Source organism: Olea europaea, chromosome 11, assembly GCF_002742605.1.
Source record: "Olea europaea var. sylvestris chromosome 11, O_europaea_v1, whole genome shotgun sequence".
Taxonomy (NCBI): Eukaryota; Viridiplantae; Streptophyta; class Magnoliopsida; order Lamiales; family Oleaceae; genus Olea; species Olea europaea.
In genome coordinates this window covers 2537831-2608039 of record NC_036247.1, presented here as the reverse complement: position 1 = coordinate 2608039, position 70209 = coordinate 2537831, and the positions used below count along the sequence as shown (strand labels likewise).

The window sequence follows — 70209 nt, the reverse complement described above, 5'->3', positions numbered from 1 at the left end:
GCATGGACATTAAGTCCGAGGGTATTTATAGATAGCTCGAGGTCGTTATATGGCTCTTGCTTTTTACTTTATGTGTTGGATTTATGAGCTCGAGGTATCGGTCTTGAAGCCTCCATCGTGTGATTGTAATGCCTGAGGTTCCTGAAACTCTGGGCAATTTTGGTCGGGCACGTTATACACGATCTCGACCTCGACGTTTTAACTTATTCTGTTAATTTGGTATTGTTGAGGTCGAGTACTAGGCCCGACCTGTTTGATGTTGATCAACGTGGTTTGTTCTGTTGTCGCTTATACTATTGTATGGCACAACATGTTTGGCTTTTGTCGTTCGAGCATTAGCTGAATGCGCGAGGCACGACCTTACGCTAATTTTGTTAAAGTATTAGCTACATACGTTGGGCACTACCTTACGCTTTTAAGCATTAGATGCATTCGTGGGGTAAGACCTTAGCTAAGTTGAAAAAGACTCGCGGGGCATGACTTTACGCTAAGTTGAAAAAGATTTAGCTGCATGCGCAGGGCACGACCTTACACTAATTTTGTTTAAGCATTAACTACATGCATAGGGCACGACCTTACGCTAAGTTGAAAAGGACAAGACTTAACTGCATGCGCGGGGCACGACCTTATGCTAAGTTGATTAAGACTTAGCTGTATTCATGGGGCACAATCTTATGCTAAGTTGATTTATACAGAGAGGCAGTAATGTAAAAGGAAAATCCATATATTATTAAAATGGCTCAAGGGATATAATACCCGAGCTTATTGGAGTATGAACTGTTGGGGCATTAAAGCCCGAAAAGTAAAAATGAAATAAAGCGAACGTAATGTGAGCAAGTAAGCCTTAAAAGGAAAAACTATAGCTATAGCTGGTTACTTGTAATAAATTTTTAGATTGTCAGCGTTCCATGGCCTTGGGAGCGGCTTCCTCGATGTGTCTCTGACGCTATAAGGTCCACCTTTTAGTTTTCTTATGACCTCGAAGGGTCTTTCCCATGTTGGTTTGAGCTTCCCTGGTTGGTGTCTGGCAGCTTTTGCTTTTCTAAGGAGAAGATTGCCAGCTCTGAACCTTCTCGTCTGGACCTTGTTGTTGAAGTACTTTGCCATTCTGTTATGATAATTTGTAGGTCTAAGTAAGGCTTGCTCTCTTACCTCTTCAAGCAAGTCAAGGTGCTCAGTAGTTTGTCTCTCCCTATTCATCTCAAGCTTCCTTATTGTGGGGAGGCTGACCTCGATTGGGATGGTAGCCTCAAGTCCAAAGGCAAGCTGAAAAGCATCTCACCAGTTGTTGTCTTGTGTGAAGTCCTGTATGCCCATAGTATAGAAGGTAGTTCATTAGGCCAATCATCTTTGGAATCCCCTATTCTTGTTCAAAGGTCCTGCAGTAAGCAAGCCCATTACTTTGTGGGTGTGATATCGAGGTCAAGCGATGATCAATCCCATGGTTGGCACAAAAGCTCCTAAACTGTGGATTGTCGAATTGCCTTCCGTTATCTATGATGAGGACTTTTGATATTCCAAACCTGCATATGACAGACTTCCATCTGAATGACCTAAGCTTCGACTCCGAAATTTTTGCTAGTGGTTCAGCCTCTACCCACTTTGTGAAATACTCCACTGCCATAGCTACAAATTTTAATTGTCCTCAGGCCAAGGGAAATGGCCTAAGAATGTCGACTCCCTATTGTTCGAAGGGAGCTAAGTAATGAATAGAAGTTAGCTCCTCAGCAGGAGCATGTATGATGTTGCCAAACTTCTGGCACTTGTCACATTTACGAACATAATCTATAGCATCTTTCTTCAAACTTGGCCAGTAGTACCCATACCTTATCAACTTATATGCAAGAGCTCGAGCTCCTTGGTGATTTCCACAAATACCTTCATGAACTTCAGTCAAGGCTTGAAGAGACTCGGAAGGTTTGAGACATCTTAGATAAGGGAACGTCAAACTTCTGCGGAACAGAAGTCCTTCGATTAGACAATATCTAGCAGCTCTATACCGAATACTCCTAGCAAGCTGAGGGTCTGGGTAGGTTGCTTTTACTTAAGTAATCAACTATTGGATCCATCCAGGAGGGATCATGATCGATGTCCATAATGCTTGGCTTTTGAGCTATGCTGGGTTCTGCAACCATCTTGATGTGCATGATTTTATCAAGCTCGTCCACACCTATGAAGATGAGTCTGGATAATGCATCAGCTTTGGAGTTATTGGCTCTGGCTACCTACAAGATTTCACAACTTACAAACTGCCTCTGAAAGTCATGTACTTTCAGACAGTATAAGCTCATCTTTCTTTCGAAAGACCCCTCAATTTGCCCAACCACTAGATGTAAGTCACTGAAAACTTTGACATGCTCCAACTCAAGATTTTTCGCAAGTTCCAGGGCTATGATAACGGCTTCATACTCTGCTTCATTATCAGTGGCCTCGAATTCAAATCTGAGTGCACATTATATCTCCGTAGTCTTGTCTGAACTTGTGATGATAATGTTGGCCCCCAAGCCCGAGCTATTGGATGCTCCATCAACAAAGATCTCCCATATTTTCAAGGTTGTGCTCTGGTCTTTAGCCTGTGTTTCTGAGGACCTTGGAGTGAGCTCTGCTATGAAGTCAACCAAAGCTTGAGCCTTGATTGCAGGTCATGGCTTGAACTCTATGTCAAATTCGCCAAGTTCAATTGCCCATTTCAACAATCTTCCTGAGAAGATGAGTCTGGATAATGCATCAGCTTTGGAGTTATTGGCTCTGGCTACCTACAAGATTTCACAACTTACAAACTGCCTCTGAAAGTCATGTACTTTCAGACAGTATAAGCTCATCTTTCTTTCGAAAGACCCCTCAATTTGCCCGACCACTAGATGTAAGTCACTGAAAACTTTGACACGCTCCAACTCAAGATTTTTCGCAAGTTCTAGGGCTATGATAACGGCTTCATACTCTGCTTCATTATCAGTGGCCTCGAATTCATATCTGAGTGCACATTATATCTCCATAGTCTTATCTGAACTTGTGATGATAATGTTGGCCCCCAAGCCCGAGCTATTGGATGCTCCATCAACAAAGATCTCCCATATTTTCAAGGTTGTGCTCTGGTCTTTAGCCTGTGTTTCTGAGGACCTTGGAGTGAGCTCTGCTATGAAGTCAACCAAAGCTTGAGCCTTGATTGCAGGTCATGGCTTGAACTCTATGTCAAATTCGCCAAGTTCAATTGCCCATTTCAACAATCTTCCTGAGACGTCCAGCTTCTGGAGTATGTGTCTAAGAGGTTGGTTAGTGAGCACAACAATTGAATGTGACTGAAAGTACGGCTGTAATTTTCTGGCAGCTATTATCAAAGTGAGGGCGAGCTGTTCTGCAAGTGTGTATCATGTCTATGCATCAAGGAGTACTTTACTTACATAATAGACAGGCCGCTGAACTCTTCCTTTCTCCTTTACCGAGACCTCGCTTACTGCATTATGAGAAACGACCAAGTATAATAGCAACGTGTCATCGGGTTCGGGTTTGGTAAGGACTGGAGGTATTGATAATGTCTGCTTGAGCTCCTGAAAAGTTAAGTTGCATTCCTCGTTCCAGTCAAAGCTTTTATTTCCCTTAAGTAGTTTGAAAAAGGGAAAACACCTGTCCGCTGCCCGAGAAACAAACTTGTTCAGTGCCGCTACGCGATCTGTCAACTTCTAAATGTCCCTTTTGCACTTAGGGGCCTCCATACTCATCAAAGCTTGGATTTTATCAGGGTTTACCTCTATTCCTCTATGCATGATCATAAAATCCAAAAACTTCCCAGATGCTACCCCAAATTCACACTTTGTAGGGTTGAGCTTCATGTTGTACTTTCGCAATGTAACAAACATTTTCTCAAGATCCGAGACATGACCATTCACCTATTTGCTCTTAACCACCATATCATCCACATATGCTTCGACCGTTTTCCCAATTAATTCAGCAAAGATCTTGTTTACCAACCTTTGATACGTTGCTCCAGCATTCTTCAGTCCAAAGGGCATGACCCTATAACAAGAGATGACTGAGTCTGCCATGAATGAGGTCTTCTTCCGCCATGAGTATTTGGTGGTACCCCGAAAAGGCATCCAAGAATCTGTACAGCATATGACCTGACGTGCTGTCCACAAGATTGTCAATTTGAGATAGAGGATAACTGTCTTTGAGGCATGCTTTATTCAGATCCATGAAGTCAATGCAGAATCACCACTTCCCGTTAGCCTTTTTGACAAGAATTACATTGGCAAACCAGTCAGGATACTGTACTTCCTGAATAAACTGTCCCTTAGCAAGCTTAGCGATCTCTTCCTTTATGACATCTTGTCTTTCCGGTGCAAATTGCCTTTTCCTTTGCTTTACAGGTCTTGCCTTCGGTTGTACATTCAGTCTGTACACCGCAACCTCTGGGTCAATTCCAGGCATGTCCTCAACATTCCAAGTGAATACATCAATGTTGCGGGAGAGACAATTCAGTAGTTCAGACACGACTACTATATCTAGCCCCCAATCAATTGTCACTTTCCTGCCAGGCTGAGCTCGACCTTTTCCAATCCTTCCACTGGAGCCAGTCTCCAGTGATTTTCGTGCTCGAGGTCTAGTCACATAACATTGTCGTGCCACTATTTGGCTGCCTTGAACTACCCAGATTTCATTACTTATAAAAAACTTCATAGCCAGGTGGAAAGTTGAGAAAATAGCTTGAATTCTGTTGAGCAATGGTCTTCCCAATATGGTGTTGTAGGCCATTGGAGTACGAACAACTTCAAAAGTGCTGATCTGCGTCACCTATTTACCTTCTTTTCCCAATGTTAAAGGTAACCCGACAATACCTTCTGGGGTGATGACCCCACCTCCAAACCCTTGGAGAGGCATTTTGATTGGCTTGAGCTGTTCCGATGAGATCCCCATTTGAACAAAGGTTTCATGAGATAGTACATTAGCCGCACTTCCATTGTCTACCAGAATTCTCTTAACTTCAAAGTTGGCGATGATGACCGATATGACCAGAGCATCATTGTGAGGGAATGCTATGCCTTCCAAGTCCCTCGTTCCAAAAAATGATGTCCTCTGTAGATCCGATATTTGATTTCGAGATGATTGGAGGCTGCCTGGCATATTGTTTACGCCCGCTACTTGAATCCCCCCCAAGGCTATTCCTTCGACAATGATATTGATAATACCTACAGTTGGCTGCTTGTTTCCCCAACCCTCTGGGCACTTGTCTCTGTTCTGATTATTCCTTGGGTGCTTGTCATTGCTAACATAAGAGCCCAAAAATCCCCATTCTAGAAGAGCTTCAATCTTCCTCTTCAAGGCGAAACAATCTTCCATTGTATGTCCATGATTTCTATGGAAATCACAATACTTGCTCTTGTCACGAGTATCGGGTGGAGACCGCAATTTGGGAGGCCACTTCAGTTCCTTCGAATCTTTGATTTCCATCAGAATGTTGGATCTCAAGTTGTTCAAATGGGTAAAGGAGGTTGAAGAGGGGTCCTGCCTTGGCTTGACCGGAGGTACATCTTGCCTCAGACTGGACTCATGCGGCCTTTTCTGATCAGACTTTCTTGATGAGGAAACTTCTCTTTTTGGGGCCATGGTTTATTCCATATTGATGTATTTCTCAGCTCGTGTGAGTAGCTCGGTTACTAACTTCAGTGGGGTCTTAGACAATGACATCTTGAATGCTTCACACTTAATGGCATATGTCAAAGCTGAGATTGCAGCAGTGATATGTAGATTGGGGATCTGAAGCCTTTCTTTATTGAACCTAGTCATGAAACTGCGCAATGTCTCGTTGGGTCCTTGAGACATCCGCATGAGTGATGTGGCTGTCTTTCTGAGTCACTTGCTACTTGCAAAGAAAGAGGAGAACTTATCGGCCAAATCTGAGAAGGAGGCGATAGAGTTGGGGTCCAATGTGGAAAACCAATCTCTAGCTGCATTCGTGAGGGTCTGAGGGAAGGCCTTGCATATTACTGCATCTGGTGCAACCTGTAAGTTCTTGATATCCGTATACACATTGAGATGGTTGATGGGGTCAGTTGTCCCATCGTACTCCTTTATCCGAGGATACTTGAACCTGTCGAGGAGAGGAAGCGAGAGAACTTCTGGAGTGAATGGCGTATTGGGAGTAAACCCTGTTGCTGCCCGAGTATTTTGTTGCATACCCGCTGCTATCCCTTCTTGAATGATTTGAGCAAGTTTAGTGGAGTCCATTGTAATGGACCTTGAACCTGAAGCCACTTGCGGTGCACCTGAAGTTCCAACCCCGCTGTCATCATGAGCTGTACGTTGGACTCGAGCCCGGGCGTCTGCCATAAAACCACCTTCAGGGGTTGAAGTATGCGATGGGTGCGAATTTCTCTGGCTTAACAATTGGGTTAATGCAGTAACCTACTGACGAAGTTCCTCAAAAGCGTCGACAGTAACAACGGCTTGAGGAGGTGCTAGCGTCTCTAACGATTCTTATTGAGGGACATGGCGTTCCTCAGAAGAAGGAGGATTTTTCGGGACGGATGAGCTTGCTGGAGGAAAACTTGAATGTGTATTGACCATAGCTTTTGGCAGCGCTTTCTACAGACGGTGTCAATGATGCTACCAAAAAATAGTACCTAAAAGATCTCGAACTGAATGTTTGAATACCGAGCTAGAGGACTGAGAAAGAACACGAACAGAGCCTTCCGGAACTTGAAATAAAGGCAATGAGGTGTGTGCTCGTCGCCCCCTGATGCTTAAGTCAGAAAGGAAATTTAGTACGTGAGGCTATAAACTGAAAATAATGAAAAACGTACCTAAAGAATGAGCCCGAGTTATGTATTTATAGGTGCTGATGATAGAGTTCTAGAAGGACTTAATCATGTGAGATCCTTATCCTCGTAGGATAAGGAGTTAGGGTTTCATTCCAAGTGTTCAACCATTGTTTGAGTCGAAGAAGGAGTCCAATAGGGTAAGGATTGTGGTCTAAATATAATTTGCACTCTTCTAGGTTATTGGAAAGAGTGGGACAAGAGCATATGAGTTCGTCGAAAAGAGCATACCCCGACCTAAAAAGCCGACCTCACTTTTGATGGTTTTGGAGCAAGTTGAGGTCGGGCTAATACAGGTCGAGATCGTGGGTCGGTAGATATGGGAGCATCAATATTTAAACAAAAATTTTTATTATTTACACCATATTTTAATTACAAACAAGATCAATATTTGCCCATTTTTATTTTTAATGATGATTTATTTTCAAATATTTTTTAACCTGCATTGAAATGAGGAACAAAATTTTTTTGTCAATAATTTATATTTGTTATTTATTTCGATTATTTAAAAATACAAGAGACTAAAAATTCTTGTATGCCCTTGTAATAATTTTTTTGGATAGAAACATTCATCAAAGACAATATATGCAAAGTAAAAAAAATTCTGATAAAAAAATTTGGAATATAAACACGAAATGAAAAGATTTAGGACATTTTCTTCAATTCAGTTGTTGTTTAGTTAACAAAAATGATCGATTATTTGATCTCTTATCTTTAAAATTCATTTCAACTATATATTACATGAGATTCACAATTTTTATAAAATTTTCAATTATATATTTTATTAATTTCTATCAAAATTTACTAAAAATATGATTTTTAGATAAACTAGAAACGGGATTTAATAATACCAGATTTTATTAAAGATATAAAAAAAAAGTAAAACCTTATTTATAAACTATTTAATTTTATTTAATATTGCATAAGAAAACACGTAATCAATAATACAATACCTTCTAATTTTAAATAATATAATAAAATAATACTTCCCGGGACAATTACAAATGAAACAGTCAAAATTAATTATGATTCATTCAATCACACACTGTTCTTGATGGAGTCACTGTACCCAGATTGTTCATCCCAATACTTTGACCACAGCATCACGCCACCATACTTGTTCGATTTACTTATCACCGGAAGAATCTCCGACTTCAGAACCTCTGGCGGAATGAAACCACTTCCAGCGGCACGTGGCGCAGCCGGCAGACCCAAAAATATCTTCCCAGCATTAATTGACTTCGTCCAACGATCCCAAGAATTCTTCAAATTATCTGTATTCCCAGAAGTGTACTGGCATGGAGGATTATTATAGAATTGGATCCAGACGTAGTCAAACAACGTTGTATTAAGAGCAGCCCCCAAAAACCTGTCGGGAAATGGGCACTGGGGCGCTCTGGTTATGTACACTTCTCTGCCATTTTTACTGTATGATTTCAAATTTCTCACAAGAACATCCCAGTATTTTGTTGATCCGAGCTCGATATCAAAATCAATGCCGTCGAGAATGGCGTCGCCGAGTGGTCGAGAAGATGATTCTCCACTCAAGAAATTGTTCCATAAGTAAGTCGATACAATGTTTGCATCTTCTTCAGAAGCTATAGAGTAATTTCCAATGCCTCCGCCAATTGATAGCATAACCTTGATACCCTTGATTTGGCAAGCGCGTATGCCATTGCTGACAGCACGGCAAGTGTTTGATGAAGGGCTGCAATGACCTGCGAGATTGATTTCAGGGGTTTGGCCATTTTCGAATTTGTTGAGGAAGGCTATATTGACAAAGGAGAATTTGCTGGTGGCGCAGGTTTCAGCTAAGGTGTCCTCGTTGCCATTTTGGCCCCAGTAGACGGCGATTCCTCCACCGCCTTGGCTGTGGGAGGTTTCGAAAACAGATTGAAATAAGATGAAGAGGAATAGAGTTATGAAATTATATTTTCTTGCCATTTTTGGTTTTCAATGGCGTTTGCTATTGCGTTTTTATTTTTATAGAATTCTTCAAAGGAAATGGTATTCTTTGTTTCATATTTGAGTTTTGTTTATAACATGTTTGACTATTCTTGATAAATTTTATATCGACTCCATGAATCATTCTTCAATCTTAATCATTTCGCTCTGGTTGATTCCAAGATTTGTTAACAAATCTAAAATAATTAAGCTCGTAGTATCTAAGACATACTATTTTGTCATTCTATTCAGACTGTTATTCCCAATTTGATAGTTTGAGACGGTAAACAACAAATTCGAGGGATCGAATGTTGAATTACTGAGTTTATTAAAATATCTATTTGTGTGAGAACTCCTTACCCTTTTGGTTGAGAAAATCCGACGTACTTTAGTGGAGAGTACAATGTAATATGAATCTACGCACAAAAATGTTTCAGATATCGATAATAGTATACGATGAAAATTCGTAGAATAACAAATTCGATACTGATATAACCAAGTTTTGTTCCCGACGTGTATAGACCCGAGGACTCGATCTCGTCGATATGTGTATCACAATGCTCGGGACATATGTGCTCGGGTATCCCCATATGCCCGAACTATTGGCCGGAAGAGTTATTCAACAATCATTCCACAATGCTCGGGATTATATCCTTGGGATTCTGACCTACGACAGCGCCTTGTCCAACTAGAGATTTATTCTGACTAAACTCCTCAACTCATGTCTCCTATGCCCAGAAGAACTCTATTGGTATCACAGTTATACCTCAATTCAAACTCCTATCTCGCGTAGGACTCATTGGTGTTAGATTGCAAAATCAAGCTGTCCTACTACAGGTGCACTACAGAATCCTAGTATGAACACACCACCTACCTCTATAAATACATAACCTTGGGCCATTATTCAGGTACTTTTTTTCATTGTTCTTCAACACATAGCCTCACGCATATATTTCCCTTTCTGACTTAAGCATCGGAGGGGCGACGAGAACATACCTCGTTACCTTTGTTTCAGGTACCGGAAGACCACTATCGTGATCAACCCGAATCATCAAGCTCGGAAAATCAGCAGGTACGATTTTTGGTAGCATCATTGGCGCCGTCTGTGGGAAACACTACCAAAAGCCATGGTAAACACACGTTCAGGTCTTCCACCAGCAAGCTCATCCGCTCCAAACCAACCCCCTCCTGAGGATATCCCTATTCCTCAAGAGGAATCATCAGAAGTACCAGAGCCCCAGCCGGCAGTCGTCACTACTGGAGCCTTTGAAGAGCTCAGACAACAGGTCGCCACACTGACTCAGCTGCTAAGTCAAAGAAATTCGTATCCGTCATCCACGCCAACACCCCAGGGGGGTTTTATAGCTGATGCTCGAGCTCGAGTTCGAGCTCGAGCTCAAGTGCATGTCCCTGACAATGGCGGCGCAGGGGCCTCGGGTATACCACATGTGACCACGGCCTCGAGATCAGTGACCATGGAGTCCGGGGAACTCGCTAGGATTATTCAAGAAGGAATTACGGCGGGCCTACTTCAGGGCAACAAAGGGACGACAAGATTCAGCCCCAACACTCCCTTTACTCCCGAGATATTAACATTCCCCTTTCCAGACAGATTTAAGTATCCTAGGATCAAAGAATATTATGGGACCATCGATCCAATCAATCGTCTGAAGTGTGTACACAGACGTCATGAATCTACATGTCACACCAGATCAGGTGATGTGCAAGGCCTTCCCGCAAATTTTGACGAATGCTGCTAGGGATTGGTTCTCAACCTTAAAGCCCAACTCCATAGCCTCATTCTCGGATTTGGCGGACAAGTTCTCTGCTTTCTTCGCAAGCAGTAAACGCATCAGGAAGACAGCGGCTTCCCTCATGCAACTTAGACAAGGGCAAAATGAGACCCTACGTGACTTCATGACCAGGTTCAACAAGAAAAGACTTCAGATTCCCGACCTACACATAACTACAGCAGTTTCTGCCCTCACATATGCCATAAAGTGTGAGGCTTTCAAGATGTCTTTATCCAAAACTCTGCCAAGGACAGTAACCGAGCTTCTTGCCCGAGCCGAGAAGTACATATATATGGAGGAAACACTGAACCCGAGAAAGGTTGGACCACCCTATGACAGGGTCGAGCATAAACGACAGCACGACACGAACCCCCGTGAAGAACATTGGAAAAAACAGAGACAGGAGGTTCCCCCGACGTCATTCACGCGTTTAAATGCGTCAAAGACCAATATATTGATGGAGATCAAAGATATGAAGGAACTCAAATGGCCTGTCAGAATGAGGTCACCACCCGAATCCAGGGACATGAACAAGTACTGTGAGTTCCATCGGGATCATGGGCATACCATAGAGAACTGTAAGGCCCTACAACGAGAGATCGAAGCCCTTATTAAAAGAGGACTTTTAAGTTCCTACGTCGGTAACGACAAATGCCCGAGGAATGATCGTGGCAGGGAAAAAGCCCCTGAGACAAAAAGGGATGGTCAAGCCATTGCTGGAACCATCAATATCATCATTGGGGGTATTGCCTCCGGAGGAGACTCTAACAGTGGAAGAAAACAGTATGCCCGACAATATGCCTTAGCCTCTGGAATGCCTCATGGAAAGCTGGAGGATATTACTTTTGGGACCGGGGACTTAGAAGGTGTATCACTTCCACATGATGACGCCTTGGTAATCTCAGCGATTGTGGCCAATTTTGAAGTAAAGAGAATCTTGGTTGACAACGGGAGTGCGGCCAATATACTTTTACAAAAAGCTTTTACCAAAATGGGAATCTCATCTCAGCAGCTCAAAGCGGTTAAGACTCCTCTCTAGGGGTTTGGGGGAGGAGCCATCACTCCAGAGGGTGTCGTCGAGCTTCCACTAACTTTGGGTTCTAGCAAGAAACAGGTTACGGAGATGACATCTTTTCAAGTGGTACATGTCTCAATGGCCTATAACGCAATTCTGGGAAGACCACTCCTGAATAAGATTAAAGCCATTGTGTCCACCTTCCACCTAGCCATGAAGTTTTCAACAAGTAATGGCGTTGGGGTTGTCCGTGGAGACCAGACAACTGCCAGACAATGCTATGTTGCCAGCGTTCGGGAAATAAATAACGACGTCATGCAAATCTCGAAGATGGATCCCGAGGACGGGCAACAAGTCAGACTTGCTCCTATCAAAGAACTGATGGAAATTGAGCTCGAGCATGATAAGAGGGTGACGATTGGTCGGGATCTTGACGTCACCCTGAAGACAGAACTTGTCGATTGCTTATCTCACAACATTGACATTTTTGCCTGGATGGTTGAGGATATGTCAGGGATAGACCCTAAAATTGCAGTCCATAGGCTTAACATTAGCCTAGGGGCCAGGCCCGTAAAGTAGAGGAAAAGACAGTTTGCCCCAGAACGTCGGGAGGTCATCCGCGAAGAAATTAACAAACTCGTCAGTGCTCGGTTCATTCGGGAGGTCCAATATCCCGATTGGCTTGCCAATGTTGTTTTAGTGAAGAAGGCCAATGGTAAGTGGAGAGTCTGCATTGACTTCACAGATCTTAATAAAGCATGTCCAAAGGATAGTTATCCCATACCGCGGATTGACAACTTGGTGGATAGCACATCTGGACATAAGCTATACAGCTTCTTGGATGCATTTTCTGGTTATCATCAAATCCTCATGGCCGAGGATGATCAAGAAAAGACCTCATTCATGGCCGATTCCGCCATATACTGTTATAAGGTCATGCCTTTCGGTTTGAAGAATGCAGGTGCAACATACCAAAGGCTCATCAACAAAGTCTTTGCTAACTTGATTGGAAGAAATGTGGAGGCGTACGTTGATGACATGGTGGTCAAGAGCAAACAGGTGGACCAACATATTTCAGATCTTGAAGAAGTGTTCAACACCTTGCAAAAGTACGGAATGAAGTTGAACCCCGCAAAATGTGCATTTGGCGTGGCCTCGGGCAAGTTCTTGGGCTTCATGATCACTCACCGGGGGATAGAGGCCAACCCTGACAAAATACAAGTATTAGCATCTATGGAATCACCAAGGAACAAGAAAGAGGTACAGAGGTTGACTGGTAGGATAGCAGCCTTGAACAGGTTCATGTCCCGAGCATCAGACAGGTGCTATCCCTTCTTCAAAGTCCTCAGAGGAAACCAAAGCTTTGATTGTAGTAAAGACTGTGAGAAAGCTTTTCAGGAGCTCAAGCAGACATTAGCATCTCCTCCTATTCTAACGAAGCCTGAGCCTGGTGACACCTTATTTTTGTACCTGGCCATATCTCAAAATGCGGTCAGCGGGGTCTTGGTGAAAAAGGCTAACAAAGTCCAACAACCAATCTACTATGTAAGCAAGGTCCTACTAGATGCAGAAACAAGGTATACTTTGGTGGAACAACTTGCCCTTGCCTTGGTTGTAGCAGCACGGAAACTCCGGCAGTATTTTCAGTCTCACCCTATTGTGGTGCTCACTAATCAACCACTTAGGCATATACTTCAGAAGCCGGACGTATCGGGAAGACTGGTGAAGTGGGCAATCGAGCTTGGAGAATTTGACATCGAATTCAAACCACGCCCATCTATCAAAGCCCAAGCACTAGTCGACTTCATTGCAGAACTAACCCTTAGGCCTCGGGGGCCAGGTGACAGCTCGAGCATGAGCACTAATTTGGACACTTGGCAAATTTTTGTGGATGGAGCATCCAACTCTTCGGGCTCGGGCGCAGGGGTCATCATCATCGGCCCTGACAAACAAACAGAGATCCAATGCGCTCTCAGGTTCGAGTTTGAAGCAACCAACAACGAGGCTGAGTAAGAGACCGTCGTTATTGCTCTAGAGCTAGCCCTTTGCCTAGAGCTCGAGTTCGTAAAGATATTCAGCGATTCACAACTAGTGGTCGGACAGATTGAAGGATCATTTGAAAGGAAGGATGAGAAAATGAGTTTGTACTGTATGAAGGTTCAGGATCTTCAACGAAAATTCAAGAGCTGTGAAATTACAAAAATTGCTCGAAAGGACAACGAAAAAGCCGACGCATTATCCAGGCTTGTGTTCATGGGGGTAGTGACAGAACAGTTCACATTAAAATCATCACAGAACCCGGCATCAGTCAAATCCTCGACATCATGGACATTGACAACGGACCATCCTGGATGGACCCAATCATAGAATTCATCACAAGCAGAAATCTACCAAGCGATGCCAGGTTGGCTAAAAGCATCAGAGCCCGAGCTCCTAGGTACTGTATGATCAGCGGTGTCCTCTTTCGCAGAAGTATTACTCTTCCATACCTAAGGTGCCTCAGGCCATCAGAGTCATCCCAAGCCCTTGCTGAAGTTCATGAAGGTGTGTGCGGGAATCATCAAGGAGCCAGGCCCTTGGCCTTTAAACTCGTACGATATGGATACTACTGGCCAACTATGAAAAAAGACGCCTCAGAATATGTTAAAAGATGTGATAGGTGCCAGAGGTTTGGTAATGTTATCCACTCACCAGTCGAAGACCTCACCAACATTAACTATCCGGCCCCGTTTGAACAATGGGGAGTTGACATCCTCGGCCCTTTTCCTGTGGCAAGAGGTCAATTAAAGTTTGTTGTTGTAGCAGTAGAGTACTTCACAAAATGGGTAGAGGCTGAACCTCTCGCCACGATATCGGAGCCTAAGCTAAGAGCCTTCACTTGGAGGTCTATCATTTGCAGGTTTGGGATACCAAAGGTCCTCATCACCAACAATGGCAGGCAATTCGATAATCAACAGTTTAGAAACTTCTGCTCAAACCTTGGGATTGATCACCGTCTGACATTAGTTTCGCATCCTCAGAGCAATGGTCTGGCCGAGGTAACAAATCGAATCATATTGCAAGACCTTCAAACAAGGATAAGCAATGCAGGGGGTTCTTGGTCCGACGAGCTGCCTTCTATACTTTGGACGTATAGAACAACTCATAGGACAACCACAGGAGAAACCCCTTTTATGTTAGCCTATGGCATTGAAGCAATGGTCCCAGTGGAAATTAGACTGCCAAGCCATAGAAGGCTCGTGCCAGAAACCTCGGAGCATACAACTGAACATCTCGATCTCTTGGAAGAAGTACGGGAGCAAGCAGCTATAAAGGTGGCCTCCTACCAAACTAAGATAGCAAAACATTTTAATAACAAAGTCAAGACTCGGAGGTTCAGAGCTGGCGACTTGGTCTTGAGGAGGGCTGAAGCAACAGGCCACCCCCTAGGAAAGCTCGACCCAATCTGGGAAGGGCCCTTTGAGGTCATACGACAGGTTCACAGAGGAGCATACAGCCTAAGAGACACTTCGGGAAGACCCCTTCCGAGGCCCTGGAATGCCGACAATCTAAAAATATATTACAAGTAACATTCCCGACGCCATTTAGGAGATTTTCTCTTTCTGCATTTTTTCTTCTGAATGTTATTTTTGGTTCTTCGGGCTTGCGTGCCCTTACATTTTATTTCTAGTTTAGCGGGCCTACGTGCCCATGCATGTTTTCTTTTTTCTTTTGTAATGAACTACGTTCAGCTTGATCCCGTTTGGGTACGTAGGTTGCTTGGATACAATATAAATCCAAGTCCAGTCCAAACAATTAATAAATCCAAACCTCGGGTATAACAGCCAGATAGTTTGCCTTGTCATCAAGCAAGCCACCTAAAGCCTTGCCCCAAGCAAGTATGTAAGCCTTGTCCTTGACAAGCCAATATAAGCCTTGCCCTCGAGCAAGCCGTCTAAAGCCTTGTCCTTGACAAGCCAATTATGTCTTGCCCTCGAGCAAGCCGTCTAAAGCCTTGCCCTGAGCAAGCATGTAAGCCTTGCCCTCGAGCAAGCCGTCTAAAGCCTTGCCCGGAGCAAGCATGTAAGCCTTGTCCTTGACAAGCCAATGTAAGCCTTGCCCTCGAGCAAGCCGTCTAAAGCCTTACCCTGAGCAAGCATGTAAGCCTTGCCTCGCGCAAACACCAAAATCCTGGAGCTCATAATCAGCACATCAAAATAGTGCAGCACAAGTAAAAATCCCGAGGACATACATCCTGACCATATATCCTTGTATTTTTGGCCAAGGCTGGAAAGTGAAAGCTCGGGATAAACTTATATACAGAGGTCGGTCACAATTCTTCAAACACCCCGAAGTTACCACCCAATGCGATTAGTCCTCAAGGTAATTAAATATAAACGTCGGGACAGTTTTACCGTCAAGGTGTTGAACTATTTGCTATTGTCCTCGGCATTATGACTTGCTTAAAAATCAAATTTTTTTGCTCAATCGTCATGATTATTTAGTCGTCGGGATATTAATCTTCTTAGTCGTCGAGATAATTAATTGTCTTTGTCATCGAGATAATTAATCCTTCTCGGTCATCGAGACATTGGTTAATGATCGGCACATATGAAATAGAAACACGACGATAATACAGAATAAGCTCGGTGGAAAGGAAAAACTATTTCCATTAAGATCGGGCATTTTACAATTACAAAAAATATATATATATACAGAATGAGCTCGGTAAATTTAGCCGTCGGTGTCCTGACTGCCATGGCCTTCCTCGACATCATCACCCTCGATATCGACGTCTTCATCCCCAGCGTTTTCTTCAGACTCTGAAAGATAAAGGTCGTCAGCCACCTCGGGGATTGACTTCAGATCATCAGGGCGAGCATCTGGCCTCAGGCGCATGAAAGCTCGAGCTTCCTTCAGGGCATGAAAGTAAGAGCCCATAGCATAGTCGCCCTTTAACTCGTTGAAGGCGTCAGACTTCTTAAAGTCCTCGATAGCTTCCTCCCGAGCATTGGCCAGCTTCGCATCAAAATCTTTTTTAAGCTGTTCGAGCTCGAGCTTGAAGTGCTCAGCCTCAGCCTTCGTGGTACCGGCCTCACCCTAAGCACTGCGTAGATCATTTCGCATATGCTCGCGCTCCCTCAATAGCTGAGTACGCTCCTCCTCTAGGTCGGCAATCCTTAGATCCCGAGCAGAAACGGCACCCTCGAGGTCGGCCATTCTTGAAGACTCGTCCTTTTCCTTCAAGGAAAGGCCTCGAGCTATTCCCAGTGTCTGAAAAATGGTGCATGGTTAACCTCGGGATGTAAAGATAACAAAAATAATATAAAAACAGCTGACGATCTTACCTTCAAGGCCATCGCCTCAAGAGCCCTCAAGCCATTGCTTAAGTCGACATCTGCCCGGTATTTGTCGACGATGCTGAGCACTGAGTGGCACCGAGAGCATTCCTCAGGATTAGCAGGCCCCGGTGGCAGGCACCCATCCTCGAGGTCAACCACGTCAACAGGTCCCCGAGGAAGAGACTCACGAGGAGTCCCCAGATGATCCTGCTGCTGAGATCCCGTCCTCCCTATTCCCAGAGACGGTCCTCGGGGCCTTGACGATTCCCCAGGCCCACTGGTCTGCCTTTCTTGCCTCGCATCCCAAGGTCTCTTTTGGCCCCTCCTCTTGCCAGGAGCCCGAGCCTGGGGAGCCTTGGACTTCTTGTTTACTACCTGACGAAGGGCACTTGGGTCAAACGTCATCTCTGCAAAAATAAAAAATAACATGTAATTAGCACGAGCGTAGTAAAAATACAGATCAGGAATTTAAGCGTCAAATTCACATATCCTACCCTCGATTCCTTTCATGTTTGCAAGCTCGAGGATATCATCCCGAGGATATCATCCAAGTCATAAACGAGGGGCTCGAGCTCCTCTAGCATTTGCCTATGCCTCTCCAACGACTCAAAGTACGCCTGACCCCCGCAAAACCTAGCAGTATCAGGCACCCCCCACCGAGGACTAAAGGGAACGTCGGGATCTTGAGGTATAGTATAGAACCACTTATCCTTCCACCCCTTCAGGGAACTAGGCTTCCTCGGGATTCTAAACCCTCCTCGGGTTGAGAGGTAAGCAAAACAAGAGTACTGGGGGAGGTGTTTTAGGTCGAAGACCATCCTACATAAGTCGACATACGAGATAATCCCTAGGTATCTACAAGCAATAAAAAAGTATGTCAACATCCTCCACCCATTCGGCACTAACTGCCCCGGGCTCATGTTATGCTCGGTCAAGAGCGCGAGGAAAAAGGGGTGCAATGGCCACCTGAATCCCCCCTTTAGAGAATCTTTGAAAATGACGAACTCTCCCTCCCGAGCAATAGCTACCCTATCCTCATTGCCAGGAGACCTAATATCACAGTTCGGCATCAGGCCAAATTTCCTAGCAGTCGCCACTGCTAAGTGCTCCTTAAACCTACAAGGATGGTCGAGGTACACTAACGGGGTCGGGATATCCTGGGCTTGAGGATTAGCACTTATGGGGACGGCCATAGGTATTATTGACAGCCCTAAGTCCTCGGTTGGTGTTCCCGAACTCGAGGATGATGTATCGCTATCACTGCTCGACATCCTATCTTAAATATAGACTTATCTAAAAACAATCAACTTAAAGTCTTGAGGACTCACCTTATCCCAACGATTCCGACAAAGTTTACTGATAGTGAAAAAGTAAAAAATGAATAGGAAAGGAGGCTTATATAGGGAAACATGGGTGGAAGGCCAAAGGTCGCATCCTGAACCGTTCGATCATGCCACGCGTCCTACATCCCACAGTCTAAAATTTACACCGCCTTTCTACTAAGGTTGGTGTCATTACCACATATGACGTCAGCCCTCAGGAGTCCTTCCTCAGTAATGAATCAAAGGTGCTATACCGAGGACTGTAATTAGGACCTTTTGCACCTATCCTCGTGCATATAATCGAGCACAGGTGCACGAGGGCCAATGATATAACCAAGTTTTGTTCCCGACGTGTATAGACCCGAGGACTCGATCTCGTCGATATGTGTATCACAATGCTCGGGACATATGTGCTCGGGTATCCCCATATGCCCGAACTATTGGCCCGAAGAGTTATTCAACAATCATTCCACAATGCTCGGGATTATATCCTCGGGATTATGACCTACGACAGCGCCTTGTCCAACTAGAGATTTATTCTGACTAAAATCCTCAACTCATGTCTCCTATGCCCAGAAGAACTCTATTGGTATCACAGTTATACCTCAATTCAAACTCCTATCTCGCGTAGGACTCATTGGTGTTAGATTGCAAAATCAAGCTGTCCTACTACAGGTGCACTACGGAATCCTAGTATGAACACACCACCTACCTCTATAAATACATAACTTTGGGCCATTATTCAGGTACGTTTGTTTCATTGTTCTTCAGCACATAGCCTTACGCATATATTTCCCTTTCTGACTTAATCATCGGAGGGGCGACGAGAACATACCTCGTTGCCTTTGTTTCAGGTACCGGAAGACCACTATCGTGATCAACCCGAATCATCAAGCTCGGAAAATTAGCAGGTACGATTTTTGATAGCATCAGATACGATTCTACAAATTTATAGAGGATAGCAATTATAGGTATCAACAGTCACGAAAATAAGTTATTAGAAAATTCCCTCCGCTATGAATTTGTAGGGCAAAGAGAGTAGTCGTAAACTCTTGGACATAACTTAGGTAGGTCCATGCTGCCTTGTAATTAATGAGTTCATATTGCTGTAAAGTCTACGGCGTTAACGTGAGAAAGGAACTGCCCAATTGATACCTTGTTTGCACTGGAAAATTAAATAATGTCGAAAAAAGAGGTAGATGTGGGGCAACGTAGGGTTAGGGTTAGGGTTAGGGTTGGGAGTCTTCTCCATTTTCTCCAAATACTTTAAGGCAATGACCCTTAAGGCTGTAAGTAAAAACCGTCAAATCGAAAAATCGAATCGAAATCGCATTTTAAAAACCGTCGATTTGGTGTCACGTAGACCCGATCAACGAAATAATTTTGACCCAAACCAAACCGGTCAAAATGGTTTGGTTTAGATTTGAGAATTTTAATTGCGGTTTAAAACCAAACCGGACCGGCAAAAAAATATATAAAAATAAAAAAATGAAAAAATGATTTTTTTTTAAATTTCATCTAAATATGTAAAATTCAATAGTTTTGTCAATTTCTAATTTTCTAATACAAAATATTATTATTATTATTATTATTATTATTATTATTATTATTATTATTATTATTATTATCTAATAATCCTAATATATATCCAATAATCTCAAAATTAAAATAATCTATCAAAAGTCATTTTCCTTTTCAGAATTTATATTAACTCCAGCCGACATCCAACACAGTCTTGAGTTACGGGCACCACACACTTCTTTTTCAGGTTTTTTACACCTCTTCAAAGTTGAATAATAGTCTATTATACCAAATCGGAGATAAAGAGATCCTAAATATTCGGTGATAATATTTGCTACAAATAAAGTTTCAGATCAATAATTTTTTTGGAACAACTAAGGTAAGAATCTGAAATTAAATGCGTTTCGTAACATATACAAACGTAAACTTGTGTAATTGTTATATTTAGATATTATAAACAATTGCTTTATTATTATGGTTGGTTATTCTCTTTGTTTAATCAGTGTCATTTTTTTCAAATATGATGATCACGAGATCTTATTGGACATCATTATATTTTTTGGGCTTTATATCTAATTTAGTAGACTTGTATTGTCACGTTATTATATCGTCATTAGCCTAAAAAATGTGAACAAAAATGAAAATAACTATGTTTTAGTTTATTGTAATTTTTCTTTGATTTAGTTGATATTTAAATTTATATTAGATATATTTAGCCTCTGTTTGAACCATATTTTTCATATCATCATAACGAGAAGATTGATCATTGGAGAGGAAGTTGAGTCTCACACATGAAACAGCAGGTCAACAAAGGTGGCTGGACTTGTGGGATAATGGTCCAAATTTCCATTTTTTTGTTCCAAAAATTTGGTTCAAACAGAGGTTTAATTTGTTTTAAATTTATTGCTAGTAAGTTATAAATATATATTGAATTCAATGATTTAATGACATAAAAGTAGACGGAAAAAATATATGGCGAAATCGGCGGTTTAAAACCGGACCAAACCGTTAGGTTTAGGTTTGAGTTTTTTTTCAAGCCGTTCAAAATGGTTTGGTTTAGATTTGAGTTTTTCTCAAACCGATTTAAACGGTTTGGTTTGAAAATTTGTCAAAAATCGGTAAAATCGGACCGCTTTACACCCCTAGTTTTCATAACATGTTCATAAGTACGATACTATTTAAAAAAAAATATTTTTTAGTAATACTATGAAGTAATTTCAATCGTGTGTACTCAATTACATCATCCTAAAGCCATCTATTGTTTGTATTTGTGAGAATAATATGTTACGTTTCGTTTATCTATAAATTATTAGACATAATTAAAGAAAAAAAAAAGGCCTAAAATCTTATTCAATTTATGGCTCTATTGACATAAAGATGCACTTTTTATGCAGGTAAATTTCCATGGATATTGATAATAGATGCAAAGAAAATTTTTTATTTGTAATAAGTAGTTTTCACGACATTTATTTTTCTACCATTCATATGGTTTACAAGCCAGGATTTATTTGGGAGGATTTATTCAGGTTACCGGGGAGAAGGCAGATAGAATTTAGACACTGCCGACAATAGTTGAACTATAGCTCTGATCATAGAATCTGTTCCATATCATGATTCCTCCATACTTGGGAGAATTCTTGATAGTTGGAAGAACTTGATTAATGAGCACATCTGGTGGCATATATCCACCACCGGCCGCTGCAGGCGCCGCCGGTAATCCCATGAAAATCTGATTCGAAGGAACGGCAGTCCACTGATTCCAACGCGCTAAAACATTATCCACGCTGCCTCGGTAATCACACTGCTCGTTGTTGTAAAACTGTATCCAAACGTAGTCGAAGAGCCCAGTTTGGATCGCGGTGTCTAGATGAGCATCTGGGATGGGACACTGTGGTGCTGCAGATAAGTACACCCTCCTTTGTGAGCTGCTGTAACGCGATAGCGCCCTGGCTAGGTCGTCCCAGAACTGGCCTGTACCGGATTCAATGTCAAAGTCTATACCATCCAAAACTGCATCTCCGAGGGGACGTGAACTCGACTGGCCACCTAAGTAGTTGTTCCAAAGGTAATCCGCGACTTGTTGTGCATCAGCAGCGGACGAAAGCGAGTAGCTTCCGGTGGCACCACCAAGGGAGAGGAGGACTTTTATGCCTTGACCTTGACAAGCCCTTATGTCATTGCTTAAACTGGTGCAAGTTCCAGAGGGTGGATCACAATGGCCAGCCAAATTCAGAACTGGGGTTTGGCCATTGCCAAAGGTTGTTAAGAAACCAATATTCACATATTGGTATAACCTGGTGGCGCACGTGGCGGTTAAAGTCCCTTCACCGCCATTTTGGCCCCAGTAGACGGCGATTCCACTGCCCTGTGAGGAACTGAAGAAAGAAGCAATTGTGACTGTGAATATCAGAAATGAAATTTGCAAATAGCTTGCCATTTTTTTCTGCTGTAATTTCTTGATGTTTATCTAAATTTCACAGGAGATTATAATTTATAGATGTATGGGGTCGATTTGTGGAAAAAAAATACATGCGTGTCTTGAAGGAAGTACTTACGTGGAGAAGTAGTATTGGAACAACATTTTATGAAGAATTTTCATAAGTCAAGTCTAGGCATATTATATATTTATGTGCAGTTTTAAATTCCTAGTTGGAAAACTTCAAATAAAAATAAATGGTGTTCCTATTGAATTTGAAGATAATATAGATGTCTTTCTAGAATAAAATAAAAAATAAAAACTTGAAAGGTTGTGTCTCTTTCAAAAGAGACGAAAAAATATATAGACGAAGGAAAATCACCGTCTTCCAGGAAGGGATAGTTCCTTTGAAGGACAAATATGTCCATTAATCCTTTAGTTCGTGTTTGGTAAATGGTAACTGATGAGACTTGACAGTAATGTAAACAAGATTTTAGTTTCTATATCTTATTTAATAATGTCGTGTAATGTGTACCGAATATGTACTGGAGGGTTTATTAATCAATACTTGGTCGAAGACTTCAGTCAATTGTCCATTAGACAATTCAAAGACTGCCAAGTTTGAATGATCAAAAACTTGTAGTATTGGAATTCCTTTCCACACTGTTTAGCAGATTGATAATGTCAATCTAAAGGACCTGAACCATCACAATCATGTTAGCAACTAATCTCAATCTTAATTTTGTTATAGTCAGGCTCTGATATCGATAAAAAACAGATAGAATTCATGGGGTTCTCACTTGGCCGGTGTCCATGGGCGAAGAGGAGATGAAATTCACAACTATGGGGAATAATATTAAAGAGGTGAAAAGTTATCAAATGCAATTCTAATTCTATGAGAGCCAACACAAAATCGCCACATAACATCTGGATAGACAACTCTTTTTTTTTTTCCTGATACCTATGGGTCTCCGAGTCAGCTCACGCACACCTCAACTAATCCCACAGGGCAGACAATTCATATTCCTAGAAGATATAAACATCAAGATAACAGAAGCCGGCAAATTCGAAAACATTAGCATAAAGATGTATTCATTACCCAATATAATATACAAGATTTTATCTTCTTTTTTTTTGAAACTATCTAGTGTTGTGTAACCCATTTACAACACAAGCCATAAGAATAATGGCGAGATGGAAAGGAGAATTCAAACCAGTCGGGTTTTCCATATTCTTGTGTTTGCCTTTGTGTTCAAGTTTTAAACTATATTAAGAGCTGTCATTACAAAACTATGCCAAGATGGCTGGGGACGCAAGATTGAAAAGTAAATCAACACATCATTTGACATATTACTTAGATTTGAGATGAAAACTGCCTAAGAATGAAAAGGCAATAAAGTTTTTGGTCATAAGTTTTTTAAGGTACATTACCAGAATAAACAACTGCATTTTGTTGACGTTAATTCAGTAAGGATGCTAACCTTGATAAGAAGGAGCTGAGAAAAACCCAGAATGAAACCTCGCCTAGCAGTTATTCACAGTGAAAATGCTCTCTTCTGCCGATGAATTTCTATACTAACTAAACCAATCTCCATACTGCTAAAAAAAATGATGGAAGCTTTCAGTGTAACCTAACAAAAAGAGACTGGCAAAAATCATGCTGGTTTTTAATCGAGCTCAATTCAACTGAAATCTAACTGAAGTGAGCATTGTTTTGGTTCAAATGGCAAAATTCAGCTTTCTCTCAACATTATCCAGCCATTAGGCTCATCTTGAGCATTCCCGCTCATCATTTTTTACCTCAATATCATGCCTGTTCAGAGAAGCGTCTCTCATATATAGATCTTCAAAGCAAGGTGCTCAGTTAAATAATCCAAAACCAGGTCAACGTAAATAAGGACAAACAGATATTTGATCCAAACATTCAGTTAAATTTGGGAGCAAGTGATCAGGCATCATGTTATGCTTGATGCCATAAAGCAATCTCATTTGGAAAAGCTACTACTGAGTCCATATACGGGATGTGGATATTTAACTGTACACCAATAATCATCACATGAGCAGACCCCATTTTCAAAGTGATGATAATGGTTAGTATCCCTTAATACAATTTTACGCTCAGTAATCTTGGACATAAACTTCATAGCAATGTGGCAATCTTCACAGACACGTAGATTTTTAGTAACTCTGATTGGTTGCCTTGGTTCAGTATTAATAATAGCAAATACAGTGGCCAACTTCTCAGTGTGCACTGCTAGATGGTTTTCTTTATCTTCCTCCTCCACATCATTCAATGCAGTGTCGGTTTTTTGGACGTAACCTGCTTCTTTCATTTTTCCTACCAAGACATCTAACTCTTCGTAGATCTCTATTGATTGTGGATGCCATTGGTCTCCAGCAAGGAAGGTGTGGACCCGATTATGGAGCTCAACATTACTAACACCAGGTACTTTACTGATTCCTCTCCCTTTCCTGATGGACCGAATTCCATCTCCCGGCCTTTGCATATATGTTCAATAACAGGACATAATAACCAGACTGCTGTGGAACCGATTGGAAAAGATGATCTGCAGCTACAAGCCCAATATCCATGTTATTATAAACATGGCCCCAAACCCGATCGTTAGGCTCCATTGCATCTGACTGATAAAATTTTGGGCCTCTTCTACACGACCAGCACGTACAAATAGATTGACCATGCAAGCACAGTGTTCTCACTTCGGAACTATTTTATACTCCTCGCTCATCAATCTGTAATAATGTCGGCCTTCAGATGATAACCCTGTGTGGCTGCAAGCTGAAAGAATTGAAACAGAGGCTATTGAATCGGGAATAAGACCTGAATCCTGAATTTTGGTAATTACCTTCCCCACTCCTACCATAGGCAGACATCATTAAAGTCCACGAGACAATATCCCTTAACTGCATCCCATGAAACACTTTCCTGGCTTCTGATAAACATCCACACTTGGCATACATATCGATTAAGGCATTCTCTAAGGAGAGGTTAGGCCGGAGCCCATTGTTTCAACAAATTCATGAATCTGCCTTCCCATTGATACAGCTGAAAGATCCTCACAAGCTGGAAGAACGCTAGCAGTAGTAATTGGATCCTTTTCCAACTGTTGAGCTTCTATTTGTGAATAAAGTTCAACTGCCTCTCTTGGCATAGAATTGTTGCTATACAGTGCTATCATTACATTCCATGCAACCAATTCCTCTCAAGCCATTCTCACGAAACAACACTTACTTTACAAGTATTAGTTACAGCTGGAGAGCGGTAGCCATTGTTCCTGAATCAGTTTCACGCCTAACGACCCCATTTCTTTACAAACCCCTAACGCATCATCAAACCTTCCATTCTGCGCATACGCTGCCGCCATAGAATTCCAAGAAACAATGTCCCTATAAGGAGTTCAGTCAAGAACCCGTCTTGCCTTCCAAAAACCACATTTCCCGTACAGGGTTAATCCAGATCCATTTTCACAGCTGGGCAATGAATTTGCACCCCGACCCTTAAATTATTCGATGCAGTGCAGAACAAGCTTTCAAAACACAAGGTAATGTATAATGATCTGGGGCCACACCACGCTATAGCATACTCTTACACATAAAAATTGCATCTTTGTAAAAACTGATTATTCACATAACTTCTTATCATTACGTTAAAAATAACATTATTTCTCTCAGGAATTTTGTCGAATACATTACGAGTGATATTGGGTTCGCCACACGCAATATAAGCTTTCATCGGTTTGATGGCAAGGGACGCATTCAAGTATAAAACCGCTTCGGAGATAATCTTGAAATGGACTAGTTTGAGGGTCTTAATATCAGGGCATTTTTCTAATACAAGGTCAAAGAAATCCTCGGTTCTATATTGGGTGGATTGCATTTTCTGAATGGCAGTTGAGAAATGGAGGGGAAAACGACTTGGTTTTTGCATGGGTTTCATCGGTTGTCCAGCTGACGTAGCGGAAATTATAGAGAAGATGAACAAATCTCACAAAAAAAGAAAACTCGTGAAAAGTCTTATTTCATTCTAATCAATCTGCGGTCTCAAGAGGCTTACAACTTATTTATAGCAAAAACCTAAAAATTTCGGAAATTAAATAATAATTAAAAAAATCCAAAAATGGAAAAATGGAAAAAAACCAAGATAATAATGGAAATTAATAGTCCTGATCCTCAGGATTACTCTCCAACAAACGGAATGTATATCCGAATTTATTTAATTGAGATATACTCAAAATAAGAATTACCAAAAAATAAAAAATGCCTAAACGAGGGCCTAAACGATGGATTTTGCTCAAAAATTGACGCACCAAAGGCTCTGAGTTTTATTCATTGGCTCGATTCCAATCAAATTAGACTAGCAATTCGCTTAAAACAAACAAATCCAAAGTTATCATGAAATCAAAATATCTAAACCCGAAGTTATGACTTGCGACAGTCTCATTTCATCATAAACTCTAATTCCTTATGCACTACATCATTCTCCCTAAGGTGGGAAAAATTCGCAATCGAATTTGACGGAAAAGGAGCTTCATCATCATCAAAATTATCACCACGAAATGGCACCAAATGCTTGATATTGAACACGTCGGATGTACGAATATGGCTGGGCAGCTTCAAACGGTAAGCATTCGGATTGATCTTCTCCATGACCTCCAATGGACCAATCTTCTTCGCAGTAAGCTTGTTGTATTCATGAGCAGGAACACAATCCTTTGTTAACACCGCCCAAACAAAGTCACCTTCCTCAAACTCAACATGTCGGCGTTTAAGATCTGCAGTACGCTTATACTCGATGACAGCAACCTGCAACTGATCATGAGCATGTGAGTGAACCTGCTGCAATTGCTGAATAAAGCCCTCGGGCTTACCATGCATCTTAACAGAGGTAGAAACTGGAACCAGATCAAGAGGACCACGAGGAACAAGGCCATACACCACCTGGAACGAACTAAAACCTGTACTTCTTGTTAACAGCATGATTGTGAGCAAATTCTGCTTGACACAACTTCTGATCCCAAGACTTGATGGGGTCACCAACCAAGCAACGTATTAAATCACCCAAGGAATGGTTAACAACCTCTATCTGACCATCTGTCTGAGGGTGATATGCACTGCTAAAGTCCAACAGTGTATTCACCGAGCGTCATAAGCTGCGCCAGAAGTGACTGAGGAAATGAGTATCCCGATCAGACACAATAGATGTAGGCAGTCCATGCAGGCGATAAACCTCACGAAAATTAAGTAAGGCCACACTGACAGCATCTGTTGTCTTCTTGCAGGGGATGAAATGTACCATCTTTGAAAACCGATCAACCACCATGAAGATCGAATCAAACCCACGTTGAGTCCTGGGGAGTCCCACATCGAAATCCATGCTCACGTCTGTCCAATGTTGGGTTGGAATAGGCAGGGACATATACAGGCCCGCATTTATCGTCTTGCCCTTGGCCAAGTGACAAACCCGATAACCCTCCACAAACTTCCCAACATCTTTGCGCAACGATGGCCAAAAGTAAGAAGCAGCAACAAGCTGTAATGTCCAATCACGACCCACGTGGCCTTCATTATGCAACTCTTGAATTATCTTAAATCGCAAACTGCCATCAGGAATACATAACTGATTTCCTAGAAAAAGAAACCCGTCGATCCACACAAAGTTCGACTGCACACCCTCCTGCAACTTTCGAATGATCTGTGAAAAGTATGGATCAGTAGCATATAAATCGCAAATAGAGTCAAAACCTGGGACCTCCACGCGCAATTCTGTCAAAAGAGTTTGTCGCCAACTCAATGCATCTGCCACCTTGTTAAAGGCACCTGCTTTGTGCTTAATTACAAAAGTAAACTGCTACAAATAGGCAACCTAAGAAGCATGTGAGGCAGACACCTTATCTTGAGTACCAAGGTGTTGAAGGGCATCATGGACGTATATAGAATGAACTCCTTCTGGAACAAATAATGACGCCAATGTCGAACTGCCTGAACTATCGCATAACCAGACATCATAAGTACTATATCGAGACTTAGGGCCAGAGAGTTTCTCACTGAAATACGCAACAGGACGATTGTTCTGGCTCAGCACACCACCAATTCCCACCTTCGAAGTATCACAATGTAGCTCAAATGGCTGAGTAAAATCAGGCAACACCAAAATTGGGGCAGTTGTCAATTTCTGCTTAATCAACTGAAGGGATACCTCTGTCTCGGGAGTCCACTGAAACTTACCATTTTTCATGCAATCTGTAATCGACGCCATGATACTACTGAAGTGTGGTATGAACCTGTGGTAAAAGGAAGCAAGGTAATGAAAACTTCGCACTTCTGTAATGGTCTTAGGCTGTGGCCACTGACTGATTGCCTCTACTTTGGATGTATCAATTGTCAACCCCTCCTTCGACACCACATAACCCAGGAATACAACACGATCTGTTAGAAAAATACACTTCTTCACTGTAGCGTAAAACTCATCCCTGCGAAGGACTGAAAGAACTTCTCAAAGGTGCTGGACGTGATCATCATTGTTAGCACTATAAATCAGAATATCATCAAAGTAAACTACCACGAATTTTTCGATAAATGGACGAAGAGCTTGATTCATAACCCGCATAAAAGTACTAGGTGCATTGGAAAGACCGAATGGCATGACTAACCACTCGTACAACCCTTCTCTTATCTTAAATGTCGTCTTCCACTCATCCCCAGGTCTGATACAAATCTGATGGTATCCACTCTTCAAATCAAGCTTACTGAACACATAAGCATCGGTAAGCTGATCAAGCAAATCATCCAAGGGAGGAATACGAAAACGGTAACGGACCGTAATCTTATTAATCACCCTACTGTCCACGCACATACGCCACGTGCCATCCTTTTTGGGCGTAAGGAGAGCAAGAACAGCACAAGGACTAAGACTTTCTCTGATGTGGCCCTTCGCCAAAAGCTCCTCCACTCGTCTGCGCAACTCCTCATGTTCAGTAGGACTCATCCTGTAATGCGCCCGGTTGGGTAGAGTAGCATCAGGTACTAAATTAATCTGATGCTGAATATCTCGTAGTGGTGGCAATCCCTCTGGAAGCTCCTCTGGGAAAACCTCCTGAAACTCTTCTAACAGTGGACGAATTCTGTGGGAAACCTCCTGTTCAATATCGACTGACCTGCCTACTAACACATACACTACACCAGATTCTGCCATCTCCGTCTCAAATTTTGCTCTGGTTAACAAGTTGGTACTGTCCCCAACTGCTTTTATTGGGCTCTTATCAAGTAGTAACACAATTTTCTTTTCCCCAAACAGAAAATTGTACGTATGGTGTACCCGTCATGCAGCGAGTGTTGGTCAAACTGCCAAGGCCTCCCTAATAACAAATGGCATGCATCCATCTCTACCACATCACACAAAACTTGATCTTTGTAGGTAGGCCCAATGGAAAAGCTGACTAGAGCACGCTGGGATACTTCAACATCACTACTCCTCTTCAACCAAGCCAACTTATACGGTTTGAGATGTTTCTCAGTCTGCAGACCCAGTTTCTTAATGACCTCCTCAGCAACCACATTCTCGCGACTCCCAGAGTCAATAACAAACTTACAGATTCGTCCCCCAACAGTACACGTGGACTGGAAGATGTTATTACGCAACTAGTCGCTCTTGTTGTCCAGGGGAGTTAAAAAACTTCACCTCACCACCAATGCTTGCCTCACGTCACCAACAACTAACTCCTCCTCTTCTGCTACCTCATCATCATCTCCATTATAAAATACGGGCACCCCTTCATAATCTCCATACCCATCATCAACAAAGAGCCCTCTACGCGAATTTTTTGGGCATTCATATTGCCTATGACCCACACCTTTGCAAGCGAAGCAACGGATACCGCCCTCAGGACGTGCTGACAGCTGCACAGAATTTGCTTTAAAAGAACCAGCCTGGCTAGGATTACCAGGATGTGTCACTGGAAGAACCTCCTGCGATGAAAGTCCCTGTATTCCGTCTGGACTGCTGTTTCTCATCTGTATCGCCCTTTGATGTGCCTCAGAAACTGTCACAGGATCAAACATGTTCAGCGTGTCCTGTATTTGGGGGCGAAGACCACCTACATATCGAGACGCCAATTGTTCCTCCGTTTCCATCACTTCATTCCTTGTAATCAACATGCAAAATTCCATCGTATAGTCATCAACCGCCTTCATGCCTTGACGCAAATTCTGCAATCTCTGATACATGGTCTGAGCATAGTTGTAGGGCAGAAATTACTTCTTCATGCGCTTTTTTAGTTTATCCCAAGATGCAATCTTAACCTTCCCTAATCAGGATCTTGTCACTTTTGTCTGCTGCTACAACGCCGCTGCTCGTCCACGAAATCTCGTCGCAACAAAAGGCACACGTTTTCCAACAAGAACCTCTTTAAATTCTAGAACCTCCTCCACTGCAATCACCCAACCCAGGAATTCGTCTAGACTTAATCCACCATGGAACTCAGGAATATCAACCTTGAATCTTGATTCCCAGCGCCTGTTCTCCTCCGGGCCATCTCCTCTCCGTCGGACTAGTAGATCTATTGGATGATCAAGAGGCGCAAACGGATTTTCATCCTCGAAATCCTCAAGTGGTTGGGCCACAGGCACATGTTGTCGTGGCGCGAGTGCAGCGATTTGCTGGGTCAACAACTCCACTTGTTAACACAGCTGTGCGATTTCATCACGTCTATTCACCTCCTCTACTGGGACTTCACAAGGTGCTGGATGTCTCCTTGGCGACATGGTGAAGGAACGAACCTCGCTCTGATACCAACTGACGTAGCAGAAGTTATAGGTAAGATGAACAAATCTCACAAAAAAGAAAACTCACGAAAAGTCTGCGGCCTCAAGAGGCTTACACCGTATTTATAACAAAAACCTAGAAAATTCAAAAATTAAATACTAATTTTTAAAAAAAAAGATTTTTTTCCAAAAATGGAAAAAACCAAGATAATGACGGAAATTGATAGTTCTAATCTTCAGGATTACTCTCCAACAAACGAAATGTAAATTCGAATTTATTTAATTGAGATATACTCAAAATAAGAATTACCAAAAAAGAAAAAATGCCTAAACGAGGGACTAAACGATGGATTTTGTTCAAAATTGGCCTTGCATCAAAGCCAAAGGCTCTGTGTTTTATTCATTGGCTCGATTCTAATCGAATTAAACTAACAATTCGACAAAAAGAACAAACCCAAAGTTATCATGAAATCAAAATCTCTAAACCCGAAGTTATACTTTGCGACGATCTCATTTCATCATAAGCTCTAATTCCTTATGCACTACATCATCAACACATGATAATAAAACCTAGAGGAATGCTATTCTAACACGTTATATGTTCAATTAAATTGAATGATATGACTTTACATTTAAATGAATTATCATTTAATGTTATGTAATGACCACCTAAACAGGTACTCAAACTTAGTGAAAATGAATAGCACTACTCTCTAAACTATGAAATTAAAACCAAATTATTTATGACCATATTGAAATTAGACAATTATCGGACAATGTGGAGAAAAAGATCCAATTATTAAAAATAGACAATTTTTCACATGTTTAAATTTGACAATTTCAAAGACAGTTGTTTTTATCATGATAGTGTTAATTGACTGCATTGCTTTACCTTCTCTCAAAATCACGCAATTACATATATCAATCACATAAATGTAGTCTTATCATACAACCAATTGGCCATCTCATATTAAAAAGACGACGAGCACAAAAAGTGAGGTGCGTGTGACAATTCATCCTCATTTCATGTACAATCATATAAAATCACCTATTTTTCAAGTTTTTCATTTTGCACTTTGGACAAGAACAATATTCATGTCACCAATTTTCTATCAATCAAGAGCGAAATATTAAATTTAAACCAAAAGAAGGTAGTGAACTTCACTGAAGCTTTACTGTCATTTATTTATTTTGTTTTATTTTTTGCTGCTTGCCTAGTTTAATTTGACTCTCTGTCATTCTAAACCAGCCTACTATCTTCTGTGGACTGGTACATAAACTTCACCATTCAATCAAGAATGTCTCTTTGTAAACATGGTAAGGCGGTCCCATTTAACGAAAAGTTTCTTGGAAATGTTTCATATGCCAAAAGGTTCAAATAAGCAATTTTCTGATGCCGTAGTCAAAAGATAGGGAGCTTCTTGCTATAAGCTTACAAGTTTTTCTAGGAAAAACTGAAGTTTCTCAGCGCATGAAATGAATAGACACACAGTACAGAGGCTACCTGCTTCGACACTTCTATGTTATAATAAGTTAGAAATAAGTACAGCATATGCAATTTTACAGTCATCAAGAGGCAGCTACAAACAGGATTTTACAGTTGTAAGTATGTGGAGTTAAATGCTTGATGACCGTCTCCTTTCTGATTCTGCTTTCTATTAATGCGATACAAGAATTAATGTTATTAGTTATTACAGCAATATCCATTGAAATGCATGTGTGCGCTATCTTCTGAACTTTTTATCAGTCATCTTGGAACAAAGCTTTAGAAACTGAATGAGAAGAGCTCCCATGACCTTTGAGATCTTTCTCCCCCTTGTTTCCAGTCATTGGGGTCTCGTGTACAATGCTATAAATAGTTTTTTGTCTATCCTTTCTTTTTGATTTCTTTGGAATAGACTCTGGTTTTGTTTTTGCCGCCTTTGCTTGCTTTGGGGCCCATACTCTTTGCAAATCTGGCATCCAGCTACTGAAAGACACAAATCTTCGAGCCCTCTCTCTCCTTTCACGAGCTTCATTAAACAAGTGGTCACGTTCCTCTTTTATACTCAATTGAGTACTCTCATTAACATTTTTGGGAGGCTGCAAAAACTCAGATTGGTGATTGCTGTTGGTTTCAGCTTTCTCATACCTTTCATGTTTTTCTCTCCAGGGTTGATTACTGTCCTCACTATTGAATAAAAGAGACGGAACTTCATACTCATCACCAAATGGCAGCAGATCCATTTTTGTGTAGATTTTGTGCACCACATCTTCTAATATGTTAATATACCTGAAAATAAGGTCATTTGGCAACTTATCTATTGCTTGATTTGTGAAGAACAATGATAGAGGACACATAGAAACTAGATTGCTTTCTCTCCTCCCAAATATTAAAAGCTTGGACATATTTTCTAGGATGTGGAAAGGAAAATGAAAATCTGAACAGAAAGCTTCTTGACTTGAAAAAAATAAACTATGTCAAGTAAATTATTATAATCCCACAACATCAAAAAAATATGTTCTTATAACACAAAAGAGGCTTTCTTTTGATTTTCTTTCCTTTAGGTCATGTACAAGATAACATTAGGATGACAGGGCTTGGTGTAATTCAGGTAATGACATTTTAATGCCTTTTAAGCCAATACTTCTAAAAACGCTTTTTGTAATAGATAAAAAAAACTATTATTAAAAATGAACAGATTCTTATTATTTTAAATAGTTGACAACCAAGTTGTCTATATTACTGTGAAAATTTTGAGATTGCCGTTATAAGGTAAACAGAATAAAAATTGCAATTTGCCAAAAACTTCTGTATATTAGCTTTACTATGTCAAGGTTGCAAACCCATTTAACTTGTGCTAATGCAGTAATGATTAACCATCAAATTGAATTGTAGGCCTTTTTCACCAGGTCATCTAATATCCCCTTAAGCCTTCTGTGTAAAACGATTTTCTTCTAATTTATCAGTGCAATGGTTACTCCAGATTTTTTCTCTTGCGTACTTCTTTTACATAATCGAACAAATAATATTTTCACCTAATCTTCTTCTTTGTGGGCTATTGTGAAATTAATAATTACGTCTTAAACTATGGGTACTCAAAATCATGCCCATGGGTACTGTATGCCAAGGTTGCTTGGTTATATTATGTGAATATATTGGTGTCTTAGTCAAAAAGATTCTAAACTAAAATATATAAATGATATTTGACTATCAATCTAAAAAGTATTAACAGTACAAAATAATCAATTACAGAGTAGGTTTGATAAAAAGAAAAACATTAGATTAATGAAATCAAAAGCCAATTATAATGTCGTAAAAAAAAAAAAAGGTCAATTATACCATATGTGAAGCTCTTACCTTGCTTTGATGGTCCTTTCTACATAATCATATAGGCTAACGTGACCATGAATGCCTCCTTCGATGAGGTACTGGATAATTTCTAAAAGGGAGCAGATCTGCTTCACCAGCTTTTGTTTACTAGCTTGCTCCATAGTCACAGAAACATCTGATTGCAGAATTTCCATCCGAAGTAAAATCTGAAATTCATATCTTGTCTAAATCAAGGAAAATGTTTGTAATAAAGTTATATTAGGCAACTATACAGAGTTATCCAATTCACGTAAGGATCAAAGACGATATAATATAATGAAAAAAAAGGATACTCTCTGACTATAGCTGATGTTGGATGTTGAATGGATGCTTGGGACAATGAATCATGATCCTGGTGTATCTTTTTCATTTCCTTGGGTTCCTTTAGTACAAGTTTCATTAGCCTGGCACTAACCGTTTCATCACAAGAATCAGTTGAATCTTTCTGAAGGGATTGATCTTCTGTGTCATTGTTAATCTTACACTTTCTAGCTAGGAAATGAATACAAGACTTGACAACTCGCTCTGCTAGATTTTGCAAGTCCATACCAGATTCCAGACTATGTTGAATTCTCTTTGGAAGATTATTGAAGAAGGTTTCTGAAATCTCTGAGTTCGAAAGAGGAATAGCTCTCTCTTCCACTCCAGATAATTCAGAAGACAGGCCATGACACATGGAAAGTTCCTCCATGGACTTGGATCCATTCAACGTCGTAACGCTATTTGGATTAACTTTGCAGATTTGCTTCATCCAGCATTTCAAGAACTTTAGCTTCTTTGACTTTTCAAACTGTCCTGAAATGTAAACTTCCAATAAATCAAATTGAGAACCCTCATGGACAGCCTGGCAAAAGGAACTCCACGTTGTACCCTGATGCAAATGCTTTTTGCTCTTCTTTCTTTTTCTGTCTCCTGATGGTTCACAATTTCCAGAAGTTGAAGTATCAGTTTGTGAGCCAATGCACCCATTTGAGTCATTCATATCTGCAGTGCAAGTATCACGCACCTCATCACCAACCTTGCCAAAATCGGTTCGACTTAAATAATCAATTTTAGTATGACTGTCATCTATGATAGAGAGGATAGCCAAATGAGCCGTAAAAGGCTTGAGAATACCCACAGATGAATCTCCATTATTATTTGAAAGGGAGACAATAGCCCAATAACCTTCCCTATGGAGAAAACTCAGAATCATTTGCCAGATGGGCATCTGATTTTTACAAGTGTTTCCACCAATTTCTTCATGTAGTATTTCAAGAACCCTATCAGCAAAAGTATCATCATTGCTCTTATTTTTGCCTTTTTGTCTTTCTTGGGTCCACTCACGTACTATAATATAATCAGATAAGCACCCTCCAATCTCCACACTGTCGTTATACCTTTGCACTGCCTTAACCTGTATTTTTATACTTTCATCTCCAAATTGGCCCCAAACTGCATCTCGATTAAATTCATCGCCCTGCTCCAGAGCACTCAAAATATCGTCAGATCTAATGGTACCCAGAGACTTCAACTTCACCAATTCAAGATCTAGGCAATTGCATTGCAGAGGCTTACCATTTATATCCAATATCTCGAGACTCAATTGCCCACTTCTTTTTCCCTTCCACATACCACCAAATTCCACAAAATCAAATGAAAGTCCAATTTTCGGATATATCAACCCGAAAGGCAATAAAGCCGAACCAAAAACAATCAAATCACTTGAGCAAAACCCCCAACCCATTTTTCTAATCTCCTCCTCAAACATTGCTAATTCGACCCCACGTTCATTTGTATCCACTTCCTTCTTATCAGTTGCATCTAATTGTCGCTCATCAATCTTAACATTAATCCAACTAAAATGAATATCCCTAGTGATAAAAGACTCCCTCACACCACAAAAGATCTCTTCAAATTTCACTGAAAACCCATCCAAATCGCGCAGATCCATGAACTCATACAAATAATTAATGGATCTACACACAGGCGAAAACAACAGAACCAAATTGGAAGAAACTCTACAAAGGTTAAAATCACTAAAACAATCCTTACCTAACAAATTCGCATTCTCAGACTCCCAGGCATAGTCGTGGATAAGCTGAAGGAGTGAGCTGGCAATGAGCGAAGCACGTTTGCCTGGGGGGTTCGAGAGATGGGTTAGGATAGGGAAGGAACTGAGGGCGCTGGAGAGAGAAGCAAGGGTATGGGAGGGGAGATTGAAGGAGAGGGACGGGGTGTGGAGATGACTGGGGATGGTGGAGGCGGAACGGAGCGGGGAGAGGGAGGAGAAGAATAGCTTGTAGGCAAAAAGTGAGGTGGAAAGCGGCGGGAAATGGAGGAAGCTGGAAGCGGCGGAGAGGACTGTGGTGAGGTAGGGTTTAGGGTTATGAAGAGTGAGGAGTGGGTGTAGATCTATCAAAAGGACTACACGTTGGGTTTTTGTGAAGTCTAGCGGTTGATTCGCCGCCATTGGTGAGGAGAAATTGCTGCCGTCAGCGGCAATGGAGATGTGAATTACAATGTTCCAGCTTCTACTTATTATTTCCCCTGCGGCGGCGGTGGTGAGTGTGCCAATTCGAGCCGAGGTCTGATCTATGGCGGTGTGGATAACATGCGCCTGGAAAATGGATCTCAGTTTTTCGAGTGGCAAAGCAGGAATAAAAAATGAGATAACATGCGCCATAGGGCAGCGCAAGTACTTTGAGCGGGAAAATTAATAAAGGCGCGCAAACTTTGATATTTTGAAAATATTTTATCTAAATACTATAACTTAAGAATAATCTCACCATTAGTCCATGACTCATTCATTTTTCCAACTCTCACCAACTTATTTGGCTAAATTCGATAGGAATCCACAATCATTGTAAGTACAACATTTATGTTTGTATCATTTGTTGTTTTAAAATAATAATACCCATGTACGGAGCTAATAGAAGACAATTATTGAAATATTAAATGATAATATGATACTCATAGGTCACAACATATCTTATTAAAAGATAAACTTGTCTAAGAAAAATTTGTTTAATCCAAAGGACCAAAACAATATAATCAATGGCTAATATGATTCTGAACATGGGCGAATCTATAGCAGGGACCGTGATCCACTACTCTCGTAGTACTTGTACTAAATTTGAAGTCCAAGATTTTGCAATAGATTTTAAAAAATAAAAATAAAATCCTTAAAATTTTCAATTTTGCACCCACAATTAAAATTTTGTAAAATTTGCCTCCACAACTCTATTCTCCTGACTGTGACCCTGAATATACATGGAATGAATGCCCAGCAGTGCTATTAATTGTTTGATTGCATATTTTCCAGACGACAAACACCAAAGTCTTGACTATGGTACATCTATTCTACATTTCCTAAAAATTGACTCCCAAAATGGGTACTATTCAGTTGGCTGAACTCGATAATAGAAAACTGTTCTGTCAGTCTAACTTCTCCTACTGTCAATGGGAGTCATATAAGATACAAACTTATGTACACAACTGCTGGTCCTAATTTACAGATTAAACTACAGCCTCACAGGGTTGCTTCATTACAGGCCAAATATATGGTCATTTGCACCAAAAATGGCAGAACCAAATTGCCTTGTATTTAGATCTCCCCCATCCAGGGTCGAACCAAAACGGTCAAGCCACTGAACCGGGCTTTGATTCTCAGCCTCCTCTGCCCACTCCGATGTCATGTCAATGTCATCCAATTGAAGAGGATCTGTTTCTGAACACCTTGATTTCAAAGGTTTTGATAACCTGAGGTTATAATTAATGTAAAGTAGGTCATTTAGTGTTTCTTTATCGATCTTGTTTCGCTTCTCGGAGTGAATTTGCTGATACGTGCTCCACTGCCTCTCCAAGGTTGAAGTGCTGCAGACCTGGCTTAGTATTCGGATTGCAGCTTGTTGCAAAATGGGAGCCGCATCCCCATATTGTTCCCACCAAATGCCTGTAATGCTTATTCCGCACATTAGTCATTTGAACGTGTAAATTGGAAGATATAACTAAACCAGAATGTTCACTCACACCAACAATTTCTCATAATCATAAATCATGCAAGGAACGATTAATGGGCGGGAGAACTGGACATATGAGCAATCAAATAGAATTGCAATAAGTGCTTAATACATATTCCAAGCTGATTAATAGCTGTTAAAATGTAAATTTATTATGTAAATGAAATATAGAAGTTATGCGAGCTGAAACTTTTCGTTTGTGCCAACCCAACATAGCAGCACAAACCAGGTACATTGGCCAGAGCAGTCCTGAAAAGGAGGCTCAGTTACTGGCATAAGAAGATGAGAGAATATAGAAAGTTTGATGCAATTTCAAGCAAGGTCCCTAAGAGATTTTGCATTGCTTCATATTTAAATTTTTATCTCAAGCTTACATGCTGCATTTTAATGAAATGAACCATCCCATAGAAGAATTTATTCTTACAATTGTACTGGGCTATGAATCAACCAATGAAGCATCATAGAAGAATTTTATTCTTACAAGCTTTGTTTTGGGAGTATATGTCTTGTACTCCAAATATCAAAATGAGCTATCTAAAAGTTGTGCTAGTGATCTTTCTTGATAACTAAGCAATTGAAGAGTCATAAAATTCAGCACAAATTTAGCTTCTTGCCTAATTTTTAAATATTTGTAAAAGGGAAATCTACTGTGTAAAAATGCTTCGAATGCAGAACATTTCCAGAAGACTAATTCTCAATCACAAATGTTCTTTGCATTTTGAACTTCTATTTTGCTCTACTTCTGAGTTTTAGATGGGTTCATCTAATAGGCATCTTTGACAAGTTGACAAATTTTAGCCCATTCATGATATGACATTGCTGCAAGGCCACATCAAGACAGTAATAGCAACAATAGAAATATCTGAAAAGTTTGCCTTGCAGCATATTGCATAGAGCCAAATAACAAAGATAGAATGCAAACTTACCAGGTGAAACGGTTTCGATTGCCTCCTTTGCCAGATTACAACCAAACATTCCACTTGCCCTCGTGAACAAAAGAATTTGGTTAGTTATATCTCGTCTTAGTTCGGGTGTTGGAAGAAGTTTCTCCAGAACTCCGTAAAAATCTTCTTTAATGGAGCCAAGAAATTTTATCTCTGGATTATACTGGATACTAGGGTTCAGAAAAGCTGCTGCTGAATGAAGAGGTGAATGGAGGTTGTTCTGCCACTTCTTATCTACAATGTCTAATAATGTCTTGCATTTGATCTCGTCCATAATGTAGTATGTCCTTATAGACTCCTTCGCTCTGGTCATCAGTTCGTAAATAAACCCCATTGCAGGCTTCCCACCAGCCACTTCTCTCATTACCTTCAAGAATGGCTCAGAAACAGCAACACTCTCTTCTACTGCTCTCCAAAATTCATTATCATCAATAATCCCAACACAAGTTACAGTCTGAGGTTTCTTTGCACAAGCCAAATCTGCAGATAATTCTGGGTTATTGAACATATGTTTCAACCTTGGTTTCTGCTTAAGCATAGATTGCAAAGAGAGAAAATTGGAAACAGACTTTGTAATACCACTCCTAATGATCTCCTGTCCTCCCGTGAACTTTTTCATCAGATCCAGCATTGATGAATTATTGTATATGTACTTGGAAAAGGCTTGTGCTTGAAGAATACACCTGCTAATCCAATCTACTTTACTGAACTCCTCCAAGATCCCATTCACACATTGTGAGACACAAGGGGTCACAAAAATAGTTCCGTAATTCTGCACGATATGGTTCACTATGCCAGAGCAGTTTAGAGTAGTATCCACAATTACCTGCACAATGTTTCCAGACCCAAAATCTTGAATGACAGAGTCAAATAAATCCGAAAGGTATTTATTATTTTTATAATAAGAAGATGCATCAACTGATTTGTGGAAGAAGGTTCTTGAGGGTGATGAAACTAAGAAATTGATCAGAGCTCTTGATTTGTTGTCTGTCCATGTTTCTGCAATGATAGTGCAGCCGGTCATAGCCCACTCTTTCTCAATGTCTTTTGACTGTAAACTCATTTCAGATTTGATCCTCCCTAACCACGTAGTTTTCAAAGTTTCAGCAGATGGTCCTACAAAACCACCGCCACACTTTCGAACAGCATCAATCATTTGCTGATAAGATAAAGAACGGGCTACACTGAAGTCCAATTTATTTTCAAAAAAGAAAAGAGCAATACTTCTCTCTGCATTCTCTCGATCATTTCCTGAGGAAGAGCTCAATGATGTGATGGATGGAAAGATATTTCCCATTACAGGCACAGCTTCCACAGCCATGGTCGTCTTCGCTGGAGAGATACTTAATGTCACAGGAGATTTAACTTCTGCTACCTTTTGCTTTTTAACAATAGGAGTTTCCTTTCCCTCCTCCTTCGTTGCTAAAATTACCCTTACCCGATCAGTTACATCATCCCTCACTTTGGTGCATGGATTTACTCCTTTACTCGGAAGCCTAGACAAATGATGTTTTAATCTACTAATGCCACCATTCAGAATTCTCTCACAGAATTTGCATCTCACCTTGTTTCCTTCCAACCTGTCAGCATATTCCCAACAAATGTCTTTTTCTCGAACCACTGCCCGAAAGGAAAATATACCATCTTGTTAAAACTTTACTTCTATCTATGTATATACACATACTCTTCAACAAAAATTAACTTATTCATGAACTTCTAATCATGAGGAAATCAAGCGAAATATATAGTCATCATGATTTTATTATGAAATAAAGGTAAAGGAAAAGGTAGAGCTGCGGTTGAAAGGGTTTCCATATTTCTGTATTTGTCTTTTTAAAGATCAAGATGTGATATATGCAATGATAAAGACTTGTCCTACCACTCTTCTAGGAGCTATATCACGAGCAGTTAATAGAATTCTACATCTTTACCTCTTATATTTAATTCAGACGTGTGTAATTCTGAAGATTGAAGGTTTAATTTATATATTTTGGAGGGGGATTTTAAAAAAGATCATCTACCATTGCACGAAAAATCCTATATATGTCGTAATTAATACTTCATGCACATAAATTGGTAATATAGTAGAATTACAAGACATGAAATCTCAATTTTTTATGTGAAAAGCGCGACTTACTGATGATGGGGTAACTTGCTGCCCTCTGTGTTTACCTAAAATAACACAGAATCCAACAGTAAATCGTCATAAGAATTCAGTAAACAAAAGAAGTAGGTTTTAATCATCCATGAAGAATTACCAAGAGTGCTACTAGGTAGTAAATCATTAAGAGCAGCTAAAAGAAACAAATGTTAACTTTCTGAACTGCGATTATTAGGAAATAGTCAGTCAGCATTCGTAATATTAAAGGCATTTACACAACTAAATCCACAAAAATGTCACTAATTTCCATTCACAGTAATCAATTTTTTTCTAAAAATAAAAATAAATAAATAAATAAATAAAAATCTTCCAGCATATGTTCGACTCGAAATCACAGTAGCATCAAAGAAGAAATAATGAACTTTAGGCAACTAATTCCTGGTAGATCTGAATGTTGTCCAATTACCATAATCACAATAATTTTTTTTTTTTTCAAAAAATAAAAATATATCTTCCAGCATCATCAGTCAACAACAGTTCATATCAATCTCATATAGCCGACATTGCATGGTAACGCCGCAGAAGAAATTCTAGTCACTAAGAATGTTGATGCTTCCTTTATACCAAAAATTTGAAGATTAATCAAATTACACTGACACTTTACTGATTTTAAATTTTCCTATAAAAATCATAATCATAAATTATTGCTCCATAGCTCTTTGATTAATGATCAGGATCCAGGAAAAAAACATGAAGAATAAATTTATTTTTTTCATCAGTAAAAAACTTCGTAAATTCATGTTCATTTTATTAGTTCCCTTTTGGATTTTTTTTCAGACGATAAATTAAAAACAAATATGTCGAGACGCTGATAAAACTTACATGTAAGAAATGAGAGAGATGCTCGGAAGTAGCAGATCTAAATATTTCTCGCGATATTTCGAGTTTTCCAGAGAAGTTAGGGTTTTGAAGACTTTTTGGGGCTCCTCTTTGTATTTTTATTTTATCTTCTCGTTCTCGTTTTACACCACCCCCACCCCGCCCCCACGTTTTTTTTTTTATTTTTTTTAACTTACTTTTATTTCTTTTCTTTTGTTAGTGTTGAAAAACTATGGACTTGTTTAGTAGTGATTTTGATAATGAATTTTTTAACCGTTGGAAAGAAAAGTGGATCTTATCTATGAAAGAAGAAATAAAAAATGACGACTTGAATAGTGAAATAACGATCAAAAAATTGATATTTTTGAATGAAAAATTGCTACTAAACATGCACTAGATATCGTGGTCTCAAAGTGCAAATAGCCATTTGTTGGGGTTTGTCCATTGTGCACTTTCTCAAAATAAATAAATAAATAACTAAATAATAATAATAATAATAATAATAATAATAATAATAAATTGATAATACATGTCAGTTTTTCAAATTGTCTCGATAAAAAGTAGTCATGCTTACGAAACACGTGACATTTGATGAATTTGATTGGTATCGAACTACCTCAATACTAGAAATTGAAGGTTGAGAACTCAATTATCTTGAAAAATTGAACGATCAAATAAATGAACATTTAGAAGTTATCGACACATAGAAAATTGAGCTTAACACAATATTGTGACGTTCTCATGTATCTTAATTTGACATGTGATTTATTAAACGCAAGTTAGACAACAATAAATAAATTTATTTAAACTGAAATTTTTGAGTTAATTTCATCAATTGTGATTGAAGTTTGTAATAAAAAAAAAAAAATCAAGACGATCATCAAGGTAACTTTCTATATTATTAATTAACAACGTTTAAAAAAGGATACACTTACTATCACTCAATTAAAACATAAATGTAAAATCCTATGCATCATTGTTAATTGTCACTTTGTACAAATAACACGATTTACAATTACATCAAATTGTATTTGACACATATGATTTATTTTACAAAATAAGCCCCAGTTTGTTTTCCATTTTTTCTTTATTAAAATGAAAAATATGATCGTTATCCGTCATATCAAGCCACCAAATTTGAATTTCTATCTCTTGTGTGGACTCATAACGGTTATATTTTTCATTTTCAATTTTACATTAATGTGTACCAAACGGGGAAGTAACTTATTTCAAATACGTAAAGAATGTTACCGTAATTTACTCAAAAGCAAAGTGTTAGATTATCCATTGTCCTATGTTACATGTCCTCTCCACAACACGCAGTCGAGGACGAGTTAAAAGGTTCCTTCTCCGCATAATCAGTAAGAATTATATTACTTCACGTGCAATTCCCACTCTTCCCGCCTGCGTTGTTGAATAAGTAAAATAAATCTCTCTTCTTAGATTTATGCACTCATTTATTACTCCTCCATCATCACCACCATCATGTAAGTTTCTCTCTCTTTAAACCACTTGAATTTGATTTTAACGATGATTTGATCGAGTCGAGTCGAATATATGTATGTAGTGACGAAAAAGAATTCATATAGTAAAGTTTAGAAAAATACTGCTTTTGAGAAGAAAGAGAAAAGTTGAACTAGAATTTCAACAAAGTCAGTGAAGGATGGAAGAAAAATGTTCACCTATAATACTTTTTTTTTTAAGGTCTAATGAAACCTAATTCTTGACTAATAGGTGGTTGACCAAACATGTCTAAGAATCAAAGTAATGATTAACATTTGGCTATTTGGAGGTTGTTTTAATTAATAGTACTAGTTCTTGATTTTGAAATGCTCGTATAGATGCAAAGAGATAAAAGAAAATGCTATCTGAGGGACCAAAAATGGGCAAAAAGTTCTGTTTTTCATCGATTTTGTTGTTTGGTGCTCTATACTTCATCATAGCAAGAGCTGAACCGATTGAAGATAAACAAGCATTGCTTGATTTCATCAATAATATCGACCGCATGCAGAATCTGAATTGGGACGCGAAAACTTCTGCTTGCGATGATTGGAATGGAGTGACGTGTAATCGTGATAAGTCGAGAATTATAGCTGTTCGATTGCCAGAAGTTGGAGTACGAGGCCGCATTCCTACCAACACTCTTGTGCGCTTATCGGCTCTTCGGATCTTGAGTTTGAGATCAAATGATATCAGCGGTACTTTTCCTTCTGATCTTCTAAAGCTTAGGAATTTGACTGCTCTTTATCTTCAGTTCAATAAGTTTCAAGGTCCATTGCCATCAGAATTTTCAGTTTGGAAACATCTTTCGGTATTAGATTTGTCGAGTAATGCTTTTAATGGAAGTATCCCTTTATCGATTTCGAATTTGACTCATTTGGAAGCTTTAAATCTTGCTAATAACTCATTTTCTGGGAATATTCCTGATGTTGATATTCCTAGTCTGAAACAGCTAGATTTGTCTAAGAATAATCTTACAGGAGTTATTCCTCAATCTCTTCTTAGATTTCCTCCTTCAGTTTTTGCCGGTAATAGTATTTCTCCTGATAAGCTTTTGCCTCCATCTCTTCCGCCTACTCTGTTGCCAATTAGGCATTCGTCAAAACTTAGTGTATCGGCCCTACTGGGAATTGTTATTGGGAGCTGTGTTTTGGCGTTCGTGTTGATCGTGTTCCTAATGATGTTTATGAACAAAAAGAGAGAGGACAATAAATGGGCCACGCTGAAGTCGAATAAGAATGACATGTCTTTCAAGAGGGAGAATTCTGAGCATCAGAAAGCGAATGGGAGGCTTGTGTTTTTTGAGGATTGTAATATCGTATTTGACCTCGAAGATTTGTTGAGGGCTTCTGCCGAGGTGCTCGGAAAGGGAACTTTTGGCACAACCTATAAAGCAGCATTGGAGGACGCCGGCACAGTTGTGGTGAAGAGATTGAAAGAAGTTAATGTCGGGAGGAAGGACTTCGAGCAGCAGATGGAGTCTGTTGCAAATATTAGGCACGTAAACGTGGCATCACTAAGGGCTTATTACTATTCGAAGGACGAAAAACTTGTGGTATATGATTGCTACGATCAAGGAAGTGTGTCTTCATTGCTACACGGTACGCTATTGCTGCATTATTTAGTCTCTTTATCGAATAAATAAGAATGATTGAACTCAGGTTTCTTCGGCGGGGAACCCCCCGTGGTTTGGACTCTCTATAGTGACCGAACTCTGATGTATTCATCATTTTTGCAGGAAAAAGAGGCGAGGACCGGTTTCCATTAGACTGGGAGGCCAGACTAAGAATTGCAATTGGTGCCGCAAGGGGAATTGCTCACATCCATTCCCAGAGTGGTGGAATGCTTGTTCATGGAAATATAAAAGCCTCGAACATTTTCATCAACTCACAGAGATATGGCTGCGTATCTGATCTTGGCTTGGCCACGTTGATGAGTCCAGTAGTGCCACCAGTAATTCGAGCAGCAGGGTATCGTGCCCCAGAAGTAACCGACTTCAGGAAGGTGTCACAGGCATCTGATATCTACAGCTTCGGAGTCTTCTTGCTCGAACTTCTCACTGGAAAGTCCCCCATCCATGCCACGGGCACGGATGAGGTCATCCACTTGGTCAGGTGGGTTAACTCCGTCGTTCACGAGGAATGGACCGGTGAAGTATTTGATGTCGAGCTTTTGAGGTATCCAAACATCGAGGAGGAGTTGGTGACTACATTGCAAATAGGCATGAGTTTAGTGGATAGAAATCCCGAGAAGAGACCGAAAATGGCCGATGTAGTGAAAATGTTGGAGGACGTAAGAAGTATCAATGCTGGCAATTGCCCATCAAGCGGAACAAAATCGCCAGGTTCATCGCCAAGTTTAACACCACCTACGTCTGTGATTGAATCCTCTCCCATTCATAATAAATGATTTTAGCTTCTTAGTAATGCAGTTTTTCAGGCTTTTCATTCACTTCCATTTGGAATCTCTCTTCTTTTACTAGGAAACCTTTGGTATCATGGCTTCATTCTGCTTTAAGATTATCTTGATTTTCTAGTATAGAGGTTGGTGCTCAAGAATTTGCTATGTGGACATTAGATCATAACTGGCTCTTGCTGTATGTTCAGTTTTAAGAATCAATCTGTGTGTGTGTGTGTGTTCGCGTGAGCACGTTTTATAATTCAGCCATGTTGGAACTCTTGGACCAAGGACAACAGAGTGAAGATGGTGCAAAATACGAGGAGCAGTGGAGTTCATCAACCATATACTAAATAAAACAACAGATTATGCAATTCACCGCTTACTTCATAAACTCCAAGGTGTTAAAGAAAGAAAAATCCGTTGAAAAAGAAAACGTTTTTGACAAAATTATATTTATCGAGGGTTGTGATCTTGCACTCGATCTTCAAGATTTATAGAGTGCTTCTGTTGACACACTTGGAAGGGGCACACTTTAGGCCTATATTTACAGCAAAACTAATGAATGGACCAAAGATAGTGGTAAAAATATTGGAAGGAGTGTTACATACTAGAGTTTGAGCAGCAGATGAAGTTACTCAGCAGTATCAAGAATGAGAATGTGGTAAAATCGACCAGTCCTACGGTGCCACAGTTCATGCGGGTTGCTGTGTATGATGCACCAGAAGTCAGGACACTGGTATAGTGTCCCAGGCATCTGATGCCTTCAGCTTTGGAGTGATGATGTCTGAAGACTATTTGAACTTCTCACTGGTGAGTCTCCAATATGTCTGAAGACTATTTTGAACTTCTCACTGGTGAGTCTCCAATAGATTATAGATGTGGCTGAGGATGGAGGATTTGACAGGTGGGTTCCATCTATTGTGAGGGAGGAACTGTATGTTAAATTTGATGCAACGAAATTTAAGTCTATTAATATAGGAGAACTCGTTGGAGCATAAATTAATGTTTTTAGCTTTTGTGACACAAGCAAAGATGTGTCGAATTGAAAGCCCCTGGGATTATTGAATGTAAATCTGTGCACCAACCTATGCAAACAGGGTTAGTAGTAGTAGGTATTCTATTCCTAGAGGTCATGGTCAACGAGAACTTATAATTAGGAACCAAAGTGTGAAAACAGAAATACATTTCAATCGCTTTCTGTTTGTCAAATATTTCCTTTTGTGATTATGAAATATTCTAGCACCAGTTGGCCTTAATAAAACCATAAGGCCGGACCCCAACCCAAGTTGTGCTGAGCCATGCCGCTTGACACCTCTAGGAAGAAGGCACTTTCAATTTCTAGTGAGACTAATTTCTTGACACGAGCACTCAGCATCGCATAAATTGAACTAAAGGATGCTCGATCTTGGAAAGTTCAAAGCATGCAAATTCACAATATACAGCGGAAATTTTTTTCACAATAATCACAAATTGTACAATGATTTCAGATTTTTTTACTGTAAAAAAATAACAATTAATAGTTTCTGGAGTCCTGGCAGAAACCAGAATAAGAATTGAGGGCAGTAAGAACAAAAACCAATCAATACTATTATTAAGCCAACTCCTGTAATAGCAAGCACAATTCTTCAGCAATGGACAAACTTACTCTCCGTTACATATGGAAAACCAGACTAACAAGCTACTCATTTCCGTATGATTCTTGTTTTGACACCACCTACATAGAAATAAGTAAAGAAATAAAAAAATATTGCACAATCACAAAAATAATGCAGAAATGAATGCATTAGCGACTGAAACAAACTCGACTCGCCTCAACAATGCCTTTAGGTCTATTTTAACAAAAGTCATCTCCAAACCAAACCGGAAAAGCTAAAATCATTCCTAATTACCTCAATCCATCTTATTTTAAGTTGCCTTCTTCAACACTTTACCATCTGTCAATTTTCCCAACATTTATGATTAAAAGTCATTGCTTAATAGGCCCAAACATTACTTACACAGTGAGTTCTAAAAACATCATAGCCAACTCTCTTTTATATTCCCATCCTCTACCGGTTACCAAGACCTTTGAGTTCTCAATCTTAATGTGTACTTGCCACAATGAGGCATCCAAATGCTTGTTTGGGAAAGATGATTTGAAGTGTACTATGATTTTTTAGGAAATGTGTATTTAGGGAAAAGTTACTGTTCCACGTACAAAATTATTTTATTGGGAAAATGTGTGATTGAAAATGAGTTTGACGAAAAAATGATTTTCAAATAAATTGTGCCAAACAAACGCTAAGTACCTAGTTTTTCGCTCTTGACTTTAGCTAACCTATAAATCTTATTTTCACGTGGACTCAAAAAGTGCAAGGCATGAAATACATTATTTCTTGTAAGCGTGTAATTAACCTTCAACTTCCTCAAATTGAATTTCCTTCACTATGTCAGCACCTGCATGATACTCGAATCTGCAAACATGGAATTGACTGCAATTAAAGAAAGTCGGACAGAAAAGATTAAAGCTTCAATTTTCACTTTTTCATTTTTCTGATGGGGGTACATTTTCATGTGATGTCCTACACAGCTACACTCAAAACGAATTTCTAGCCTTGCACATGCATACACAACAACAGCGCAGCTTAAATATGATGATCACTGATAACTGAAAACAACATAAGCGGTACTTCATTCTAAGGAGTAAAATTTGCCATTACATGATTTTATATAGTGCTTAGCAACGACACAATGTATTGTAGGTAATGAGAATGCTGTAAATCTTGGCTCACAACAGCATGTATAATATTGTGATTTGCCTATTTATGAGGACTGTTTTATTTGTACTTATTTATTCCTCAAGTCTAAGGAGCAAAAGCATATCATGAGCACTAGGGCATGTGAAGTGAAAACAGCCAGTATCTTGTAACCAAGAAAAACTTCTTTCATAGGTGGAGATGGAGAACCAAGAGATGAAAATGTATATAAGAATCTCCAAATGCTTTAAAAGAGATGGAAACTATTAAAACTGATAAGGCGAGTCCATATCCCAAGAAGTTTTATACAATTTATTCAAAGGAACTAAAGACACAGAGTATGTCCCAGTGATAGAGGAATTACTTGTTCCTTGAAAAGTTCTTTAAAAGTATTAATCTACTTGATTGATGAATCATAAGAAGACAACCCACAGATCATATGCTTAGCAAGAAAGAATCATCCAATAGAGTGTGTGCATTTCCCTAGGTCAATTTAGGGGCCAATAAAGAATTTAGAGTGCGTTTAGCTTTACTTTCCATGAAAAATGTCATTTCTCCACCCATATTCCTATTTTTGGAGTGTTTGATTGACAATTTTTTCCATAAAAAATATTTTTCAACTTTTGGTTATGCAATCATATTTTTGGGTGATATTTATTTTCCAGGTATTCGCTCCCTCTTTCTCTCTCTCATCTATCTCTTTCTCTCGTCCACCCACCAATAAAAATGGATAAAAATAATATTTTTAGGTTGAAAATTAAATCAATTAAACACATTTAATTAATAATTTCCATACAAATAAGTTTTAGGCAATTGATTGCCTAGAATTTATTTTATTTCCATGCAAAGTCCATGCACGCAATTAAACGCACCCTTAAGGTCAAGGCAAGAGATTTGACAATTTGCATAGCCATGATATGCGACTTTGAGAAGGTTCAGGCTGAACTTCAAAATAGATTTGAAGATAGCGGAATCCAGATTACCTGTTAGACAGAGATACCTCAAGTTCATAGTCTGATGCACTCTTGGTAGCATCTACTAAGACAGTTACAATTTCAGTCTTTCGGGTACTAGCCATGAGTAGATCATATTCAGTGGGAATAATAATGGAAAAGAAATTGTCACTTAGTTCACTCAAACAAAGCTTCTCAACAGCTGCCAGGGCAATCCTTCTTTTGAGTGCATCGGTGTCTGGGTCCACAATGTAGATGGCAAAATCAGTTATTAGAAGTATCCGGCGTTTCATCTTCCCTGAGCTAGTGAATTTTAAAACTTTATCCGCAAAGAGAACTTTTTTATCACCTGTAATAAAGAGAATGGAAGCACCTATTTAATAGATACGATAACGCAGACTGAGAAACATCTATAACATAATCAAGAAAATAAATAAACTGCGGGGGGGTCATTGCGAAATAACAACGTAATTCTTCCCAGTATGCAAGCAGAATTATAATTTCAAACAACAAATAGACTTAACTGCACCATTCATTTGGCCAAAAACAGCATATATACATCTGTCAACGTGATTCTTATCCATATAGTCATGAGCATATTATTTCAGCATTTTTACCATAGTTGGAGAAATATCAAACTAATAACATATATGGCAACAAGATTATAGCAACAATAAGAAATAATTTTCAGCCAAATGTACAAACATTTTCAAATTTGACAAACGTTATTGCCTTCTCCACTTGTAAAAGCTGATTTCCAACCAGAAGCTTCCCTATTTCTTTCACCGGATCATCACCATTTCAAGATATTTTGGGTGCCATCTCTCTTTTCATGAAAGTATGGATATTTAGTTTTCTCTCTTCAGCTGAAAGATTTAATATTTGGCGAAAACTGTGATTTAGATTAAAGAAGTTTTAAAGTATCTTAACTCCTTCAGCTCTGATTATAGATTTCAGCTGATACTAAAATTCTTAAAAATTGTGATGAAACCACAAACTATACCAATTTGAATAGTGAATACCAATACTCCAAATGACATTAACCTATAAACTTCTGTATATTCATTTATTTTCACTCGAGATCACATAATATTTAACCAATAAATATCAAATAAAATTAAGTATCCACATCACGTAAACCATTACTCTATTACGCATCAACAAATTTAAAAATACTCAAAACAAAACCTTGTTTTTCTAGAATTCTCATGAGGTAGGGTCTGGATGGCACATCGATATAATCACCCAAATAATCTCGAAGGCGAGAGGCTTTTCTCCGGACTTTGACTCCCATAAAGGGCTCTTGATCCTCCGTCACGTTGCTATCAGAAGGCCACAGTTTCATGCTACCACTTCCATCAGAGCCGTCGTTATCTAGGGTTTCAGGGGCGCGGCCATTGTCATCGTCGTAGCTAGCAGACTCGATTTGGACCCGCCGGCTCGATAGGAACCTCGACATTTATGGAATGTAGAAAATTAGCGGCGGTGGAGAGTGAATGCGAAATGGGCTGTAGTTGGAGAGAATCTATGGGACCCGATGACCTTTGCCGCAAACCGTTTGTTTGATCGGTTGTTACGCAATTTGAGACCTGCCGACGCTGATTAAACGTGGGGTTAATTATATGAGTAGTCACTGAACTTTGTCCCATGTTACTACTTCGTCATTGAACTTAAAAGCATAACTCAATGGTCACTGAATTTCATCAAGTGTTACTACTTTATAACCAAACTTTAAAATATATCTCAATGGTCATCAAACTTTACACTGTGTTACTCATCCATCACTCAAATGAAAAAATTCGTTAAGTCCAGCAAACGACGTCAACTTGCGTGACGGATGGGTAGCACGGTGTAAAGTTCGGTGACTATTAAGATACATTTTAAAGTTCGATTATGAAGTAGTAACACTTGGCGAAGTTCAGTAACTATTGAGTTACGTTTTAAGATCAGTAACTAAGTAGTAACATAGGGCAAAGTTCGATGACCATCAAGATATATTTTTAAATTGAATTATTAAACCCTTGTTTGTGTCTCATTCTTTCCCAAAATAATAATAATAATAATAATAATAATAATAATAATAATAATAATAATAAATTCTTAAACAGTGATTTGACATTATTCAACCACACATTTTTCAATAAAATAATATTACACGCAAATTCAAAACTTTTTCTTATTTTTTAGCCATACATTTCTATCAATATACTATTTAAAAATTCAATTTATCCCTCTAAATGGGGATCAAACAATGGCTAAACTTCTCAAATCGATCTCTATGAAAGAAGAAAGCAAAGAAGATGAAGGGAAAAAAGAGAAAACAGAAAATCAGAGACATATAAATTAAATAAAAATAGAATTGTTGCTAATATTCATTCATCACGAACAAAAAGTACATTTGATTTTTAGATCAACTGATATCAGTTCACTGTATCTCAAACTCCGCATAAATAGATTGAAAGAGAAACAGTTAGAACACTAAAAAAAATTGACAAAGAAAAATTAAATAAAAGTACAAAAATGTTCGAATAGTGTCAATGTAACTGAGGTTGATTTGATTTTTCAACTATGTTACTACTTAATCACTGAACTTAAAAATGTAAAGCAATGGTCACTGAACTACGTCAAGTGTTATTACTTCATGACTGAACTTTAAAATGTATCTCATTAGTCACCGAACTTTGGATCGTATTACCCATCCGTCACTCAAGTTGGCGCCGTTTCTTGGACTTAACGGATTTTTCCATTTGAGTGAGGGATGGGTAACACGGTGATAAGTTCGGTGACTATTGAGATATATTTTAAAGTTTGGTTATGAAGTAGTAATACTTGACGAAGCTTAGTGACCATTGAGTTACGTTTTTAAGTTCAGTGACTAAATAGTAACATAGAACAAAGTTTAGTGACCATTCATATAATTAACCCATTAAACATGACACCGTTAAGATAACTGGATCATAGAAAAAACTATGGGGACCAAATTGCAACATTTCAATAATTGGATGAGGACATAAAATGAAGAATGAAGACGTATTAACCTGGTTTTAATTTTTTTTATTAGTCTGACCCCGAATCCATCCCTTCCAAAGTGTTACCAAATGACATGCCAAGTTAGCATTAATCGCTATTCAAAATGAAATACATGAATTTATTATATTATTCACGCTAGAAAAATTGGATCGAAACTACAATTGTATGGCTTTTTTTTTAATTTCTCACTTTCCGAATTTATTAAGTTGACATAATAAATAACGTTGTTTGGTAACACGTTGACAATTAATGGTGTCACGTATAATTTCTATCGACTCCGATCTCTTTTCATTTATTTTGGGTATTACCAAACCTAGCCTAGCCTTTGTCAATCACACTAAAGCCGAGCACCCAATTATGGAAAAGCCTCCTTAACTTAAGGGTGGGTTCAATTGGATGAATCTATCAAGTCAAGGAAAACGTACCTAGCAGCAAAGATGGTGCATCGCTTATTTCTGTTTCTCGCTCGGGAGCCAAAACGAACACGCCTACTACCTACTGTACTGGACCTTGTATTTACCTTAGTTCTCTAACATATCACTAACAATCTATTTAGAGTTCTACATTGTCAACAATCATGTTAGCCCGTGCAATATATAGGTTGGCTAGGCTGTGGACAAGCATGTTGAATTTTGTATCTAATAGCTCATGGCATGGTCAATCTAAAGGCTCAAGTCCTAACGGGCGCATTCACCCTAATTATTCTTCAAAAAATAAAAATAAATAGGCAAGTTAGAGGTCAAATGACCTTCGACCACATTCAAATAGAAAAGAATAATAATATCTAGCACTATTGATATCACAACACAAGTTTATTTATCGTTATGTAATAGACTTGATGAAAAATATAATTAAATTATTCATTTAACTGTACCCTTCATATAATGTTATTTACTTTTTGTCTTTGTTCCCCATTCCGATTGCAGTGGCAAAGAGATTAGAGAGACTTCAAAGAGAATTTCTGTGGGCAGGGTTGGGGGAGGGGAGAAGAGGAGACTCTATTTGGTCAATTGGGGAGTTGTTTGTTTGCCGATGAGGATGGGGGTCTTGGGGTGAGGAGCCTTGTGTTGTTCAATAAGACCTTATTAGGCAAGTGGTTGTAGCGATTTGGAGTGGAGAGGGAAAGTTTCAGGAGAGAAATAATTGGGGTGAAGCATGGTGGATGGAGGGGGGATGGTGTACATTTGAGAATTGTGGCTCTTATGAGGTGAGTTTATGAAGCTATATCCGACGAGGATGAAGTGCTTTTTTTAACAAACTGAAATATGTGGTCGGAAATGGTAACGAGATTAGATTTTGGGATGATTGTTGGTGCGGAGATCAACCGTTGAAGGAGGGATTTCCATCCTTGCACCGCATTGCCTCAGTGCCCACTGCTATGGTGAATGATCTCTTAGACATTTATAATGGGAGCTATAGCTGAAATATTACTTTTGGGAGGGATCTACGTGATTGGGAATTGGAAGATTATTCGCTATTTATGACCTTTTTACATAAGGCACAAATTCGGGTAGGAGAGAGGGATTGCATCAGGTGGAGGACAGCACGGGATGATATTTTTTTAGTTCGCTCGTACTTTGGTTCCCTCATGGGATGTGTGAATAATTCATTCCCCTAGAAGTTGGTGTGACAGTGTAAATTGCCTCCTTGGATGACATTCTTATTATGGACAGTTGTGAGGGGACAGATCTCAACGGTGGATAATCTTCGATATAAAGGCTTCTACGTAACCGAGTGGTGTTATATGTGCAAGAAGGATGGGGAGACGATCGATCATTTATTCATTCATTGTGATGGTGTACGTTGGATTTGGAACTGTATACTTGGTTCTCAATCTATGGATTGGGTGATACCTCGTCGTATAGAGAACGTGATATGAGTATAGCAAAGAAAACTTCGTGATAAGAATAGCAAACTAGCATGACACCTTATCCCGAGCTGCATTGTATAGTGCGTGTGGAGAGAAAGGAACAATCGTTGCTTCCAAAATCAAACAAAGACAAGAGAGTAGATAAGAGAAACATTTTACTTTACCTTGTATTTTTGGTTTAATGCTGTGGCTAAAAATCCTGTAGATGGGCTGTCTAATTGCATGTTGTTATTTAATGACTTAAAGTGATTGTACACTTTCCGTGTATTCTCTTTTAAATAATAAAATTATCTGATTACCTATCAAAAAAAAATATATATATATCACATATATTGACATCAATCATGCTAATAGCATTACTTAAAAGAAATTTTTTTTATGAAGCGTACGTAAATGTAGTAAAATACTAGTGAGATTTCAATAATACAAATGATATCATTCCGAGGATAATTCCCTGCGTACAGGGAATGGTTGACAGGGTTTTTTCATGTGTTGCCCATATGGTTGTGTTTATTTGTGTTTTTTTTCTCTCAATGAAATTGCGCCATGTGTTATCTGTCAACAAAAAATTGTGAAAACTTGTTGTAGTCATAGCACTATTCCCATTCTGATTGGGGCTATAATTTCTTCAAATGAGATGAGTCTTATCTAAAAAATAGTTTGACATGGGTGACCCTGAGTAGCTTAATCGTTTAACAACAATAATTAAGATAATTATTGTAGAATTTGATGAGACAACACATGATTACTCTCCAATGTCGACATCAATAGTAACTGTTGAACTGCAGGTTAAGGATTACTCTCCAATGTCGACATCGACAATAATGCAGGCAACATCCAGATCATTTCCCATGTTTGGATAAACTTAAAAGTTCATTTATATAGAAGTAATTTATGTAAAAATTATAAATAAATAAGTATTAATTTTGATACACTTTATCAATCAAAGCAATTTTTATTTTATTTTATTTTATCGTCGATTTGACTTGGACTTCATATCTTGACCTTTACTTTATATTCGACAATGTTTCCACTGATTTTTAAAACGGTTGTAACTCAAAAATATTGTAGGGACCAATGGTAAAATTCCCTGGTAAAATGTTATGAGTTCTGCTTCTGAGCTAGGCTCAGAAACAGGGTAAAAAATAGGAGGCTGAGATGGCATCACTTCAGCCCTCAGATCCCATACATTTTTTTTTTTTCAGATCCGACGATCGAGGTGAAAACACCTCGGTACCCTGTTTTTTGGCCTGGACAATCAGCATTTTCGAAATGTTATTTGAGAATTTTAACGGCAAAATCAAATGTAAAATCCCCATTCTATGTCTGATGTTCCTTTCAGCCGACAGGGCAGCATCAGCATGTCCTCACATGGACCCCACATGGAATAAAAGCGAATTATTCGGCCCTCTTGGTTCGAAAATGTAATCCACTGGCAGTAAGAATTTCACTATTGGCTCTCAACTTATCGCTCGAGAAGGAAGGTTAATACTTAACTATAAAAACTCAGTCCTCAAAATTTCACATAAATCATAATGGTGGAAACCTTTTAAATTTTCGTTAAATTATAGTGCGATCCATTTGAAAATATGATTAACTTTAAAAGCGTCTAGGCATAAGCTCGAGTTAGGAAACAAGACTTAATATTAAAGTTCGAGCATGTGAAAGCCATGAGAAATTTAACAAAACCTAAATTATTAAGATCAACGTTAAAATTAGATCAAGTAGATACTTAACTTAGTATGAATATGTGGCAAAAAAATAAAAGAAATAAAAAATGGTTCACAACAAGGAAAAACCATGAAGATTCATGTTAAGTATAGTCCTTTTTGTTTCAATATTTTATTTTTATCACCATTAGATCTTGATTAGTGACCGTTTACATTTTCTTGATCAATACTCGCACCAGTTTTTAAAACGTTGATTAGGAGTTTGGACTTATTTCGTAACTATATTGAAAAGTTGAGAAAGAATGAGGATTAACCTACCACCTAAAATTATAGCTTAGGGACCAATAGTGAAATTTTGCCTTACAAAATACAATCTTCCTCTCCATTTGTACCATTGGACTCCATTTTAGAATCTCCGCCTATAAAAACTCATTTCTTCACGTAATTTCCAAATTCTCTGCTATTTTTCTCGTCTCAAAGCGTAATAAAGTTTACTTACCCTCCTCAGATTACCATATCTGGAAAACCCAGCAGGAGGATCATTTTTTTTTTCAGGTAAAATTTCAAATTCAGGCTCTTTCGATCCATATCCATGTGTATGTTTTTGGGGAGTATTTTCTGGGTTGTGTTTTTTCTTTCATAAGAATTTTTGGGCGTGTTAGATAATTGTACACGTTTTTTAGGTGGATCTGGATTTTTTGTGGTGAATAGATGGCGTCGAAGCGGATCTTGAAGGAGCTCAAGGATCTTCAGAAAGATCCTCCTACCTCTTGCAGCGCTGGTATACTACCAACATTTCATGAAGCCAAAAAACCAAAAAGAAAAGATTTTTTTCTTTATGTCTATGCAACTGGGTTTTTTAAAGAAGGGAGTTTTTTTATTTGCTTATAATTGTTTACATGTTTGTGATTTCTTGAAAAATGATTTTGATCTTTTCAGCTTGTGGTTGGTTGATTTTTGTAAAGCAATTATGGATTATTTCAGTCTGAGTTTTGTTAGAGTTGAGCTTTATTATAATGAGATAACTTGTTTTTTGTTGCATTAAGTGAATTCTTTTATTCATTGTTCTAGGTGGTTTTGATCATCCATTATTTATTTTACATAGAAGTTTTTAATTTTGAAAAGCAATCACAAGAAGTAAAACATCAGAAATAATGTTTGAAAAGCAAATCGAAACTCAACTTTATCATTCCTACTTTTATGTATCTTCCTCGGGTACTTTTGCTGTTGAGTGTTCGTCTGGATCTCATAATCTGTTTTGATAAAAGAGCCTAAATGTGACTAGAAGATCAATTCTCTTGAAATGTTTAAAAGCTTTATAGCCATTTGACTAATCGATGAACATAAGATTTTGAGTCTTGAAATTTGTGGAACTAATTGGATCTTTATGTGTGCGTCCAGGAACATAGGCACAAGGCCATGTTTACATAGCCAAAGCATTCAATTCTTTTGTACTTCAGGTTTTCATTCTTTTAAGTTGGTAATAATCTTGTTGAGAGTTGATGATCCGTTGCAGTTTTATCACTCTTGGATCTGTATATGAGCTATGTAATTCCTTATAATCTGGAACCTTTTTTTTTATTTATTATTTTGAACTTTTTCACAAGGACATGTAAACTTAAAGTTAGGGATTTATGAAGAAGATGCTCTAGATTCTAATTTGCTGTTACTCATCTGGTCTCCCACTTTGTGCATATTTCAGGTCCTGTTGCTGAGGACATGTTTCATTGGCAAGCCACGATCATGGGTCCTCCAGATAGTCCATATACCGGTGGGGTTTTCCTAGTCACTATCCATTTTCCTCCAGATTACCCTTTCAAGCCACCTAAGGTGTTTCATGTGCTTTAGTTGTCCTGCCTGCAACATTTGCATTTTTCGCCTTTTTTTTTTTTTTTGACAAATAGAAAATATTTTTGAATTTCTTATACATTCATAATGATGACTTTTACAGGTTGCTTTCAGGACAAAAGTTTTCCACCCAAATATTAACAGCAACGGAAGCATATGCCTTGATATATTGAAGGAGCAGTGGAGCCCTGCCCTAACTATTTCCAAGGTTCGTTTTCCATGTGGAAAATGCCCTAATTTTCTCAAATCAGTCTAGCCTTTGTATAAATATTACAAGGAAAAGTGGTGTAATGCTGGTGGTTAAAGTTATGGCACAATCACCCAGGGAATTCAATTGATTGCTTATCTTCAAATTTTACCCTCAGCTTTTTATGAAAATGTAATCATTGAATAGATCATTTCTTAATTGCATTCTTGAGACTTTCAAATTCAAAGTGCAAGGAAGTTGAATTGTTTTGTGATTCCCAATTTTCAGGTGTTGCTTTCTATTTGTTCATTGTTGACGGACCCAAATCCAGATGATCCTCTGGTGCCCGAGATTGCTCACATGTACAAGACAGACAGGAACAAGTATGAGACCACTGCAAGGAGCTGGACTCAAAAGTATGCCATGGGCTAACTGTGTTTTGATATGTAAAGAAGGGAGGGCATTTAGCTTTCAAAATGCTTTAGTCTCTTAATTTTTCTGCAAAAATTAGTTTACTCCGTTTTTCATGTCCTAAATTGGATTAACTAGAAGTCCAATATGCACTTTCAACAGAAGGAAAGATATACATTGTTTTTAAAATGCTTGTGTCTGTGTAGTTTATCTTTGAAAAGTTTCCCGAACAATTGATACTTCACATTTTTTTTCTTAAGTACTTCTGAGGACGCCACAGTTAAAAGTGATTATACAGGAGCAAGGAGAAGGTTACATAAACATTACACTGCACTTATGCAAAAATGGAAAAATGAAAAACCTCCTGGCAGTAATATAATGCAGTCCAGTTTTAGATTTCGTAGAGCATCCCAATCTGCATTGTTCTTTCTGGTGGGATTTCAAGTGTTGAAACTGCTGCCCTGCTATTCTTCTGAAGAAATCTGTATAAATAATCGATTGTGAAGCGTGCGAGCATTCCATTACCCTGGTTTGCTTTTAGGATTGTCCGGCCTGTGACAAAAATAATCCCTTTTTGTGCAGCTAATTGAATTCTTCGTTCTTCATTCATATTATCAACATGCTCTTGTAGTTTTGCCACCATTGAATTAATATAGGCATCTCCTTTCATGTCCTGAGAATCCTTGTACCCAAACTGAACCAAACACCTATAAACCCCTTCAAGTCCTAATTTCCCGACATTAAACCTTTCCTCCGGTAGAACAGTTTTGATTGGTAGAGTTCTAACAGTGATAATCACCATAATTTCTTGAACAGAGTTTGTATTCTGAACGTAATGCCGGATAATGGGTGGAATTCCGTTGACCAGGTCGGTAAAGAAAAAACAAATTCCCGGTGTCCGATAGATATTGCTGCTTGATAGCATTTCATCCAGTTCCCTTGTGCTCATTTTTCTTTCTGCTTCATATGCACTTTTTTTACTCCTCCCGTATGTCCACGATAGCATTATGATCAAGAAGATAGCCGATATAGCAAAAGGTACCCATCCTCCTTGTGGGATTTTGTTTAACAATGATGTCATGAATATGCCCTCAATTAACATGTAGGGCAAGAAAAAACCTAGGATGAGTAGAATATTTGTCTTCCATATGACCAACTTTACTAATGTTGTCAAAAAAGTGGTTATGATCATGACCCAAATGACCACCACACCTGTAGTTATGATCCATGCTGAATAATTATTAGAAATTCAACAAATATTGCGTTATATTAGACATTGTATAATAGTTTCTCGAATTTTAATTAGATTTAGCCTTACCGTATGCATTTGCTAGTTCAACACCGCCTTTGAATCCTAGGACCAGACCAACAGTGAGAATCATTAGAATGTAGTTGATTTCTGGGGAATAGACTTGCCCTTCATGCTTGGAAGAGGTGTGAATTATGTTAACTTGAGGAAAACAACCAAAAGCGAGTGACTGTTTTACTATCGAAAAGCTTGCAGAAATCATAGATTGGCTTGCAACAACTGCAGCCAGGGTAGAAATAACAAACATTGGCCAGTACACAGGATCTGGTAGGGAACTGTAATAGGCATCGCTGATTTTCTCTGGATGCTTAACTAAATAAGCTGTTTCACCCGCGTAACTGATGATTAATGAAGGATAAACCACGAAAGAGAAACCTAACTGCAGGAACCATAGTTGTTTTACTTAAATAGCCCTTAAATAATTACAAAAAATCTTGGGTTGCTGTTTCTTACCTGAATTGCTCTCTTGTTGAAGTGACCTAAATCAGCAAACATTGCCTCAGCTCCTGTCATAGTGCATATAAGTTGTAAGTTATACTTTAAAAAATTTGGGGAAGTCCTAGAGAATGCTAGTTACCCGTGCCTAAACCTAGTTGGACTTGTGTGTTACACTAATATTGATGAGCTCAGATTATTCACTCTGGGTGATGTTAGATACTTAGAAATGCCCCATACAGCATGCTTCATGGACTTGAGATTACACCTGTTATGCTCAAGAATACCGCTCCAAGAAGATCCCACGCCGTCTTGGTGTTTCTCAAGAAGAATTTGACAATGTAGTGAGGAGATACAGCCTTGATAATGGATGGATGGTACTTGATAATGTTGTAGGTGCCAATTGAAACATTGGTAACAAACCACAGCAACATTATAGGAGAGAAGGAGAAGCCAACTTTGCTGGTTCCACAACGTTGGAATGCAAAAAGTGCTATTAGAAGTACAACAGATATCCAAACAACGTGATCTGCGGCAATGAAATATAGGAAATTTGCTTAGAAAACATTGAGTGATATTTTTAGCGTCTGTTTGTCCTCTTTTAACAAATTAAATTGTTTGCTACAGTTACATTCTCCATCATACATTTATACAATAAAATATTCTACACACAAACCAATAAAATTTCTTTAAATTTTAACCACACATTCTCCTAAAAATACTATTTAGAACTCTATAATTTCTCCCTTAATGGGAGACAAACAGGCTTTTCGTAGGCTGGACCAGAGAAAAATGAACATGAGAAGGAGTTCGATGTGCCAAACATGTTCATATAAGCTTTGATTTTCGGCACTTTTTGCACTAAGAAATCTTTCTTTGCCAACAACATACCTTGCGTGATTTTGGAGGAGCGAGACTGAATTCCTTGAAGGGCTGAAAGAACTGAAGAAAACAAAATGAGCTGACAGGGAGTTCAATGAATATATTATTATGAAGTATATATATACAAAAAACTTGCTTTTTTTAAGAGAAAAATTCCACATCGATTATATTAACAAAAATAAAGGTTTGAGTTACTCTTAATAAACTTGATCTTTTGACATGGGATCTCAAGTTTTTATAGTTTCTAGGGCTAATAATGGTTTAGCCCTATTGGTTTCAACTTTCTATCGATCGGGTCGCATTTAGATACGCTTAACTGAAAAGGACATGACTAGATAAGGTTAAGGTGATACAAATTATCAGTTATCATGTCCAATACAACGTGTTAGATTTTGAGTTGGCAATTCTGTGAACAAATGGTAAAATTATAATTGTTCAGAAGTTTGGGGTCAATTTTTACATGTGTAAAAAGATGGGGGACTAAGTTACAATTTTGTCAAAGTATGTTAGGGTTCGAGTTGTGAAGTAGGGCAAGATGTGCCTTTGAAGTTTCGTTAGCTACTCGTCAAGTGGTTGCTCGAGCATCGAAAACAGAAAGCCTTTCGCTCGCTTATTGCCCCTACTTCGCTCGAGCGAAACAACGTCGCTCGAGTGACAGTGTTACCTGAAAAACCCTATTTTCCTTTTTTTCGAAATTTTGACCCAACCTATATGACCCAAAACATCTCATATAAATTGAATTGCACCATTTTTCAGAGTTTTCCTTAAGGATTGAATTTGAAGAAAATCCTCTACATCTTGAATCTTTCTTTCAATCCCACTTATGATCAGTGCAATTACTTAAAAACATCAAAACTACCTTCATCAAACATTGTAACACAACATTCCAGAGCATTTGTTGATTCTTGAAGATCAAAGAAGGAGATCGGGGTTCTGATCATTAGAGAACGAGGAGTTCTCTGAAATTCAAAGGAGATAGACAAAATCAAGAGCCTGATATTGCTGTTGCATGCAATCCAGGAGGGCTAGGAGCCAGGAGTTAGTGCAGGACCACTCATTCTAGGAGGGCGTTGAGAAAAATACAATCAGGAGATCAGAAAAACTATTGTAGATTGAATCTGACGGATCGTAAGTAATATTTTCGTTTATAGTGGATTCCTACTGGTTTGGGTCTAGAGTTTTACCAACATTGGCGTTTCTCCGTCATCAAATAATTGTGTTCTTTATAATTTGAGCACTTTATTTGTTTTTGGTATTTCAACATAGGCTAGTAAAACACGTGAATTGATCTGGACAAATTAGTATTTGTGACTTGTTGCATTTGTTAATAAATTGGTTAAAAATTCCGCATAAACACCTATTCACCCCTCCCCCCACCCTCTAGGTGTTGATTGGATCGAACAACATTATTTCACAATGAGCCGAAGACAAGTTTCTAAATTACTAATAGAAGCAGAAATTACCGCAAGTTGCTGGGTAAGTGCTCCATCCCCAATAACCATGCAAGTTCCAAGCAACACAAGAATAGTAAGAAAGTTTTGAGCAGTATGATTTGTCTCAAGAAATTTTCTCGTCCTCATACGCAGAGGACTTCCTCGACTGCAGTAAGTCATATCTTTATCCGACTCCAATCTTGTATTCCTAATGCTGAATTTGCTCCGAATATTTATATGTCGACAGATATAAGAATATAGAGCGAAAGTACCACCTTCTCCAAGATCATTTGCATCGAGAACAATAAACACGTATTTAATTAACACGAGACCAGTTAATGTCCAGATAATTAGGCTTAGCGTTCCTAATAGATTTTCTTCTGTGAGGTTTGTTAAACGAGTTGAAGAGAATACATTGACAGGGGAAGTTCCAAGGTCTCCATAAACAACTCCAAGGGACTGGTAGGCTAACACCAACGTCTGCATGACTGGATACTCCTGAGACCATAAAAATTCATCAACTTCAGATGTTATTACAGTAATCTACTTTGAACAACCTTGTAAGTGTTGATGAATTTATCAAGAAGACCATTCATGTAACGAATTTATCAACAAGAACATAATAAATCATAAGATTATGTGTTCAAATCCTAAGGATGTGACAGAAAATTGTAAGGTGTAAGATAAGCTAAGCTCTCCTATATTGGATAGTACGTAATTTAACAATTTGAGTATAGATTTCGGATCGTTATAAAAAAAAAATCCTCACGAATTTCTATTGTGTCCTCAGAATTCGAATTCATGACATTTTCCTGTAGAAATACTTAAGGCCTTGTTTGACAGTATCAAGTTTTCCATGGAAAATGGAAAATCTATTCCATTTTCCATCTTTTAGGGTGTTTGATAGGCTTTTTTTCAAGGAATTTGCTTTCTTATTTTTCTCGGGAACTAGCAATTTTCCATGTTTTCTTAGAATTCGAGTTCTCACCACATTGGTGAGAATTCGAATTCCAGCCACTGTAGTTATATTTTTTTCGATTTTTTTTGTTTGGGAAATGGAAACAAATTTTAAGAATTATTGTAAAAAAATATTTCCCTTTAATTGACAATTTTCATGTAAAACAAAGTCAAACGAATACCAAAATATAGATGATTTTCTTGAATTTCTTGAATTTTTTTTATTTTTTTATTTTTTTGGCAATGAAAACAAATTTCATTCCTAATACCAGTAAAATTTATCTCTTTAATTGACAATTTTTATACAAAACAAAGCTAAACAAACCCTAATAGACACTTTTATTTCAACATTTTTCACGTGAAAAATTATACCAATCGAACACTATTAATTTACAATTTCCAGAAAAATAATTTCTAGACAATTCAATTCCCTGGAATTTATTTTCAATTCAATTAAATTCCGTCTTTGCAATCAAACGGACCCTAAATTAAATTCTAATTCCAATTGGGTTGTTAGTTACACTTCACGTGCATGTTGAAATTGGCATTAACAATTTTTATATGATTACGAGACTTGAACTAAGAACATTTAACTATTCTGATATTAAGTTGAACCATTTCATCTAAAAAGGGTTTAAGTTGTTAAGAGAGGGGGCACAAATTAATTCAATAATCTTGTCATTAACATGGCACATAGGTAGGTCAATTCATTTTTTATATTGTTAGTCTGATACGTGTACAATTTTTTATAAATGAGTGATGACAAAACCTATATTCACTATTCAGAATCGTTGTAATTTACCTTTGCTTTGCTTTGAGGAGATTGTTGATATGTCCGAGTAAAACTCTTGATTCTGTCAACGACAGCCACCACCCTTTCTTCAACCCGTTCATCACACAAGGTAGAACCACCATTTTCGACATCGTCCCTGGCTATATCATCTTCCATTCTTCTTAACAATTTCTAGTGTAGCATTTTTGCTTACTTTCCTAGTTATATAGTTGAAGACATGTCTTGTGTACTAAATTTTCAACCACAAAATTAAATAATTGTAAAGCAGGTAACAGATGACAGCTGTACGTGCAATAAACTTTTAAGAGAAAAAATTACAGGGCAACTCCGGCAAAAAATATACTATAATAATTAATATAGATTACAATATTCAAATTTATACCCCAAAACTTGAATTCTCCACAAATTAGAATACCACAATAATTAATCTCTAAGACAATAAATAATCTCCCCACAAATCAACAAATTCGATCAACTTTGTGAGAATCCACTTTGAATACTACACCTATGAAGTACCCAAAATACTACTTAGAGAAAATCCCAATTTATATTATGTAGAGAAGAAAAATAACCTGTGTGAATCCACACCCAAATTGAAAAAATAAATAATCTCCTCACAAGTCAACAAATTCGATCAACTTTATGATAATCCACTTTGAATACTATACCTATGAAGTACCCAAAATACAACTTAAAAAAAATCTTAATTTATATTATGTAGAGAAAAAAATAACATGTGTGAATCCACACGCAAATTGAAAAATAAATAAATCCTTGTCCTTCTTTTAATGCTTCTCCAACAGCTAGAGTTTATTTCTTCAATTGGAGCTGTCGTTTATGACTTTTTTAATGGCAATAATGGCAGCTACCTTTTTGTGTTTTCTCTGACAACTTGGAAGCCACAAAATTTTGTCTCTCACTCACACGTCTCATCATTCAACCAAAAGAGAGATGTAGGGGCCGTTTGAGCTCCGTTATTTGTAAATTATAATGAGATGAATAATATTTTTTTGAAAAAAGAGTGGTTAAAAAGTTTTTGATTTATATGTAATATTATTTTATTGAAAATTGTGTGACCAAAAATAGGAGAGAGAGAAATTTAATTTAATGTAATGAAAAATAATGGGGCTCAAACGGGGCTATATATATAGCCACTGTTTTTTACTTCAACAACAATTCCTCTCAACCACGTATTTAACCTTATTAAAGATAATCTAGTAGATTGGGCTTCAGTGGGTTTTAATGGGCTGTAGTGGGCTGGACCCACTCAACATAATCTAAATAACTTACGAATTTTTATCTCTCTTGCATGAAATTTTTTTATTAATTTAAAACAGTTATTTAAACCTAATGCAATTGACTGACATTATCGCTTGATTATTATTTTCTCCGACGAGTAAAGCACTTAAAGCAGCCAAGGCTACTGGGTATAATTTATTATATGTCGGACTGTTAATAAAAAAAAGTATTCATTTCAACCTGCACATAAAGGAACGATATATATTTAAGAGAAAATATTATTAATATTTAATACTATTTGAAATGAAGCAACTGCAAGCACGCGATGCTAAGATCAACAAGTTGGAGAAAATAGGACCTTTCTTTGGTCTTAATAAGTGGATTGCTCAACCAGGCGCGGAGCCAACACCCGGCGAGGAGGCGCGGCCGCGCGTGCTGGCTCCGTCGGAGTCTTCAATCAGTTCAGTGGCCGCCGGGTTGGCAATTGTAGATGGAGCCAGTTAGCCAGGAGGAGGAGGAAGAACTCAGTTTCAATCGGAGAAGACGACCACTTTATTAATTTTTTCTTTGGGCTAATCTAACTGAAATCGGGCCTATTAAAAAAAAAAAAATTGGCCCAAATATGGAAATTGAATCCATTAAAATGGATAGTCCACGGATCTTTGGATATATTGGTTTTAATTGACATTTCTCCCAACTCCTAAACCTGAAATTAGTCCCAAAATCGCAAACCCTTGGTCGGTTGGTCCCTTCCATTTCCATAGTTCCTTTATATAGAAACCGGTTACCCACTACCCAGTTACCCTTCAATTTTCATTTCTCTCTCAGGATACAATGGAGGCGTTTGATTAAAATTGTGTATCCCTTGGAAGTGACTGTTAAAAATGAACAGATGCACCTATTCAAAAACTTTTGAAAATAAAATTCTCTTTGCGCAGCAGCAAATACTAATCCGGGCGGCAAATCATTTACAAAATAAAAAAAATTAAATACATGCAAAATGATGAAAAATATCTAACAGTTGAGCACTTGGAATCTTGGATGACTTGAGTTGAGTGACTCTGTTGGAGATTTGGAGACTCGAAGTGCTGACTGGCTTGAGTGTTGTACATGTTATTAGTAATTAGTGAGAGTGAATCAATGTTTAATTCATATAGTCGTAGCAAAGGAAATTAGGATTTATGAATTATTACTAAGAATTGTGATTTTTTAATCAAATTTTAATATGATGTTGATTATCGACGGTCAACGATTAATAGTCAAAGTCAAAGTCAACCGCCCTAACTGAACGTGGAACCTAGATCCGCCCCTGGTTGAGACTTGAGATGACTCAACTCGTTTAAGAATCGGATTGAAACCAAACCCAACTTAGTCTAGGCTCATTCATAGGGTTGTCTAGTCAAACGTTTTGCAATTGTTTGATTCATATTTGATAAGATGGCATCAAAATTATATAAGTAAAGTTGACTGGTAACTTATATAAAGGTTCCTTTTTTATTTCAAAAGTCTCGAATGAAAGGATGCAATTTACATGAAGAGTTATTGAAATCTATAAATGGCTTTCATGATTTCCATTGTATACACAATTTATTGTTCTTTGTCCCCTAATTTTTGTGCATAATGAACTTTTTCATTTGTATATTTTCTATCTCTGTTAAATTCTATTTAGATCTTTTCATTTTTGAAAGATAAAGTATATGTCTCGGGTGTCAACATCTATAAATCTTTGATGTTCGGATTATCTTCTTGAATGTGTAAGTATTATGCCCTAGGTCCAATCAATTTTGGACATAAATACTTTTGATATATATAATTAATACAATTTAATGGCAGATATATTATTTAATTAATAGACAATTAAATAAATAATAGAGTCCGTAGATTCAAATTTTCGTAATTTGTTAATCACAAGGAGTTGTGATTGTGAGATACAAATTACATCTGATTGAATCTTAAATCATCCGTGGTCGTAAGTAATAACGAGATACGGATATCGTTATTACGGACCATCACGTGTGGCATTTCTTACATGTGAAGTAAGTAGTTGATCTCACAAGCTAAAGTGTGGTAACACTTAAATGAACGCGTGAATGTTTTGTTATAGTACAAAACATTGGAGACTCGTCGAGAGATTCCACATGGATAACTATCTGAGTGTCAGTGGTTAATCTCTAACGTTCGGTAGTGGAATTGGTCCTTTGACTTGAGGTCGTCATGGTACCTTATATGAGGACAGTCATACTTTAGCGGTGTTGGATGTTGCTCTGCAAAGGGCCGCTAATACGACATCGTTCAGGTATGTCAAGAATCGTGTGAAGGTTTTGATTGATCAATAAAGAATTCGTCACTCTTAGATAGTAGGAGATTATGATCTGCGTTTCATTCAATTAAGTCGATGATGAAATCCTTAGCCAAGGTGTACTCATAAGTCGAAAAGGAGTTTTCGACTTGTATTGACTTAATAGTAGAGTGAAAGATATGATCGAAATTCAGGATTGACACAATTCCATATCTTGTAATTGATCGGATCATATTGGCGAAGGGATTATAGTTTCACGGTAAACGAACGAATTTGGTTTTGTCATACCACGTGACATTTCCCGTCACATGTATTGCCCTGACACATTGCTAGATGTCAATCAGGGACGGCGAGTGTAAATTGACGATAAATTAAAAGGGTGTTTTAATTTATCAATTTTGATTAGATCAAAATAATATTTCACGTCGTTAGATATCGTGGTCGGGAACCTAATGGGTCGCACACAAAAGAGAATTGGAAGATTGCAAATTGTCAATTGGTTAATTTAACAATCATTGGATAAATGAATTAATTGAATTTGTTATTTATATTCTCGAATTAATTAATTTGATTAATTAATTCACGGATCGGGTTTAATTAATTGGATTAATTAAATGTTAGACCGGATCAGGCCGAACCCGTTTGGGTTTATATAAATACATGGCTAGGGTTTGAGATCCATAAGGTTTTCATTATTCTTGCTGGCACAAGAGAGAAAACTCTGGTAGCTGCAATCTTGTTCTCTGTGTGGATTACCATTGGAGGTTGGACAATTGGACAGTTGTGGATGTCGAATCAATATTGCTGGAATGAAAAGAATAGCAAAGAAGTTTGCAGATCTGAAAAGGTATAATCTTATCACAATTTATATCTAAACACAAAGGCGATTCTTGGTGGGAATCAAAAATCATTTTAAATTTCGCTGTGCATATATAAGTAGATTCCCAATAGAATGCACAATGACATTAAAAAAAATAATAATAAACTATAAATCTCACTGCTACCAATTATCAAAATACCAAAGAATATTAATGTCAAAATGCACTTAAGACTTTAATACATTAATTAAATTGTTACATTGAAATTTCAAATGTGAGATATCATGTCCTACATATCATCATTCGTGATCCGGACGTAGAAGAAATTGTTAGTTTGGATACATAATTTGCTCCACTCGGCGCTACTATTTATTTCATCCCGTTGAAGACCTAGTGAGATCATAAATCCTTGGATTGTTTTTTGCTATTGTATTTCAAGTATAGTAAGCTCTGTCTTTAAATTATTCACCTTTTTGTAACTCATAAAGTTAGCATCTAGATAAAGTCTGCGCGCCCAAGAACATTATAAACATGTAAACACAACCCTTAGATGGGACATTAACAATATTGATGCATGATCAAACTCAAACTGATAGTCCTTGACTCTATCATATTTGGACTCAAATCATGTAAAAAAAGAAAAAGAAAAGAACGGTAAACTAATTCTTATCGAACTCACTAAATAAAAATTATAGAGTATATAACCTGTCATGTATTTATATAAACTCTTTGGAATGTTTTAAAAATAAAATTTTCAAGTCCATGATTTATTCTGTGGACATTCTCATTACGACAAAAATGACATTTTGCAACACATAAATTGCAACATTTGTTATTTGAATGTTGCTAAAAGCATCTATCATAACAAAAATGTAAATGAACGTTGCCATTGGTAAACATAATTGAAATTTGGCAACATTTATTAAAAGAATGTTGTTAATGTCGCATTTTTGCAACGTTTATTGAGTGTTGCAAAAAGTTTTATTTTTTTCAACGTTTATTAGCCGTTGTTAAAAGTTCATTTCATAACGACGTTCAGTGACTGTTGTGGATACTTAGTTATATAATTTTTAGCAATATTTAATGTTGTATCCTTCCACTCTACCGCAACATCGAGATTTGCAATATACGTCTAAATGTTGGAAAAGACAATTTTTGCTGTATTGTCTATCACCTTTGCTAATGAATAATCCATTGTTGATTACAAATGGGTTCCGTTGGTAAACATCAATTGGTGC

At 38.3% G+C, this 70209-nt stretch overlaps 10 protein-coding genes and 1 pseudogene across 11 annotated transcripts; 2 read left to right on the top strand and 9 right to left on the bottom strand.

The window, feature by feature from the left end:
- Window positions 1–4791: 4791 nt before the first annotated feature.
- Window positions 4792–5604, bottom strand: LOC111404317. Its single transcript, XM_023033141.1, has one exon. The coding sequence runs from the start codon at window positions 5602–5604 to the stop codon at window positions 4792–4794; it is 813 nt and encodes a 270-aa protein (XP_022888909.1).
- A 2217-nt stretch (window positions 5605–7821) lies between these two features.
- LOC111402963 (hevamine-A-like) lies at window positions 7822–8992 on the bottom strand. The gene has a single exon (XM_023031294.1). The coding sequence runs from the start codon at window positions 8757–8759 to the stop codon at window positions 7854–7856; it is 906 nt and encodes a 301-aa protein (XP_022887062.1). The 5' UTR covers window positions 8760–8992; the 3' UTR covers window positions 7822–7853.
- Window positions 8993–21140: 12148 nt separating this feature from the next.
- Window positions 21141–22211, bottom strand: LOC111402962 (hevamine-A-like). Its single transcript, XM_023031293.1, has one exon. It carries the CDS (start codon window positions 22166–22168, stop codon window positions 21284–21286), a length of 885 nt encoding a protein of 294 aa, XP_022887061.1. The 5' UTR covers window positions 22169–22211; the 3' UTR covers window positions 21141–21283.
- A 1427-nt stretch (window positions 22212–23638) lies between these two features.
- On the bottom strand, window positions 23639–26169 carry LOC111402961 (annotated as a pseudogene).
- Window positions 26170–28658: 2489 nt separating this feature from the next.
- LOC111404316 lies at window positions 28659–30388 on the bottom strand. The gene is made up of 3 exons (XM_023033139.1): window positions 29844–30388; window positions 29481–29729; window positions 28659–29376 (listed from the first exon to the last, which is right to left on the bottom strand). The coding sequence occupies exons 1-3, from the start codon at window positions 30386–30388 to the stop codon at window positions 28659–28661; spliced, it is 1512 nt and encodes a 503-aa protein (XP_022888907.1).
- A 2038-nt stretch (window positions 30389–32426) lies between these two features.
- LOC111402960 lies at window positions 32427–36895 on the bottom strand. The gene is made up of 3 exons (XM_023031292.1): window positions 34571–36895; window positions 34266–34457; window positions 32427–33197 (listed from the first exon to the last, which is right to left on the bottom strand). The coding sequence occupies exons 1-3, from the start codon at window positions 36727–36729 to the stop codon at window positions 32669–32671; spliced, it is 2880 nt and encodes a 959-aa protein (XP_022887060.1). The 5' UTR covers window positions 36730–36895; the 3' UTR covers window positions 32427–32668.
- A 631-nt stretch (window positions 36896–37526) lies between these two features.
- Window positions 37527–42319, bottom strand: LOC111402959. The gene is made up of 4 exons (XM_023031291.1): window positions 42206–42319; window positions 41360–41394; window positions 39205–40842; window positions 37527–38211 (listed from the first exon to the last, which is right to left on the bottom strand). Coding segments are annotated over exons 2-4 (2046 nt in total). The 5' UTR covers window positions 41361–41394; window positions 42206–42319; the 3' UTR covers window positions 37527–37804.
- A 1256-nt stretch (window positions 42320–43575) lies between these two features.
- On the top strand, window positions 43576–46321 carry LOC111402957 (probable inactive receptor kinase At4g23740). The gene is made up of 2 exons (XM_023031289.1): window positions 43576–45303; window positions 45441–46321. Exons 1-2 carry the CDS (start codon window positions 44064–44066, stop codon window positions 46109–46111), a joined length of 1911 nt encoding a protein of 636 aa, XP_022887057.1. The 5' UTR covers window positions 43576–44063; the 3' UTR covers window positions 46112–46321.
- Window positions 46322–47528: 1207 nt separating this feature from the next.
- LOC111402958 (myosin IB heavy chain-like) lies at window positions 47529–51371 on the bottom strand. The gene is made up of 4 exons (XM_023031290.1): window positions 50979–51371; window positions 49821–50139; window positions 48497–48555; window positions 47529–47816 (listed from the first exon to the last, which is right to left on the bottom strand). Exons 1-4 carry the CDS (start codon window positions 51247–51249, stop codon window positions 47785–47787), a joined length of 681 nt encoding a protein of 226 aa, XP_022887058.1. The 5' UTR covers window positions 51250–51371; the 3' UTR covers window positions 47529–47784.
- A 5382-nt stretch (window positions 51372–56753) lies between these two features.
- On the top strand, window positions 56754–59050 carry LOC111402956 (SUMO-conjugating enzyme UBC9). Of its 2 annotated transcripts, none has more exons than XM_023031287.1 (5): window positions 56754–56915; window positions 57044–57141; window positions 58063–58190; window positions 58312–58416; window positions 58684–59050. In XM_023031287.1, the coding sequence occupies exons 2-5, from the start codon at window positions 57072–57074 to the stop codon at window positions 58825–58827; spliced, it is 447 nt and encodes a 148-aa protein (XP_022887055.1). In that variant the 5' UTR covers window positions 56754–56915; window positions 57044–57071; the 3' UTR covers window positions 58828–59050. The 2 variants fall into 2 exon arrangements, with proteins under 2 accessions (XP_022887055.1, XP_022887056.1); XM_023031288.1 differs by having other exon boundaries at window positions 56785–56915; window positions 57072–57141.
- A 36-nt stretch (window positions 59051–59086) lies between these two features.
- LOC111402955 (potassium transporter 26-like) lies at window positions 59087–62968 on the bottom strand. The gene is made up of 5 exons (XM_023031286.1): window positions 62896–62968; window positions 60819–61079; window positions 60569–60621; window positions 60125–60494; window positions 59087–60018 (listed from the first exon to the last, which is right to left on the bottom strand). The coding sequence occupies exons 2-5, from the start codon at window positions 60982–60984 to the stop codon at window positions 59198–59200; spliced, it is 1410 nt and encodes a 469-aa protein (XP_022887054.1). The 5' UTR covers window positions 60985–61079; window positions 62896–62968; the 3' UTR covers window positions 59087–59197.
- Window positions 62969–70209: the final 7241 nt, after the last annotated feature.

Coding starts and splice junctions, on each gene's coding strand:
- LOC111404317 (XM_023033141.1), bottom strand. CDS start 5,604: ATGGCCCCAAAAAGAGAAGTTTCCTCATCAAGAAAGTCTGATCAGAAA.
- LOC111402963 (XM_023031294.1), bottom strand. CDS start 8,759: ATGGCAAGAAAATATAATTTCATAACTCTATTCCTCTTCATCTTATTT.
- LOC111402962 (XM_023031293.1), bottom strand. CDS start 22,168: ATGGCAAGCTATTTGCAAATTTCATTTCTGATATTCACAGTCACAATT.
- LOC111404316 (XM_023033139.1), bottom strand. CDS start 30,388: ATGTATCAGAGATTGCAGAATTTGCGTCAAGGCATGAAGGCGGTTGAT. Junction 29,730..29,843: donor AGGCAAGCATTGGTGGTGAG/GTGAAGTTTTTT, acceptor TGACTCTGGGAG/TCGCGAGAATGTGGTTGCTG. Junction 29,377..29,480: donor CAACACTCGCTGCATGACGG/GTACACCATACG, acceptor CTTGTTAACCAG/AGCAAAATTTGAGACGGAGA.
- LOC111402960 (XM_023031292.1), bottom strand. CDS start 36,729: ATGGCGGCGAATCAACCGCTAGACTTCACAAAAACCCAACGTGTAGTC. Junction 34,458..34,570: donor ACATCAGCTATAGTCAGAGA/GTATCCTTTTTT, acceptor GATTTAGACAAG/ATATGAATTTCAGATTTTAC. Junction 33,198..34,265: donor GAAAGGACCATCAAAGCAAG/GTAAGAGCTTCA, acceptor CCTTATTTTCAG/GTATATTAACATATTAGAAG.
- LOC111402959 (XM_023031291.1), bottom strand. Junction 38,212..39,204: donor AATCGAAACCGTTTCACCTG/GTAAGTTTGCAT, acceptor TAAGCATTACAG/GCATTTGGTGGGAACAATAT.
- LOC111402957 (XM_023031289.1), top strand. CDS start 44,064: ATGCTATCTGAGGGACCAAAAATGGGCAAAAAGTTCTGTTTTTCATCG. Junction 45,304..45,440: donor TGTGTCTTCATTGCTACACG/GTACGCTATTGC, acceptor TCATTTTTGCAG/GAAAAAGAGGCGAGGACCGG.
- LOC111402958 (XM_023031290.1), bottom strand. CDS start 51,249: ATGTCGAGGTTCCTATCGAGCCGGCGGGTCCAAATCGAGTCTGCTAGC. Junction 50,140..50,978: donor GAGAATTCTAGAAAAACAAG/GTTTTGTTTTGA, acceptor TCTTTATTACAG/GTGATAAAAAAGTTCTCTTT. Junction 48,556..49,820: donor GAGGTATCTCTGTCTAACAG/GTAATCTGGATT, acceptor CCATGTTTGCAG/ATTCGAGTATCATGCAGGTG.
- LOC111402956 (XM_023031287.1), top strand. CDS start 57,072: ATGGCGTCGAAGCGGATCTTGAAGGAGCTCAAGGATCTTCAGAAAGAT. Junction 57,142..58,062: donor TCCTACCTCTTGCAGCGCTG/GTATACTACCAA, acceptor TGCATATTTCAG/GTCCTGTTGCTGAGGACATG. Junction 58,417..58,683: donor CTGCCCTAACTATTTCCAAG/GTTCGTTTTCCA, acceptor CCCAATTTTCAG/GTGTTGCTTTCTATTTGTTC.
- LOC111402955 (XM_023031286.1), bottom strand. CDS start 60,984: ATGTTGCTGTGGTTTGTTACCAATGTTTCAATTGGCACCTACAACATT. Junction 60,622..60,818: donor GGTATTCTTGAGCATAACAG/GTGTAATCTCAA, acceptor GCACTATGACAG/GAGCTGAGGCAATGTTTGCT. Junction 60,495..60,568: donor TCAACAAGAGAGCAATTCAG/GTAAGAAACAGC, acceptor TGGTTCCTGCAG/TTAGGTTTCTCTTTCGTGGT.